This window comes from Triticum aestivum, chromosome 4A, assembly GCF_018294505.1.
Source record: "Triticum aestivum cultivar Chinese Spring chromosome 4A, IWGSC CS RefSeq v2.1, whole genome shotgun sequence".
Classification (NCBI taxonomy): Eukaryota; Viridiplantae; Streptophyta; class Magnoliopsida; order Poales; family Poaceae; genus Triticum; species Triticum aestivum.
This window is the reverse complement of record NC_057803.1, coordinates 523,356,711-523,428,617: the sequence shown is the minus strand read 5'-3', so window position 1 is coordinate 523,428,617 and position 71,907 is coordinate 523,356,711. Positions and strand designations below refer to the sequence as shown.

General features: G+C 44.9%; 2 protein-coding genes and 3 long non-coding RNA genes across 15 annotated transcripts; 2 read left to right on the top strand and 3 right to left on the bottom strand.

Moving 5' to 3' along the window:
* Positions 1-28,447: 28,447 nt before the first annotated feature.
* Positions 28,448-33,142, bottom strand: LOC123086701 (uncharacterized). The gene is made up of 6 exons (XR_006441092.1): positions 32,747-33,142; positions 32,502-32,672; positions 31,654-32,367; positions 30,504-30,615; positions 28,841-28,969; positions 28,448-28,743 (listed from the first exon to the last, which is right to left on the bottom strand). It is a non-coding gene; the product is annotated as an uncharacterized lncRNA (long non-coding RNA).
* A 12,622-nt stretch (positions 33,143-45,764) lies between these two features.
* Positions 45,765-48,852, bottom strand: LOC123086700 (uncharacterized). Of its 3 annotated transcripts, none has more exons than XR_006441091.1 (4): positions 48,340-48,852; positions 47,469-47,567; positions 46,146-47,309; positions 45,765-45,990 (listed from the first exon to the last, which is right to left on the bottom strand). It is a non-coding gene; the product is annotated as an uncharacterized lncRNA (long non-coding RNA). The 3 variants fall into 3 exon arrangements; XR_006441090.1 differs by having other exon boundaries at positions 47,469-47,545; XR_006441089.1 differs by having other exon boundaries at positions 47,469-48,850.
* A 212-nt stretch (positions 48,853-49,064) lies between these two features.
* On the top strand, positions 49,065-60,102 carry LOC123086697 (uncharacterized). Its single transcript, XM_044508475.1, has 2 exons — positions 49,065-49,392; positions 59,816-60,102. Exons 1-2 carry the CDS (start codon positions 49,180-49,182, stop codon positions 59,936-59,938), a joined length of 336 nt encoding a protein of 111 aa, XP_044364410.1. The 5' UTR covers positions 49,065-49,179; the 3' UTR covers positions 59,939-60,102.
* On the bottom strand, positions 49,854-54,986 carry LOC123086698 (uncharacterized). 9 transcript variants are annotated; one of them, XR_006441086.1, is made up of 10 exons: positions 54,568-54,986; positions 54,280-54,449; positions 54,100-54,142; positions 53,874-53,971; positions 53,632-53,760; positions 53,425-53,557; positions 53,175-53,335; positions 51,792-52,008; positions 50,454-50,603; positions 49,854-50,186 (listed from the first exon to the last, which is right to left on the bottom strand). It is a non-coding gene; the product is annotated as an uncharacterized lncRNA (long non-coding RNA). The 9 variants fall into 9 exon arrangements; XR_006441088.1 differs by having other exon boundaries at positions 51,792-51,999; XR_006441084.1 differs by having other exon boundaries at positions 53,175-53,326.
* A 3,078-nt stretch (positions 60,103-63,180) lies between the features above and the next one.
* On the top strand, positions 63,181-65,662 carry LOC123083875 (uncharacterized). Its single transcript, XM_044505758.1, has 4 exons — positions 63,181-63,681; positions 63,859-64,000; positions 64,604-64,752; positions 65,489-65,662. The coding sequence occupies exons 1-4, from the start codon at positions 63,631-63,633 to the stop codon at positions 65,660-65,662; spliced, it is 516 nt and encodes a 171-aa protein (XP_044361693.1). The 5' UTR covers positions 63,181-63,630.
* Positions 65,663-71,907: the final 6,245 nt, after the last annotated feature.

The window sequence follows — 71,907 nt, the reverse complement described above, 5'->3', positions numbered from 1 at the left end:
ACTCTTTTATTTACTTGGAGGGTCTCTTTCTCCAGCCACTCAATTCCTTTGATTCAATATTGCAAGAAATTTCTTGTTCTTCCTCTGGTGATTCATCTCAGACCCAGTTGTCGACTTTCAAGACTACCCCTGGGTAAGAACAATTACCTTTCTACTGTACTCTAATATCCTCATCATTATGCTGACTTGTCTGAATTCTTTTAGTGGTCAAGCAAAGCCCAACAAGAAGGCGAAGGTGACAAAATCGGCCGCAGACCCTAAAGTTGCTGAACCGGACCAGCAAGCTTCTACACCAAACGCCTCTGAACAACAACTAGAAGATCCTGCTTCCAACACTCAATCTGAAGTGCCTGAGTTGTTTGTTGATCAAACCAACATTGACCCTTCCACTACTGAACCGTCCAGCTCACTTAACCCGCCAGAAACTTATGCTGATGACATTCTGATCACTGGCACTGGCTTTACTGAACCGGGGAACCCAACTATGTTAGCCAGTCATTCTGCCAAGCAAGATGTCATGGAGAGACGGAAAGTGAGATTTGATGTCTCCCACTATGCTCAATTGAGCAGTAGTGAAGTATTGTCTGGTTATCTCAATCAAGTACACTCCAGCCGTGACTTGGAAATTGAGATGGTGAAATAGATGCACCAGAAGTAAGAGGTATGTCATCCGGCTTACATAGGTTATGTATATCCTGCTAGCCACCAAGTCTTCTGATTATGATAAGAATGAATAATTTGTAGACTTAGAAGAATCATAAGCTTTTGTCCTAGACTCCCTCCAAGTCCGGTTTAAAACTAAACCGGATGCTGAAAATAGCATAATTTTGCATTCATAGTCCCCAAGGGCCGGTTTAATCAGTATGAATGAGCCGGTCCTATTGATCACTGTGTAAAAGAGTAGAAATTAACTGCATAGCCCCCATGAGTTGGCTGAGACTGTTTACAGCACACCCGGCTCATCATTATGAAGATACAAGCAATATGCATTAGCCCCCAAGTGCCAAGTAATCTTGCTTTGCAAAGTGATTGGGACTTTTAGTTATAAAAGTTGTTTTCGTTGAAAAATTGCTTTGATAGACATTAGCTCCCAAGTGCCAAGTGTTGTTGCTTGCAAAGAGATAGGGACTTATATTGTTGTAATCTGCCATGAAGTATGTTTGATAAATCTATGATGCATGCAGGCTGCTACTGCTGAATTGGAATCTCAACTGAACAATGCCAAGACCCGGCTGGCGGCTCGGGAAACTGAGACCCAGAAAACCGAATCAAAATTCCAGTTTAGTGTGTCTGAGTCGGAAAAATTGAAGACCAGTTTTACTGCGGATAAAAAGGCTTGGGCTAAAGAAAAGACTGCCTTGATGCAACTTGCTGAGAAAGCAGAGGCGGTTCTTCAGGAGGCTACCACTGAACTCACCGTTTAAAACACCGTGTGTCTTAGATGGTTTCTTCTATCTTCGGTGAGTCGCCTTGTTATTCATCCAAAGTAAGTACTTATCGTCATAATGTAAGCCATCATTTTAACCAATCTATGACTTACTCAGGTCCCAGGAGCAGCAACCTTAGTCAAGACACTCTTGTGAAGCTCAAGGCGGTTTATACTCTCGTCAAGCAATTGTATACTGGAGCTCAATGTACATTGGCTACCATATCTCCGGCTAATCAAGGACCTAGTCTGTTAAGCGATGTGCTGAAGAAATTATCAATCTTGCCCACCAGGATTCAAGAGATAAAACGATCGTGTCCGAGAGCCGGTGCTGTGACGTCCTTGAGTCATGCTAAAGCTTGAGTACCGGAGTTAGACCCGGCGGATGTAGCCAGTGGATATCCAAGTCTGAAGGAGGACGGTACTTCTTTTGATTAACGGGATTTCGCGGCTTGTGTTAAAGCAATCCGTCCTCATGCCACAGTCATTGCCAAAGAAACCAACCTCTCTAAGTATCAGCTGGCTTACGACGCAGAGAATCAAAAGATGCATACTCCTGCATACAAAGTGATGGACTTAATTCCGCCGATTCGTAAGCACACTTTCGCTCCTGAAATTCCCATCCAATCTGATTGACGACAAAGCTGAATTCTTCGCCTTGCGTGTCTTTGACTGGTCCAAACCAAACTTCCAGACGGCGGAGGAGGAAGAAGAACCGGCAAGGGATGAACTGGAGGCCTCCCGTCAGCAAGGTCAAGAAGATTGAACCGTCGGATGATGTATAAACTTTTAATCTTTGGAAAAACACTTGATCTCCTTTTGGCTCATGGAGCCATGTAATAGGGTAGTTTAAAACTTGTCTGTGTTGTGCCATCGTGTACATTTCTGTTGTGCGTAATACTGTTGATCCACCAGCTTAAAAAATCATTTTGTGTATGATAGCCTTTGATTTATGTAGATTTGAATTATTATTATCCTGCACATGAAGAAAACACAAGGGCCCTGGTGGCTTACCGCCGGGCGGGTCATGATACCCAATTAAAGCCGCTGGGGACGAATAGTCCATAACCAGAGCCGGTTTGACAATTGCTAAGTAAAACAACATACCTGTAGTATATACTTAAACTGCCAGTTTATCAGCTTCATGCAATTGAGAGGTGTTAGAGTTATACCTTCAACCATAGGATTCATCACACATTGGCAATTTAGAGTCTGCCCTCCTGATGGGTTGTATAAACCCAAAGTGTGCTTCCAATATGAGCCTAAACAGGGCAGCTGGGCCCGACTTATAAAAAAGAAACCGGAAGACAGCGAAAAACTCAAATATGAATAAGAAATCAAAAGAAATTCGAGGATTTTGCAGACTGTCAAACTAAAGTGTCTTCTTCAATGAAACTAGCCGGAGCCACTGGATTGTTTGTGCTGCCATGATCCTGACTCACAATGTGCCCAATCGACATTTGAACCCTGGAATAAGTATGGTCTTGTCAAAGACTTATCAGGAGTACGCGGGGCCAAAGTAACAGTATCATGGGCCGATTTATCCAAGTTCCAAGGAAGGCGGCTTATGAATCATGGATCCATCTGAGATTCTGTAAACCGTGCTCTTAAATGACAGGCTGCCATTTGAACCTTAATCAAGCTCAGATCTTGGTCGAATACGCCGTAAAGACTGATCGTTAAGAGTTCGGCGGGTCAATCAGGATGACCTGATGGAGTTGAAGCAGCTGGTGTATAGGTAGGACGACCCGGTCAGAGTTTGTTCTCTTCGGTCGAATACGCCTATGTTTGAACAAACCTTGTCAAGAGGGTAGTAACGTATGTTCTCTTTGGTCGAATACGCCTATGTTTGAATAGGAAGCCCCCAAGTGACATACTTACAAGTGTGGCGTTGAGCCGGTCAAAAGGGTACCGACAACTATGTTCTCTTTGGTGAATGCACCTATGTTTGAACAGGAAGCCCCCAAGCAACCATATAAACTTTTGACCTTGCACCAATCAAGAGGGTACCGACAGCTATGCTCGATGAGCAGGAAGCCCCCAAGTGATCACATGAACTTTGGCATTGCGCCGATCAAGAGGGTACCGACAGCTATGCTCGATGAGCAGGAAGCCCCCAAGTGATCACATGAACTTTGGCATTGCGCCGATCAAGAGGGTACCGACAGCTATGCTCGATGAGCAGGAAGCCCCCAAATGATCATCAAGGACCTATGTTTGAGCTGTGCATCCAACTCTCTTTGGTCTTTAAAGTTGTGGGCGTCGAGCCTCTTAAATGATGATAAAGACTCAGCTTTGAAAAAGTGAAATGACAGTGGCCTTGAATTGTCAGGGATGTCGACTTTATTATACTGCTTATAATATATACATCAAATACCTATGTACATCATGAGAGCCGGAGGCTCAAGTATAGTAGGGCCGAAGATGAGCAATGTTCCACGGCCGACGGGTCTCCTCCTTCGATGTGCGTGAGTCCTTGTTGTCTCGAACGTCGATAAGGTAGTATGACCCATTATGTAAGTTCTTGCTGACCACAAAAGGTCCTTCCCAAGGTGGTGATAATTTGTGCATATCTGTTTGATCTTGGATGAGCCGGGGCACTAAGTCGCCCTCTTGAAAGTTTCTGGTTTTGACCCGGCGGTTGTGATAATGTCGTAAGTCCTGCTGGTAAATCACCGAACGGGCCGTCGCAAGATCACGCTCTTCATCCAATAAGTCAAGTGCGTCTTGACATGCCTTTTCATTATCAGCTTCAACATAAGCCGCCACCCTAGGTGAGTCATGACGGATATCACTAGGAAGAACCGCCTCTGCCCCAAAAACCATGAAAAAGGGTGTGTAACCCGTAGATCTGTTGGGGGTCGTGTTGATGCTCCATAACACGAAGGGTAATTCCTCCACCCAACAACCTGGCGTTCTTTGTAAAGGAACCATAAGCCGGGGCTTGATACCTCGCAGAATCTCCTGATTTGCCCATTCCGCTTGACCATTGGACTGAGGGTGAGCTACAGAGGAAATGTCAAGTTGGATATGCTCTCATTGACAAAATTCTTCCATAGCCCCTTTAGAAAGATTAGTGCCATTATCTGTTATATGATGCTGTGCAGAACGCCGAAAAGGAAGATCACCTTCTTCATGAATTGAACCGCCGTTGCCGCATCACATTTACTAACCGGCTCTGCTTCAACCCACTTAGTAGACTTATCAACCACCACCAAGAGGTGGGTTTTCTTATCTTTGGACCTTTTAAAAGGCCCAACCATATCAAGCCCCCAAGTTGCAAATGGACAGGTAATTGGAATCATCCTCAATTCTTGAGCCGACACATGAGCTCGTCGTGCAAACTTCTGACAACCGTCACATCTGCTTACCAAATCCTCAGTATCAGCGTGAGCCGTCAACCAATAAAAACCATGACGGAAAGCCTTGGCTACCAGAGATTTAGAGCCGGCATGATGACCACAATCTCCTTCGTGGATCTCTCATAACATCTCACAGCCTTCTTCAGGAGAGACATAACATTGAAACGCCCCTGTAACACTGCGATGGTGTAACTCCCCATTGACAATCGTCATTGACTTAGACTGCTAGGTTATCTGTCTAGACAAGACCTCATCCTCTGGAAACTCACCCCGGGTCATGTAAGCCAAATACGGAACCGTCCAATCAGGAATAGCATGGAGAGCTGCCACCAATTGTGCTTCCGGGTCAGGAACAGCAAGGTCATCCTCTGTAGGCAATTTGACAGAAAGATTAAGCAAAATGTCCAGGAATGTGTTAGGTGGCACCAGCTTACGCTGAGACCCTATCCGGCTTAATGTATCAGCCGCCTCATTCTTCTCGCGATCAATATGATCAACTTGATAGCCCTTGAAATGACCCGCAATGGCATCAACCTCTCGGCGGTAAGCTGCCATGAGCGGATCTTTAGAATCCCAAGTACCAGAAACTTGCTGAGCCACCAGATCTGAATCGACAAAGCACGTTACCTGGCTTAAGTTCATCTCCTTAGCCATCCGAAGACCATGGAGTAAAGCCTCATACTCAGCTGCATTGTTAGTATAGCGGAACATTAGCCGAAGAACATAAGAAAATTTGTCACCTCGTGGGGAAGTCAAGATGACTCCAGCCCCCGAGCCCTCCAACTGTCTAGATCCATCAAAGTGAAGAGTCCAATATGTGCTATCCGGCTTTTCCTCAGGTGCCTGTAACTCTGTCCAGTCATTGATGAAATCCACAAGTGCTTGGGATTTGATGTTGGTCGAGGTACATATTTTAAATCATGAGGCCCCAGCTCAATGTCCCACTTAGCAAGTCGGCCTATGGCTTCCCTGTTTCGGATGATATCTCCTAAGGGAGCAGAACTAAACACGGTGATGGGATGACCTTGAAAATATTGCTTAAGCCTCCGGCTGGCCATGAACACCCCATAAACAAGCTTCTGACAGTGTGGGTACCTCTGCTTGGACTCGATAAGCACCTCACTGATGTAATAAACAGGCCATTGGACCGGGTACTCTTTGCCTGCCTCCTTTCTTTCCACCAAGCCGGCTACACTGACAGCCCGGCTATTAGCAGCCACATATAACAACAGAGGCTCTTTATCAACAGGGGCAACGAGTACAGGCCGCTCAGCCAGCTGTTTCTTCAAATCCTCAAATGCATGATTAGCAGCATCACTCCAAACAAAGTGATATGTCTTCTTCATCATCTGATAAAGAGGAATGGTCTTCTCACCCAGCCGGCTTATGAACTGGCTCAGAGCCGCAATATGACCCGCCAGACGTTGAACATTAACACACGCTGGCTTAGCCAATGAAGTAATGGCTTTGATCTTCTCCGGGTTAGCTTCAATGCCTCTCTTAGAAACCAGGAAACCCAAGAGCTTGCCTGCTGGCACACCAAAGACGCACTTAGCCGGGTTGAGCATGATCTTGTAGACCCGGAGATTGTCAAACATCTCTTTCAAATCATCAATCAGGGTCTCCTTCTCTCTTGATTTCACCACAATGTCATCTACATAAGCATGAACATTGCGCCCAATCTGATTGTGAAGGCAATTTTGCACACACCGTTGATAAGTCACCTGGGCACTTTTGAGCCCAAAAGGCATAGACACATAGCAGAAGGCTCCAAACGGAGTAATGAAGGCCGTCTTATCCTGGTCCTTAACTGCCATCTTGATCTGATGATAACCAGAATAAGCATCCAAAAAACTCAAACGCTCACAACCCGCTGTAGCATCAGTGATTTGATCAATATGAGGGAGAGCAAACGGATCAGCCGGACAAGCCTTGTTTAAGTCCGTGTAATCCACACACATTCTCCAAGTACCGTTCTTTTTTAGTACTAGAACCGGATTAGCCAACCACTCAGGATGAAAAACTTCAATGATAAACCCGGCCGCCAAAAGCCGGGCCACTTCCTCACCAATGGCCTTCCGCCTCTCCTTGTTAAACCGACGAAGAAATTGCTTGATCGGTTTAAACTTCAGATCAATATTAAGAGTGTGCTCAGTGAGTTCTCTCGGTACACCTGGCATGTCTGAAGGCTTCCATGCAAAGATGTCCCGGTTCTCACAGATGAACTCGATGAGCGTGCTTTCCTATTTCGGATCCAGATTGGCACTGATGCTGAACTGTTTAGATGAATCACCAAGGACGAAATCAACCATCTTAGTATCGTCCGTCGATTTAAACTTTAACGAAGGATCATGCTCTGTGGTTGGTTTCTTCAAGGACGTCATGTCTGCCGGGTTAACATTGTCCTTGTAAAATTTTAGCTCCTCCGTTGCACAAACTGATTCAGCATAAGCCGCATCCCCTTCTTCACACTCTAGGGCCACCTTGTGACTCCCATGTACTGTGATGGTGCCCTTGTAAGTTGTAACTCGGCATCTTAAGATGTAAGTAGACATAACAGGGCCTCGCCATGAACTTAGCATAAGCCGGCCGCCAAAACAGAGCATGAAAGGGCTTTTGATTTTGACTACCTCAAAGGTTAAAGTCTCAGATCGGGAATCATACTCGTCTCCAAAGGCAACTTCCAAGGCTATCTTACCTACTGGGTAAGCTGACTTACCCGGCACCACACCATGGAAGATAGTGTTTGACGGCTTAAAATTCTTATCTGTTAGTCTCATGTGACGGAAGGCCTCATAATAAAGGATGTTAATGCTGCTACCTCCATCCATGAGCACCTTAGTAAACTTATAGCCCCCAACCTGAGGCACCACCACCAGAGCCAGTTGACCCGGATTATCAACCCGGGGCGGATGATCCTCACGACTCCACACAATAGGCTGCTCTGACCATCGTAGGTAACGTGGCACTGCTGGCTCAACAGCATTCACGGTCTCTTGTGAAGCTTCTGATCCCGTTTACACAAACTAGTGGTAAAAACATGGTATTGTCCACTATTCAACTGCTTTGGATTGCTCTGATAACCGGATTGCTGCTGTTGTTGACTCCCCTGATTACTCTGTTGATTGTAACCACTCTGGTTACCGTGACCTTGAAACCCGGAGCTTGAACTGCCGCCTCCATGACCCGGACCGTGAAAGCCAGACCCTGATACGCCATTTGGGCCATGGTGGCGCTGGATGGATTCCTGAAAGCTTCTCATTATGAGTAGCCGGCTTACGATCCATTCTATGTTTTGGGCACGACTGATTTAACATTGCCTCAAGGTCGAATCCTGTCCTCGGAGTCGTCGGCCCCATCTGTCCCCTACGGCGCTGGTTATCGTTGCATGCACCTGTGTTGGCCACAAAGTCATCAGCTTTGTGCTTACCGTTGCTGCCTTGATTGGTAGAGTTGTATTGTTGTCCCTTCATGCCGTTGCTCTTCTTTCCCTTTCCTGATCTTTCATCCTCTAAGTCGGGATCCTTGGTACCATCAGAGTCGGCATATTTAACAAGAGCCCCCATCAGCTCCCCCATGTCGTTGTAATGACGCTTGAGCCGCCCAAGCTTCTGCTTGAGTGGAATGAACCGGCAATTTTTCTCCAACATCAGAACCGCCGAGCCGACGTTGATGTTATCTGAATAATGTATGATGGTTGAGACCTGGCACACCCAGCTAGTCGTTGACTCGCCCTCAGCCTGAACGCAAGAAACCAGATCCACAATCGACATAGCCTGCTTGCATGTGTCTTTGAAATTCCGTATAAACCAGGCCTTCAGCTCCGCCCATGACCCGATGGAATTAGCCGCAATCCCTTCAACCAGGTACGAGCCATCCCTTCTAACATCATGGTGAAGTACTTGGCGTAAGCAACTTCACTAACATCCAGCATCTCCATGGCCATCTCATAACTTTCCACCCACGCCTCAGGGGGTTGATCGGCTGTATAATTAGGCACCTTCCGAGGGCCTTTGAAGTCCTTGGGCAGACACTCGTTTTGTATAGTAGCCATTAGACACGGCACACCGAAAGCCTTGGAAGTCACACCTACCTCAATTGAAGTTGTCGGGTAAACCGGCGCATGCTGATGAGCCGCCAGTTGAGCCGCCAGCTCAGCCTCCCGACGTGTTTTGGCCTGGTCCACCAAATCATGTGCATTGACTCCATTGTGTGCCGGGTCATGTCCGTGAGGTTGGTTACGGCGTTGTTCAGTACTGGAGACTGCTGGCGAGTCAATGTGCCTGCTATAACTCTGGCTTGGGCGAGGGGTCACATGAATCCAATCATGACTATAAGAGTAAGCCTGCTGCTGCACCAAGGCTGTTTGAAGAAACTTTTTGGCCCTTCGGGTTTCAACCGCCGCTGGAGTTTCACCCTCGATGGGTAGAGCCGCCAATCGGGTGGCTGCGGCAATCATATTGTCCAGGGGGTAGAGTAATGACCCGGTGGTGTCACCACATGCTGAGGCAGAGTGCTGTCTATCCAATTCACCACCGGCGGGTTACTGGCCCCAGCTCCAGGGGTGTTCAAGAGATCCCTCGACTCGTAAACCAAGGGTAAACGACTCCGGTGCTTCCTCCTCAAGACTTCGTGTGAAGCGTTCTGATCTACCCTAAGCTGATATGAATCTGCCTGAATCTGCTATGCCTGGGCGTCCAAAACGGCTTGTTGTGCAGCCATCCTAGTGTTCTCTGCCGCTAAGTCTGCTTTAGCTTATGCTATTCCATCACGTAATTTAGCCACTTCTACCTTCTGTTGCTCCTGGTTTTCTGGGGTTACCTCAACCTCCATCAGAGTCGCCAGAGCATCCAATAGATCTGTTAAGACTTGAGCCGGCGGACGAGCTGAACCGCCAGCCCCGGCTGCCGTAACCGCAGTTGCACTAGAAGTCATAGCCGCGGCGGCTGTTGAGCCAAGAACCGGTTGTGTGCCCGCCATGAAGATCGCCACCCTGTTCGACGGCTCACGGGGGTCCGGAATACTATCGTCATCGGAACAGCCCCCAAGCCTTCCATCTTGCAGCTGATACATTGAATTGGTCTCACCCGTGGACTCGTCATCAGAGCAGATTTCCGTCTCACCGCTGGAGACAGAGGCTTCCAACTCAGCCCCATGGGTGAATCCAACGAAGACATGCTTTACGGCGGGCTGAGCCCGGGCGGGTCGTGTGACGAAGCTATGTACCTAGGGTAGGGTCATGGATCTGTCCAAGATACCCTCCCCAAGGACATCTCTAAAAGAACCAGAAGCAGTCGAAGAGAAATCATCATCCACTCGACCCAAAAGCTATGTTCCACTCGACAGTCTTGAAGACACTCGACCATACGAACAACCACTTGACCACCAGAAGATGTGAAGCCACTCACTCCTCAACGGTTGGGATTTAAGTCATAGCTTTAATAATCATTTATAGCACTTTACTTCGGACATTACCAGTAACACTCCTCCTTTATGAACATTGAACCATGTGTAACGGAGGGGAGCTGGGGTCCTGGCGCACTCTATAAAAGCCACCCCCCTCCTATGGGACAAGGGTTCGCACCCCCTGTAACTCACACGCATATATCCAGTCAACCGCCTCTGGGCTCCGAGATGTAGGCCTGTTACTTCCTTCGAGAAGGGCCTGAACTCGTAAAACTTGCATGTACAACTCCTCCATAGCTAGGATCTTGCCTCTACATTCCTACCCCCCCCCCCATTCTACTATCAAACTTAGAACCACAACAGTTGGCGCCCACCATGGGACAGGTGTCTTAGCGACTTTTTGGAGAAGTTGCAATTTTTCTGATCCCCTTCATCATGGTTTCAGGAGGAGGTTTGACTGAGGGCCGTGAGATCCATCTCGGCACGCTCATGTTTGTCGCCGACGACTCCGCTTGGCTTTAGGAGGCTCCACTCGACATCGACGCACTCCCCGTCTGCGGGGCAACGCACTTTCGCGCGTGCGTCCGCGGCGTCCTCCTGCGGCAGCCATTGACCCAGTATTGATTGGCTCCTATGGCTTCCCCCTCCCTGCGGCCCGCCGAAGCAAATGTTCCGGTCGGTCGAGGCTTCAGCGGTGGGTGAAGCATGCGGTGGCTCGTTAGTCGGCCACCCCTCAAGTCGCGGCAATCAAGCCCGACGAAACCCTCTACGGCTTGTTTGATCTGTCGACTGGCTCCGTAGAGACCGCATCCGAGTGCGATAGCAGCGACCCCGTGGCAGAAGTTTTGATGGTCAATGGACCACACAGTCCTCCCGGCTTCACCCGTGAAGATGGAGGCGATGGGAACGGTGATCCGTCGCGCGTTCATGAAGAGTACCGCCCCGAACCCCTCTCCTTGCAGCGGAGAGAAGAACTTCGCCGCCGGAACATGGATGCACTTCACACTCCTATCATTGGGGAAACCCCTGAGGCCCAGGCCTTGGAGGAGGCGCGCCTGGCCAACTTGGCTGAGCGCACTCGACTGGAGAATCTCCAGCGCGCACTCAACGAGCGTGCTCGACAGCGTGCTCCTGAATCCAATCGACGTCAACACTTTCCGCCTCCGACTCAGGTATAACGAACTCCAATCCAGAATCTCGCAGCTGCAGCCCGGATAGCGGAGTCGATCCAACCTTCCCAATCAGAAGCTGGTCAAGGTCTGGTGCAGATCCGAGCTTTGCTCCGTGCAGCAGGAGAGCAGAATACAGCTGTATCTCAGTCGCGGAATAGGATCCATAGCAGGTCTGTGGTTGCAGACACAGTTCAGTCGGCTCACAGCCTAAGATCGCCCCCGAGGCATGAGGGACGTGGAGACCGACGAGATCAGTATAGAAACCATGAGCAATATGATCACCGAGTCGATCGCGATGATCGTCGTCGAGTGCCCACACCTCCCCCAAGGAGTGGGTCATACGTGCCTTGGTAACATGATGATAGACGCCCTCACAGTATGGGGTAAGGGGTTCCAGTCGACCCAAGAGAGCGGGCTTTGATGCGAGATCTATTCTCGTTCAGGGCTTGGTCGACACAAACAGAGCTCACCGAGAGGGTCGTGACAGAGATGTACCAACCAGCAGCAGGGTGCATGTCTCAGGTCCGGAGTGCTTCAGCAGGGCCATCAGGGCTGCAGTGATTCCTCCCAACTTCGGGTTGGCGACTGGAGTCAGTAAGTTCACTGGTGAGTCCAAGCCTGATACTTGGCTTGAAGACTACCGAGTGGTTGTCCAGATTGGTGGCGGCAATGATGAAGTGGCCATGAAACACCTTCCTCTGATGCTGGAGGGCTGGGCTAGAGCATGGTTGAATCAGTTAGCACCAAGAAGTATTTATACTTGGGAAGATCTTGCCCGAGTATTTGTTAGAGCGTTCTAAGGGACTTGCAAACGGCTGGCAGGGCTGACCGAATTACAGCGTTGCATGCAGAAACTGAATGAGTCTTTGAGGGATTATATCTAGAGATGGATCACAATGCATCACACGATGGAGAATGTGTCTGATCACCAGGCAATTTGTGCCTTTAAAGAAGGTGTCAAGTATTGGGAATTGAATATGAAGTTCGGCCGGACATGAGATATGACTCTAACTCGGATGATGGAAATTGCCACCAAGTATGCTAACGGTGAAGAAGAAGACCGACTCCGGAGTGGCAAGCACAAAACAGTCGCCCATGAAACCGGAGGAGGTAACTCCAGTCGGAAACAGAAGCGCAAGGCCGAGCCAGCCGCCCCTGGTGAAGCCTTAGCTGTGACTCAAGGAAAGTTCAAGGGGAAGCCCAAGGGGCCATGGAACCCCAAGAAAGTAAAAGATCAAGATGGAAATGATGTGCTGGATTTGCCATGTCACATCCACACTAAAAAAGATGAAGAGGGTAATTTCATTTACCCGAAGCATACCACTCGACAGTGTCAACTCCTAATCCAACAGTTCCGAGAGAAACAGCCCAAGGAAAAGGAGAAGGAAGCAGACAAGGTTGAGGATGAGGAAGAGGATGATGATGGTTATCCCAACGTGAATTCCACCTTGATGATTTTCGCTGACGTTGAGAGTAAAACTCGATTGAAAGTCATCAACAGAGAAGTGAACATGGTCGCTCCGATGACACCCAGTTATTTGAAGTGGTCCCAGACCGCCATTACATTCGACCAGTCCGATCACCCAGCGCACATAGCCACCCCTGGGAGGCAAGCGTTGGTGGTCGACCCAGTAGTCGAAGGCACCCGACTGACAAAGGTTCTGATGGATGGTGGCGGTGGCCTGAATATACTGTATGCAGAGACATTGAAAGGAATGGGCATTCTGATGTCCAGACTCAGTGAGAGTAATATGAGTTTCCATGGGGTCATTCCAGGCAAGAAGGCTCCATCACTCGGCTAGATTGCTCTCGACGTGGTTTTTGGTGATTCCAAGAATTACCGCAAAGAAAAGTTGACATTTGAAGTTGTGGATTTTCAGAGCGCCTATCATGCTATTTTGGGCAGGCCAGCTTATGCACGTTTTATGGCTCGACCATGTTACGTGTACCTCAAATTGAAGATGCCTGGTCCCAAAGGGGTGATCACTATCACTGGTAATCGGAAGAAGGCAGAAGAGTGCTTCCAAAAGGGTTCAAAGATCACCGATGCACAGATGGCCGTGGTAGAATTGCAAGAATATCAGAAAAAATGTAGATCCGAGTGATTTGTTGTGAGCCAAGAAGCCCGCCACAGATTCAGCATTCCAGTCATCTGGCGAAACAAAGTTGATTCACATTCACCCGACAGACCCCAATGCTGCTCCGACTCACATTTCAACCACACTCGACTCCAAATAGGAAGAAGCGCTCATCCAGTTCCTCCGTGAGAACTGGGACATCTTTGCATGGAAACCTTTGGACATGCCAGGTGTTCCCAGGGGACTGGCTGAGCATCGTTTGCGAGTCGACCCAAAAGTGAAACCAGTCAAAGAACATCTTCGATGGTCCGCCGTACAGAAGAGGAAGGCAATCGGTGAAGAGGTGGCTCGGCTTTTGGCAGCTGAGTTTATCCGTGAGATTTACCACTCCGAGTGGTTAGCTAATGTCGTCATGGTCCCAAAGAAGGACGACTCACTCCGCATGTGCATTGACTTCAAGCATATCAATCGGGCCTACCCGAAAGATCACTTTCCTCTCCCTCGCATCGACCAGATAGTCGACTCAACTGCAGGGTGCGAGCGTTTGTCCTTTTTGGACGCCTACTCTGGGTATCACCAGATCCGTCTGTACAGACCCGACGAGATAAAAACAGCTTTCATCACCCCATTTGGGTGCTTCTGTTATGTCACTATGCCATTCGGTTTGAAAAACGCTGGAGCCACATTCATGCGGATGATTCATAAGTGCCTGCTCACTCAGATCAGTCGGAATGTGGAAGCATACATGGATGACATTGTGGTCAAGTCACGTAAAGGTTCCGACCTATTGACTGACCTTGCTGAAACCTTTGCCAACCTGAGAAGGTATGATATCAAGCTTAATCCATCAAAGTGCATGTTTGGAGTTCCAGGCGGAAAATTACTTGGTTTTCTCATTTCCGAACGAGGGATCGATGCTAACCCAGAGAAAGTGGGTGCTATACTCCAGATGAAACGCCCTGTGCGTGTGCATGATGTCTAGAAGCTTACTGGTTGCTTGGCCGCCCTAAGTCGATTCATTTCTCGCCTCGGTGAAAAGGCACTGCCTCTTTACCGACTGATGAAGAAATCAGATAAGTTCGAGTGGACTCCTGAAGCTGATGCAGCATTTGCAGAGCTAAAAGCCCTGCTTTCCACCCAGCCGGTGCTTGCTGCCCCAATCAGCAAAGAGCCTTTACTGCTTTATATAGCAGCCACTGGACAAGTCGTCAGTACAGTACTTACGGTCGAGCGGGAAGAAGAGGGAAAAGTCTATAAAGTTCAGCGCCCAGTTTATTATATTTCTGAAGTTTTGACTCCGTCAAAGCAGAGATATCCGCACTATCAGAAGCTCGTTTATGGGATTTACATGACCACGAAGAAGGTTGCACACTATTTCTCTGATCACTCTGTTACAGTCGTCAGCGACGCTCCATTGTCAGAGATTCTGCACAACAGAGATGCAACTGGTCGAGTGGCAAAATGGGCGATTGAACTCCTTCCCTTAGATATCAAGTTTGAGGCAAAGAAGGCTATTAAGTCCCAAGCAATAGCAGATTTCCTCGCCGAGTGGATTGAACAACAACTGCCGACTCAAGTTCACTCGGAGCACTGGACCATGTTCTTTGATGGATCCAAAATGCTGAATGGTTCCGGTGCTGGGGTGGTTCTGGTATCCCCCCGAGGAGACAAGCTCAGATATGTCCTCCAGATTCACTTTGATTCCTCCAATAATGAAGCTGAATATGAAGCACTCCTGTATGGGTTGCGTATGGCCATCTCACTCGGCGTCCGTCGCCTCATGGTCTACGGCGACTCAGATTTGGTAGTCAATCAAGTGATGAAGGAGTGGGACGTCAGAAGCCCAGCCATGACTGGTTACTACAACATGGTGAGGAAGCTGGAAAAGAAGTTTGAGGGGTTAGAGCTCCATCACATACCCCGACTGAAAAATCAAGCAGCCAATGACTTGCCAAAGATAGGTACCAAGAGAGAAGCCATTCCCAGCAATGTGTTTTTGGAGCATATTCACACACCGACAGTTCAGGAAGATCCTTTTACTGAAGAGCCCCCGCAGCCTAGGAGCGCCACAGATCCGACTGAAGTCGAGGTCCCAGCCGTGGTCGACCTGATCATGGAGGTTCTGGCCATTACTCCCGACTGGACAGTGTCGTACATTGCGTACATCCTTAGTAAAGAACTCCCAGAGGACGAGGAAGAGGCTCGACAGATCGTCCGTCGATCCAAGGCCTTTACTGTGATAAGAGGACAACTTTTCAAGGAAAGCGTGACTGGAGTCGGTCAGAAATGCATAACGCCAGAAGAAGGTCGAATGATCCTCAACGACATCCACTCGGGGACCTGTGGTCACCAGGCGTCCTCTCGGGCCATCGTGGCTAAAGCATACCGAGCCGGATTCTATTGGCCACGAGCAAATGAAATGGCGAAAGATATAGTCGACAGATGTGAAGGCTGCCAGTTTTACTCTGACATGTCTCACAAGCCAGCGTCAGCCCTGAAGACCATTCCCCTCGTCTGGCCCTTTGCTGTTTGGGGATTGGATATGGTTGGACCACTGAGAACTGGTAGGAGCGGATTCACTCATGTGCTCATAGCAGTCGACAAGTTTACCAAATGGATCGAAGCTAAACCTATCAAGAACATTGAAGCCAACACCGCTGTCAGTTTTATCAGAGAATTGACATTCAGATATGGAGTTCCACACAGCATCATCACGGACAATGGGTCGAACTTCGATTCTGATGAGTTTAGAGCTTTTTGCGTTTCTCAGGGCACACGGGTCGACTATGCTTCAGTCGCTCACCCGCAGTCGAACGGACAAGTAGAAAGAGCCAATGGCCTAATTCTCAAAGGATTGAAACCCCGACTGATGCGTGATCTCAAACACGCAGCAGGCGCTTGGGTCGATGAACTTCTGTCAGTTTTGTGGGGATTGAGGACAACTCCCAATCGGTCGACTGGACGAACTCCTTTCTTCTTGGTCTATGGAGACGAAGCTGTTCTGCCAAGTGACCTGCTCCACAATGCACCTCGAGTCGAGCTCTTCTCCGAAGAAGAAGCAGAGCAGGCCCGGTAGGATTCAGTAGATCTCTTAGAGGAGGAAAGAGAGATGGCCTTGATCCGGTCGACCATTTATCAGCAAGACTTGTGTCGATTCCATGCCAGGAACGTGAGGAGCCGAACCTTTCAAGAGGGAGACCTGGTTCTTTGAGTGGATCAACAGAAACCACACAAGCTCGCCCCGGCTTGGGAAGGCCCCTTCATCATCACCAAAGTTCTCCACAATGGAGCATACCATCTTTACAGTGTTGAGCATTAGAAAGACGAGCCACGAGCTTGGAATGCGGAGCTGCTCCGCCCCTTTTATACTTAAGCACTCATTCGAATAAAATGTAATAAGAAGTACCTTTGTAATTTGTTCGCCAAAGACAGGAGCTTTTCAGTCTTCTCGCATGATTGTTGTTGCTTTTATTTACCTCTGAAATCCCCCAGTGGGTGGGCTTAGCCGCGAATTCGTTCCGCCTAAGTTTGTAAAATCCTACCGAGTGGAGAGCAATCCTCCCACTCGGGGGCTTAGCTGCAGTCTAGTACTCGCCTAAGTTCTCCCACTCAGAGGCTTAGCTGCAGTCCAGTACTCGCCTAAGTTTGTAAAACCCTACCGAGTGGAGAGCAATCCTCCCACTCGGGGGCTTAGCTGCAGTCTAGTACTCGCCTAAGTTTTCCCACTCGGAGGCTTAGCTGCAGTCCAGTACTCGCCTAAGTTTGTAAAATCCTACCGAGTGGAGAGCAATCCTCCCACTCGGGGGCTTAGCTGCAGTCTAGTTCTCGCCTAAGTCCTCCCCCTCGGAGGCTTAGCTGCAGTCCAGTACTCGCCTAAGTTTGTAAAATCCTACTGAGTGGAGAGCAATCCTCCCACTCGGGGGCTTAGTTGCAGTCTAGTACTCGCCTAAGTTCTCCCACTCGGAGGCTTAGCTGCAGTCCAGTACTCGCCTAAGTTTGTAAAATCCTACCGAGTGGAGAGCAATCCTCCCACTTGGGGGCTTAGCTACAGCGTAATACTCGCCTAAGTTCTCCCACTCGGAGGCTTAGCTGCAGTCCAGTACTCGCCTAAGTTTGTAAAATCCTATCGAGTGGAGAGCAATCCTCCCACTCGGGGGCTTAGCTGTAGTCTAGTACTCGCCTAAGTTCTCCCACTCGGAGGCTTAGCTGCAGTCCAGTACTCGCCTAAGTATGTAAAATCCTACCGAGTGGACAGCAATCCTCCCACTCGGGGGCTTAGCTGCAGTCTAGTACTCACCTAAGTTCTCCCACTCAGAGGCTTAGCTGCAGTCCAGTACTCGCCTAAGTTTGTAAAATCCTACCGAGTGGAGAGCAACCCTCCCACTCGGGGGCTTAGCTGCAGTCCAGTACTCGCCTAAGTTTAAAAAATCCTACCGAGTGGAGAGCAACCCTCCCACTCGGAAGCTTAGTTGCAGTCTATTACTCGCCTAAGTTCGGAGCTACGCCACGAGTACAATGTGCGCTCCATCCCTATCTGCAAGGACGACAAGGTGCAGGTCAACTGCAACCTTCTCCTTCGGAGCTACGCCACAAGTACAATGTGCGCTCCATCCCTATCCGCAAGGATGACGAGGTGCAGGTCGACTACAACCTTCTCCTTCAGAGCTACGCCATGAGTACAATGTGCGTTCCATCCCTATCCGCAAGGACGACGAGGTGCAGGTCGACTGCAACCTTCTCCTTCGGGACTACGCCACAAGTACGATGTGCGCTCCATCCTTATCCGCAAGGATGACGAAGCGCAGGTCGATTGGAGTCGCCACCTCAGAGCTGCATCTCCAGTGCAAAGACTATTCTGAGCAGAGAACAAAGTCCACTTGAAGGCAAAACGCAAGCATATTCGGAAATAAACCAAATTCGGATAAATCCTAAAGTTCCAAGTAGCAAACCAAAAGTATTCGAGCATCAAGCCCAAAGGAGTTTAATGGTTACAGCAATCACTCGGCATTCCAAGGCAAATTTAAGGTAGATTCAAGTTTCATAAGTTTGTTCACTTGGCAGGAGGAGGGCTGGCAGGCTCGACGAATTCGTCCAAGTCGATCCCATCCGCGATTCGAGTGGAAGCAGCGATGAAAGTCTCCATGAAGGACTGGAAGTCATGCTTTTTGGTGTTGGCGACCTTGATCGCCGCCAGCTTATCTTCACGAGCTTCCTTGCAGTGGACTTGCACCAAGGACAGCGCCATGTCAGCACCACACCGGGCGGAAGACTTCTTCCATTCTTGCACTCGGTCAGGGATCTCGTTGAGTCGAGCCACCAAGGATTCCAGGTCATTTTGAAGCGTCGCCCTTGGCCAGAGCAATGAGTCGACTCGTGAGACCGCTTCCTTCAGACACGTGGCGTAGCTTGTGACGCCGGCGACACGAGACTCCAGTCGGAGCATGTTCATTGCAGTTTCGTCACAAACTGGAGAAGCGATAGGGTCCAGACCCGTCTCGAGCTTTCCAGTTTCCTCGTCAAAGTCTTGGCAGAATTCTGCAGTCAAAAAATTAGTGAGTTGACTCGACAGGGTTCATTTGCAAGCATCAACACAATCGGGTTGAAAGGAGTACCTTCGAGCATCAGATAGAGCTTCTTGGCAAGAGTTCTCAGATAAGCTTCCGTGTCATTCCTCTTGTGGACCGCAGACTCCAGGTTTTCATTCAGGACAATTTTATCCTTCTTTAGACGACTCACTTCTCGTTTGGACTCATTGAGGCAGTACTTCAGTTTGTTCACCTCCCCTTCCAGCGCTTCGACTGAAGCCAGCTTCTGGTCTGCAAGGGCAGTTTTATCTTGGGCTTCTTTCTGCGCGGCAGCGAGGTCCGAGTCCTTCTTCTCCAGAGCCAACTTCATTTTCTCTGCAAAAGAAGCAATCGAATCAAACAAGAGATCAAAGAAATATATTGAAAGATAGTCGATATGCAGTTACCTTCCATACCAGCAGCTTCATCTTGAGCTTTCTTCAGATTCTGCTGGGTCAATTCCAAGTCGAGGTTGAGTTGCCTCTGCTTCTCCTCAAGTTCAGCAAACTTGGAAATGAGAGTACAAGACTTCTGCAGAAGGCAAAAGACGTGTCAATCGACAAGATCAAAGGTTGTTTACTTTCGAGTGGATAAAACCTAAAGAGGTCACTTAAGACCCCAGCCGACTGCACGCAGTCGACTATAGTCTCGGGGACTACACCCAGCGGGTGCACTTGGCGTGCCCCCGCTGATCCAGACCCCACTCGACCGGTCCGCTCGGGTCGAGTAAAAAACTATTCAGACCCCGGCCGACTGCCAGCAGTCGACCGCGGTCTCGGGGACTACACCTAGTGGGTGCACTTGACGTGCCCCCACTGGTTCAGATCCCATTTGACCGGTCCGCCTGGGTCGAGTGGAAGAAAAGAAAGGAAAAAGAACTCAGACCCCAGTCGACTGCCAACAGTCGACTGCAGTCTTGGGGACTACACCCAGTGGGTGCACTTAGCGTGCCCCACCGGTTCAGATCCTACTCGCCCAGACTGAGTGGAAGAGCGCAAAAACCAAAGACAACAAAACACCCAGGGGTGTAAAGATTCGACACAAACAACAGGAGATTGTATAGAAGAAAAATTTTCGGGTAGCATATCCTGATAGAACAAGATCAGTTGAAAGTTTACTTACCTGGACATTGGCCCGGAGAGCAGCGCTGGCGCCGTAAGCGGCCTGGCTATTCTCGTGCACCGTCTTCATCCGCTCCATCATCACGTTAGCCTGATGGATGGCTTCCGCAGCCGCATCCGACTAGTTTTCTGGGACAGGGTAGCTGGTGAAGAAGAGGGCAGACGACCCAGGTGCAGCAGCTTGGACCTCCGAGGCATGAGATGGGACGACTGAAGGAATCACCGGTACAGTCGACGGTGCGGGGTGCTCACTCGACAAGGGTACAGCGAAGGTTACAGAGGCCCCGCCTGCGTCTTCAGATTGATGGACGTTTGGTGTTGTCGTTGGCCCCTGCTGAGACGCCTTACCAGCCGCCACCTTTTTATTCTTCCTGGGCCTAGGAGCCACATCTTCATCGTCATCTAGGAGATCGATGACGTTGGGTGGAGCTGCGGAGAAGATCAGTCGACCCCAAAGTGAACCGCTAGAATTCAATCGACCGAGTAGTCAAGAGCAAGATCATAAGAGTTTTTACCTGGGTTGGAGGTGACCGCATCTTCCATCTCCTCATCTCGGTACTGGTAAGAAGAGGTTCCTGATGTAGCAACACTGCAAAGGCCCGCACCCAGTCGGTTATGTTCTGTTGCTCGAGTCGACGAAAAGAACAAGTCAGATGATTACCCGGAGATGGTAGGGATGGTCACTTTGATCCTGGGCAAATCCTTTGGCAGTTTGGAGGAGGTGGCTTTCGGTGCTTTTGGCGCTGGAGGCGGCACAACCTTGGGCTGCTTCGGAGCCTTCTCAATCGGCGCTCGGGAAGACATCCGGGGGCGCTTCGAAGACTGCCTAGTCGGCGGGGTCGCCAGGTCCGGGGTGCTCGCCGGGTCGTGAGCGTGCTTGGATCTTCTCTCTCTGCGAGGAGGCGAGTCGACCTCTTCGTCATCAGTTGAGTCATCGCTCTCCTCGTCCTCCTCGGCATCCGAGTGCCACTCGCCACTCCCTGCACTCCATTGGGCATCGAGTACATGTCAACGAGGGCCTGAAAGGACAACTATCAAAAGAAATTCAGTCAACCATCAACAAGGTATCACACAAAGAATCAAGAAGATACTCGACAAAGCAGAGTCATACCTATTCCGGCTGGCACGAGTGGTCGAATGGAATCACCCTCCTAGACCCCCGGGGATTGTCTTTGTTGCTGGTGATTCCCTTCAGCCACTTCTCCAAGGTGTCTTCGCTGACGTCCTCCAGGTGAATTGGAGTCCTCAAGCCCCGAGTACATCCACATCGGATGGTCACGGGCCTGAAGCGGTTGGATGCGTCGACTGAGAAAGACCTCCAGCAGGTCCATCCCAGTTACCCCGTCGCGGACAAGTTGGACGACCTGCTCGACCAACACCTTGACCTGCGCCTTCTCTTCTGGGACCACCTTCAAGGAGGAGGGCTTCTCCACTCGAGCTAGGGAAAAGGGAGGAAGTCCAGTCGACTAGCCCGGAGTCGGTTGGTCCTTACAGTAAAACCAAGTCGACTGCTAGCCCCGGACCGAGTCGGGAAGGATCATCACTGGGAAGGTGCTCTTGTTCCTCATCTGGATCCCCAGACCCCCGCACATCTGAATCACTTGCGTCCTCTCATCACTCGGATTGGCCTTTTTGACCGACTGGGAGCGGCAGGTGAAGATGTGTTTGAAGAGACCCCAGTGCGGTCGACAGCCCAAGAAATTTTCACACATTGACACAAAGGCAGCCAGATAAACTATGGTGTTTGGAGTGAAGTGGTGAAGTTGAGCCCCGAAGAAGTTCAGAAAGCCACGAAAGAAAGGATGGGGAGGCGGAGAAAACCCGCGATTGACGTGGGTGGCGAGGAGAACGCACTCACCCTCCCGCGGCTGCGGCTCGGTCTCGTTCCCCGGGAGCCGCGCCGATTTGTGGGGGATCAGTCCCCCCTCCACCAGGTCGTCGAGGTCGTCCTGGCTAATCATCGAGCGGATCCTATCGCCCTGGATCCAGCCCAGCGGCAGGCCGGATCTTGACGAGGATCCGCCCCGACTGGTCCTCTTGCCCTTCGCCTTCGCGGTTGCCTTCTTCGCGTGCTCCAGCGCCACCGTCTTCTCTTTTCCCATGGCAGCGGATCGAGTTCGGGCGAGGTTTCGACGTAGAGAGCGGAAGCGTGCATGGCAGAGAGGTCTGGGGAAGAAGAAAGAGAATGGGAGCGCGCGGTGCGAAGACCCGGTCCGGTACCTTTTATAAGGTCATTCCCCGAGTGACTGACTGGTAGGCCCAGACGATCTAAACAAATCCCGCAACAATCGTGCATGCAATATGTGGCGAAAAAGGTGGCGCGGAGATCGAGGCGACATGCCTAATCCATCCCAATTACCATGGCCTCACCCGTCCGGCGCGCTTCCCAAAATTCGAGTCCCGCGAAATTCGCAGAGAGCAGAGCAGCTTGTCAGACTGAAAACGTCCTCCGCATTATCATTCGAAATTCTACCGTGAAAATTCACTCGACAAAAACCAAGAATGGACCAAGGCGACTGAAAAAGAAGTTGACGGTGTCTCCTCAGTTCATGGCTCCAGAACAAGTTATACTCACAACACGAAGAATGAGTCAGAAGTGTTCTCAACTCCTTCCCCACTCAAACCCTGATCCATTCGGGAGCTAATGACGAAGTTATGTACCTAGGGTAGGGTCATGGATCTGTCCAAGATACCCTCCCCAAGGACATCTCTAAAAGAACCAGAAGCAGCCGAAGAGAAATCATCATCCACTCGACCCAAAAGCTATGTTCCACTCGACAGTCTTGAAGACACTCGACCATACGAACAACCACTCGACCACCAGAAGATGTGAAGCCACTCACTCCGCAACGGTCGGGATTTAAGTCATAGCTTTAATAATCATTTATAGCACTTTACTTCGGACATTACCAGTAACGGTCCTCCTTTATGAACACTAGATGACCCGTTGCGCCAATGGCGCAAAGACCGACAGCAAGCCAAGTATTGTAAGAGTGGTAATAGGAAAACTCAGACACAGATCGAAATAATGAGTACTTACTGCTGGTTACTGTTTCTGTTCATGATTATTGTTTCTCCTGGAATAGTTTGTGCTAAATGATAGTGCTATATTCCTTGAGTATGGGCGCTGCCAGGTAGGGCATGCCTCTTCCGTGACGCAGAATGCGCCAGCAAGCCGAGCATTCATACCATGCAAACAAGAGTTATTTAGAACCAATTTAATAGATACTTTTAGGTACACATATCGTTATATATTCTATTACATGGTAGCATTATAGCTCAAAATGAAGTTATGAGATCACTTGATGATATCTTACATTGGCTTTATAAAGCAAGTTATATTAGCAGATATGCATCATAGATTTAACTCATCTTTTAACCTTTGGCTGATTCTTGTATCTTCTGCCAGCAAGAAAGACCAAGACATGAAGTCAAGATAGACTCATAGCTGCATGTCCCATCAGTATCAACCATGATTTCATCGTTTAAGAAACTCTTCATGGTGACTGTGTTTGGAGCAGAAATGTCTTCCATATCACCGAATTTCATGGTATACTACATGTTGCACCCATGGCACGATAAGCCTGTTAGGACCGAGTATCATGTGGTAATTGAAGGGTAATAAAATGTAATGATAAGCACTATTGTAAATCTCATTTGCTATAGCATAATAGGATGATAGGTAAATAGATTTTTAGATAGTCCTGCAAAATTAAGATAATGTACTTTGGACCATCCAAGCATTCATGGACCAAAAGAAGGTAGAGTAATCACATCATCACATAGATCAAAGTAAATAGAAACATACATAAGCACGAAAGCATTGACTACCTCTTTCAACTAATATAGAACTTTCTCACTCATCCATCTTTCTGAAGAAAGTACAACCGACAAACTTTGACCCGAAGATATTATCTTTTCATGGTTCGTGTTGCACGCATTATTTTTGAAGAATGATGCAAAGAACCATGGCTACTACTGCACCTGCACAACAAAAGCGATATTAAACATTAAACCATTTGGCGCATCTAATAGGCCACAAAGTTGCTCGTAATAATATATGCATAGGAAGTAGAAAATAGCATTGATTTGCAGAATACCATGAAACATCAAAACATCACAAAATAGGCAAGTTAAATTATCATATACATTTGAAATGCAGCAATGAGAAGGAAATGCATGTCAATAAAAATATTGTTAAGAACGGAATCTCTAAGCAAGTAAATGCAAAATATTTTTCTTGAAAGAAGTTGATAAAATGAATTGTTGAATATCAAAGACAAAATTTACAACTTCAAAGTTGTATGATGTGCAAACATTAAAACACAGAAAGGCACTCCCTCTATAAAGAAATACAGAACGATCTTATATTTCTTTACAGAGGGAGTACTTACAAACAATCCTAGGGAATGAAGCACGAGGGCCTGATAAATACATCATATGGCTGAACCATTTTTAGCTTATCTTCTTCCTTCCTCCATACGTCAATCCTAAGGAATAGATTTTTTGCACACAATCCAGGTAGAATGAGGATGGCGGAAAAATGTTGGTACAAGAGGGTCATATTCATTACTGGAGTAGTTGTGTATGGTAAAAAAATAGGACCTCCACAGCCTAGTGGTGGAAATCCCAAGGAGCATTGTGATACAACTGCGAATTCAAAGAAGATGCTATGGGATGGTACCTGTCACGGCATGAAATTTGACCAAGAAAATAGATAGGAACATGCACAAGTAAAGTTCTATAAATGCAAACAAATCAAGAACTTATCTATGTTAATAACTTGAAAAGTTGAAATACTATAGTCCTTCAGTCAATACCTATCACAAACTAAACTATATGGAGCAGTTTCGAGTGGCTACCCATAGCAAACATCGACAACCATTTCACTGACTGAATTTTCAAGAGTAATAACAAGCAGATGTGTGTACATATGAGCTAGCCAAGAACCTTTTTGCCAACACTAACCAGAATGTAGAAATAAGAGTGGATAAACCGAGCATATAACTTTATGTTCACTAATTTCATTGTCCCAAAAAATATGCCTTTTTCGATATAAGCTCATTCACAACCATCTGGATGCTATAAAAAATTATCAGGAAACTGAGGTTTCATAAGAGAACACAAACTGTTCATGCATCTTCCTTCCTGTTGGACATTAGTAAAGATATGCATACCAAATGAACCCAAAATGCAAAGAAATATTGGGGGATGCGGATAAAACATGTCAGCATCACACCATGTTTTAGGCTTGTAGCTATAGGTACTTTCAACACACCAGATAGTTCAGCCATGTCTACTAACTCTAAAGGGTGCTATTTTCATGCACACCAAGACCTGGTACTGAAGTAAGATTTTGATATAAATACTAATGTATGTTTCCTACAGAATTTCACTAACCGATATAGATAAACATGATCTCATACGCAAAGATAAAACTGAAGACATTTGAGTATTCTCAGATGCTCTCGAGCAAAACTAAACTACACATACCACTTGCAAATATATTTTACTAATATCCTCGCCGACGCACTCCAAAGAAACTAAGTTGCAAATATCTCCTAGAAATGTGTTCTACTAATATCATTGAGATGCACACCCAATTGATTAACTCACATGCATGTTGCTTCGCTTTTCATCAAACATCTTGTCAACATGATAAATCATAAGTATGTAGAAAATAATAAGAGTAGGATGGGTTTAATCTTAATGAATGTGCAAATGAAAAGCCTTTCTGACAGAATCAAGAGCAAACTATTAAATGAATTATAGTGGTAGCCGGTAGATTGCAGGTAGTTCACGATTTCTTGTTTACATTGGCTCTATAAAGCAAAATACATATCTAGCTACATCATGTAGGGCATTCTTGTGCTTGGTTGTGGCTGAACTTTCTTGGCCACGTTGATGAATGGATCTGATTAAGATTGTTTGGTGTCAGGCAAGGATCTGCATACTGTATTGAGAAGGTAATAGGAAAATGGCGCATGAGAGATAAGTTGGCCCTAAAGCATAAGCAACCTTGGTTTGTTATTGTTTCATATAGTTCTGAACATGTTTTTATACACTATTGTAATTAGACTAGGGTAATCTATAAAGTTGATCTGCGATGGAAAACAAATATGATGATACATGAAGTAGACACTTCATATAGACACAACATTAATTGTTTTATGATTAATCATAGATACAGAGGTGATAAATATTGCTAAGGGCCATACTTCATCGTAGGCCCATTACTGAACAAATATATCTTGGCTGTCCAATTTATAGAAAATAAGAAATGAGAGCATACACAAACCTTTACACAATGCTAATGTAACTTGTCAAAGATCCAAAAATAGGCTACTATTTTAGCGTTGAACTAAACGAAATACAAAATCCTCACCATGAATAAGGCATTAGTACAACAAACTTGTGGTGGGAAAACCTGCACGCGGCTACCACATCTCTCCTATAAACCTCGTTAGGCTACCCGCCTAACCAACGCACTTTGGTGACGTACTACTTGAGGGTCCTTCGATCTTTTTACTGTAGTGCATTTTTTGGCGCTGGCACTCGGTCAACCGGTCATTCGTTTTGCGCGCTTATGCTGACTTCACAAGTAGATGACCAGTGGACCTCCCTAGGTTAGGGTTTATCGTCATGTGGTGAGATTTGGTGCCAGGTATTTCAGATCTATGTAAGGGTTCTATGTAAGGATTTTGACAGGATCGTCATACTTGTTTCTACGGAATAAAACTACCTGAGAATATAGATCCTCGAAAAAAGAAAAACTCCTTGGGAATAGATTTGTTTTTGGTTGGGAGCGCTCCGACATGCGTTTGCCTGGTGGCGCCCACTGGTCCAAACCTGCGTGTCAGGTGTGTGTGGGTTTTGGTGTGTGTGTGTGTCCTCTCAATGGGTTAGCGACTCGGCGTAGCTCTGGATAGAGGACATTGCTGATTTGGGGGGGGGCTAGGCACGCCTTGGTTCCTTGCTGTGGTTGGAGGATCCCCGCCGTCGTGTTGTTTCAGCTGTCGGTGTTGGTTCCATGGCTGTTGCTTGGGGCGCTGCTTCACCGTCCATGCGATCTACGCTACGTCATGCTGCTCTGCCCTACATTGGGCACTTATGATTTGCTCCTCTTTACATTTGGTTAGATGATTTGCCCTGCTTTTCCTTTTTCTATAGATAATATATGCCCCTTTTAATCACTATAGTCATTTTTTATTTTTTATGCCTATTTTGACCATGCGAAATGACTCTACTGCCCCTGTGGCAAATTTTTAATTCTATCATGCAGGTCCAGTCGCGGAGAAACACATGTCTTGGACCCCACCACCGAATAACACATTTTTAAGCCAAGCGTTTTCCTTTACTTTACTATAAAGAATTGCTTTCCCTTGCCTTATCCGGCGGACACTTCTAGCTGCCATTATTTCACTCAGCTGAGCTCCATGAGAGAGGATTCCACAAGGTGAGGTCCCCCGTAAGGGGTCGTGGTCGTGGCCAGCAACATGAGGGAGCAGCTGCGGCCAGTGCTGCCAGACTACAACGCGCCTAAGCCCCGGCCAAGGCTGTAGCAGCTGCTCTCGCGTGTCGTCATTCCCCTGCTCTCACGTGCCGTCGTTCCCCTCATGGACCGAGCAGATCCCCGGGAGAAGATGGGGAACTGCAAGGTGTGCAGCCGACGGTGAAGTGCCGCTTCGCCGTGATCCCAGGAGAAGATGGGGAACTGCAAGGTGTGTGGCCGGTGATGAAGTGCCGCTTCGCCGTGATGTCGCAGGACGTCGTGCAGGCGCACATCAAGATGGAGTACACCCAATGGCGGAGCTTCATTAGATTAGTTGGGCGGGACATTCTAAAGAAAAAAGCATAGAAAAGAGATGGGCAAGTCATTTAGCAGGCTAGCTGGGCAGTGTTCCGCCTGAGATGGGCGGGCCAAAGCACGGGTTGGCCCCAACGTAGCTCCACCACTGAGTACATCACCACTGCAGCCGCCGTTTCTGCTCAGGTAAAACTAACTTCCTTCGGTGGTTATTGAATCTGTAGAAATTTTGTTAGCTCGTTGCTATTATGCTAATAGCCAAGTCTTGAGGGCAGTGTTGATACTTAGCTGAGTGATTCAACATTGGGGTACTCCATCGAGTTGGTTAGATTGTAGTATAAAATACTTAGTTTAGTGATTGCCTTTAGATGTTTCAGATGCTTTAGAGTATTTTCCAATTAAATCACAGATGATTTAGAGTTCATATATATATGCTATGCATCCTCACATATGCACTTCCTTAGAATTGTTGATATGTTTGTATTATTGCTAGCACCCGTTGTTAGCTTACTTAGAGAACAAACAAGCATTTTAACATAAAAGCATCACCTTAGTTACAAAATCCAAATACAAAAACTATGCTAGGTCTGCAGTTTGTTTCATGCATCACCTGAGTGTACTGCACTTTCTGTGCAGCACCAACCTGAAGCCAAAAGAACACAAAACTGTACAAACTAAAATAAAAACATGTCCACAGGCCTAATAACTTTGAAAGTCCGAGCCCTACTACAAGAGTTCAAACAGACAATAGTAATAGAGGAAGTACAAAAATGTATTAGTTGGCATTTCCTCCGGATGGTGAATTGCCTGAAAAAAGAGAGCATTAGGTATAATGATGGTGTTACTTTCTTGTGCAAGAAGCAAAACTTCACCAAGAAAGTAAAATATATTGGGAGCATTGTACCTTTATTTTCCCTATAATCCTTGCCCTTGCTTGGTGACTATATGATGGTGGTGCAAGCTAGTCAGCATCTTCAGATTAGTCCATCCAAAAAGCACACCAAAGGTAGTAGTTGTATTGGTTGTATTATCCCTGAAACGCCATTATCAGAAATTCAGTTGGCGGTTAATAGTAAATAGAAGTGCAGGGCTTGCTTATCACACTTACTTAGGACTCATAGGCCTTATTATTCAAAATAAGCAAGATGTAGGCAAAAATGATATATACCAAAGATTATATGTGAATCTAACTAAAGTACTGTTCACGGGATACCGAGTATGATAACATGTCATTGCTCGCTCTAATAATAAATAATTAAGTTGTTGGAAAGGGGGGGTCTTTTTTTATACAGTTTTCTTTAGTGATTTAGTACAAATAAGGACATGTCCAAACCTGACAGGCAAGGCAACCTCAAATCCATGGGGTCAATTTGGTTAGATCAGGATGAGCAGAAATGAGACGCACCATATACGTTTTCCATGTATCAACATATATCCATGAAAGAAAATAGAGAACTGTTTTTACGCATCCACATAAACTCACTAAAGAAATAGAGAATAGAAATTGCTCCTCAACTATTTTTATGCATCCACATACACTCATTAGAAAAATAGAGTAATGTGTACAAATCGTACTCCTCTAGAGCGGGGGGGGTCCATATTTACAGAAAAAGAGATACAAAAGCTACAACAACCGTTGTGTTACTCAAAAGTATGCAATGCAAAAGGAAATTAGTCACCAGGCATTTGCACTAAGTGGAGATCTCTAAAAGACTTGCAACATTTGTACAGGGAAGGAGGCAGGTAAGGTGTAGTAAACTACAGAAGATTGCACTACATAGTTCCATTGTTACGTAAATGAATTTTAGAACTCCATAATCATAGAAACACAGTGGATCAGCCTTTGACCCGAATCTTTAGATAGGCCTTTTCCCCTTTCCAAACAAAGATCACAACAAAAAATCTCAGGTGTACAAAAATTGTAGTAATAATTGTCCCTTGAAGTTCACAGTTGTTGTTAATTATTATGGTGAGGTTAAACTGCAATATTTGTTACATGTGGACATATTTTACAGAAGGGTTTTATTTAGTGAGATTCACTCTACACTGTAGGAGATCAGTTTTTCTAAGATCAATCAAATATGACAGAAATTTCCCAATTCTTACCTCATCCATATTCCACCGGGATGCTCTAGTTCTGAGTGACGCACATACTATTTATACTTGGCAGCTAGGCATGCTAATACGGCCATCGCGGACATAAGGCTAACATGTACGCACTGTTTGTCCATTAATACATATCTTCACAGAGGAAAAATGCAAAAGAACAACTGATACAGCAGTAGTTTAGTTTCAACAAGCATAACAATGAAGAAGCTTATTATTGTACAAGTTTACTTAATTGGTCACACTATGTTAAGCATTTATGTGCACAAAATAGGGAGGCAGACTTTCTTCAGGCCTAATTTTCACTGATTACGGAATGACATCTACTAACCTACATAAAACCAAACTTGTACGTGCTCTGACTATCGCAACTGACAGTAAACTAACTAACTATATTTACCAAAATGTACAATTCTCAAGGTCAGGTAGGGAAACAAACACCAGGAATAGAGGATGCACACCTGAAACCTGCTGGAGTTTGCTTCGGTCTCCCTCGCAAGGGCCAATCCAAAAACAGAAGCAGCAATCCTATGCGCCTCCATGCCAAGTTTTTCACCTATAATTGACAAGCACCTACAGAGGTGGAATTGACATCAGCCATAAATCACAAGTTCTAGGCAAAGAAAGTGAATTCCTAGAAAGCAAGTATCAAAATATTGCCCCCTTCCAAGATACTGCAAACAAAGAGATATAGTTTTGAATATTACAACAGAACATCACTTTCGTTCAACATAACGATGGGGAAAAACACCATTTGCCATAAATTTAAAGATAAAAGGAGGCATCATCTACACATGTGCTAGTATGCTAGATAGTACATTTTAAGTCTAGTAACGTTGAAGTGAACTGGAAGCAGATCTTAGCAAAAAATTCAAAGAAAGTGATTAGAGAATCTTCAAGCAGAACCTCTGAATATAGGCAACAAGAAAATAAATCTCACTGAGTAAGGCATTACAACAAACAAGTATTGGGCAACCAGCACACAGCAGCCACCTCGACCCAGGCTTAATCTATCTCAGCAAAAGAAATTACATCCTAGGGAAAAGAACTTGCAGGCATATTCTTACTCTGTGAGCACAGAAAACAGAAAAAATTGGTTTATCGTCCCACAATGCTACTAAATTCCTTGATAGGTGTTTTTCAAAACCATCACCAAACCTAGAGTAAACTGCACTTATGTCGGCAGCAGCCACACACTGCTGCCAGCTACGCAACAGCAACAGAGAGGAGGTTGCACACTCGAACGTTCAAAGCTGTTCAAAGCTCTTCAGGTTGTCTGTCTCTCTCAAATTCTCTCTCTTTTACCAGAAATTAGACACAGTCAAGAAGTTAAAGAAACAAAGCACTGTTATCTTTCTTTCGGCAAAAAATACACTGCTGGTAACAGGGCTAGGCACAAATATGCAAACCAGACATTTTGCGTGTTTAAATCATGAATCAGCACACAACACCATAACAAAAACTTAAAGTAGTGAGAGATCATTCATACTAACACAAGTGTTTGAACTTTTAGTAAGAGTAGACAGCAAATAGAACCATGAACATGTCTTGCTAACAAAAATTTAAAGTAGCAAAGTTGATTAGACAAAAAGGTTTGGAAAAAACTAATACCTTCAGTAAAAAATCATATGAACACGTCACAATTTACGAAATACAGCAGTTGTGTGCTTGAACAACAATTTTTGTGTCACATGCGAAGATGCTGGCCAGCTTCGCTCCGAACTCTTCTGACAGCCAGAAATAAATTTGGTTAGCATAGAAGTGCGAGTTAAAAGAAGGCTTCAAGCCTTTTGTGTCACATGAGGAAAATAATTTAAACCAGAAAATAAATAATACACTTAGCTAAACTTTGAGGATAGGACTTCAATTTCGAATGAGATGGCCGTGAGGTTGCCAGATCTTCTACTGCTTGAACAACAACTATAATTGTTAAGATCAAAATCAGCATCTTTTGCAAGTAATGCAGAGTGTGAAATTTTCTGCACACAAAAAAGACTTTGCAGATTCCATATAGTTGACACAAGCAAAATGCCTAAACTGCTTTTCTCAAGATCCCATGACTGAAAGCTGTGGATAGCAAATTGTAATATATGAGCATCAGTACTTCTTAGGTAGCACAGAAATTCGTTGGAACTTCAACAAGAGCCGAACAGAGGCGAGGACACGGGCACAGAAATTAGACAAATAAATGAAAGATAAAAATAGATTTTATGAATAATGTAGAGGCCCAGCCACTTGTTGCTGATCCAACAAGATGTGTGGGAATCCCACAAGAATCAAATGCCTCAGGGACCTCCTCCCGCAGGATCCAGTGCCACCAAATTTCTGAGATGATGAACACAAGAGGGAAACAAAAGCGAGCACCGCATGAGAAAATCAGGAATAAAGCAACAGGAGGGGGGTGGAAGTAAGCGGCGACCGTATGGCCGCAGATGTACGGTCGCAGATGGATCGAGGACCTGGTGGTTGGATGACGAGGACGCCGACAACGGACAATTTCAAGGCCAGCCAACGGCTCTGGCGTCAGCCATGGCTGCCCGAACATCAAGGACAAGGGCGTCCTCCTCCCCCACCACCACTTTTCCTTAGCAGCCCTGCTCCTCCGCAAGCACCATGAATACATGCTTGCCCTGATCTCCCACGAATCAAGGGATGAGCTCAGGTTACTATGCGAAGATAAGTAAACGATGAAGAAAGAGCTCACATGTGCCCGTTCGTCTCCTCCACGAACTGGGAACCATCCTCGCCCTCTCCTTTGCGGGCAAACGCCGGAGCGGGCTCGTTCAGGATGGGTTCCTCTGCTGCCCTCACTGCTGCTCCTAGTCTCCTGACGAAGATATGCGCCAGATCCAGAATCATGGGACACGGTGCATGATGCCGGCGACCTGCACCCTACCCGGCTCCGGCTGGATGGAGAACGTGCCCTTGTTGTTGCACCTTGAGCGCCGGGAGAGAAGGCGGCGGTGCGAGAGCAGGGAAGACGAGACGGCGCGGAAAGAGAAGAAGAGGGCTCGAAGGACGGAGAGGATTGGCCGAGTGCGCTAGGTTTCGGGGAGAGGATTGGTCCTGACTCTCCATCCCAGGCTGGACCGCCTGCAGCCCACGATCGCTCTATCCCCCTCTTTTCCAGCCTAACACACACGCACACGCATGCGGTGACTGAAACGGCGGGCCCGCGCTACATATTGACCCACCTGTCATCAACTGTAACACGAACCAGCAGCCCACAGTTGACGATGTGCAAGAGACAAGCGCTCGAGCCCACCACGATCACTGCCCATCCACCTTTTACTACAGCAGAAACCGAACATGCACCTGAACGAGCCATGTAATGCACACTGGATAGTCGGTCCCGCGAAAAAGGATGGCCCAACCGTCATCCGCCAAAACTGAAACCAGGTCATGTGAGGCAAAACTGATGGTCAGATGTTTGCCAAGCAGATGAAAAGTACGAAAAACTTTACACGCAGGTAGATCGAGCGACCCAAAGTTGCTTGCGCTCGCAGGTGCCTCCGCTATGCGGGTTGCATAGTGGTGTTTATATGTTCGATTGAACCCTGTGTAACGAAGGGGAGCTGAGGTCCTGGCGCATTCTATATAAGCCACCCCCCTCCTTTGGGATAAGGGTTCGCACCCCCTGTAACTCACAAGCATATATCCAGTCGACCGCCTCTGGGCTCCGAGACGTAGGGATGTTACTTCCTTCAAGAAGGGCATGAACTCGTAAAACTCGCGTGTACAACTCCTTCATAGCTAGGATCTTGCCTCTACATTCCTACCCCCCATTCTACTGTCAGACTTAGAACCACGACATCGTGCATGCTGACCTGTCTCGATGATGTCGGTGTAGATGTCCGGCTCAGGGCCTGTCTCGCCAATCTTGCCGATGAAGACATGGATTCCGCCGAAGGGGACCCGGTGCTCGTACTCAATTGAGCCGGCCTCGGGGCCCCAGCCTGCATCGTTGATGTAGAGCTTGCCGCGACGACTCTTGGTCATCCGGCCCACAGCGTATCCCTTGAGCCCTTCGAAGCTGCCCTTTAAGAACTCACTTAGTTGTGGAGCCATCGCGACGAGGTTAGCTTAAAGGGGTTAAACGGGACAAAGGACACGGCGAGTTTATACTGGTTAGGCCCCTTGCGGTGAAGGTAAAGGCCCACTCCAGTTTGAGGTGGTATTTCTAGGGTTTCGATTACCAGGGAGCAAACATGCTTTGCCTGGCTCTCGATCTGATGTTTCTTGCCCTTAAGCCGCTGTCGGGTCGTCCCCTTATGTACACGGGTTGACGCCCTGCGGCCTACAGAGTCCCGGCCGGCTCATACAACGTGTCCGGCTCGGTGACATATCTTACATGCCTTATATTACAAGTCTACTCGTACATGGCGGTTTACACTTACGGGCCTTAAGCCGTCTCTGGGCTTGGGCCTCTTACCGGCCTATCTACGAACCGCCATCCGGTATACTCTTGGGCTTCATGGATGAACCGCCATTGTGGTTGACCCGTCCCCTCCTGGACGGGTCATACCTGATAGTTATATCCCCAACAGCACCCCAAGGTAATATTCAAGGAAAACCAAGAGCCTAAGCTTGGGGATGCCCTAGAAGGCATCCCCTCTTTCATCTTCGTTCATCGGTAACTTTACTTGGAGCTATATTTTTATTCACCACATGATATGTGTTTTGCTTGGAGCATCATTTTATTTTATTTTGTTTTGCTTGCTGTTTGAATAATATACCAAGATCTGAAATTCTTAAATGTTAGAGAGTCTTCACATAGTTGCATAATTATTCGAATACTCTATGTGCTTCACTTATATCTTTTGAGCTAGATAATTTTGCTCTAGTGCTACACTTATATCTTTTTAGAGCACGGTGGTGGTTTTATTTTATAGAAATTATTGATCTCTCATGCTTCACTTATACTATTTTGAGATTCTTTTAGAACATCATGGTAATTTGCTTTGGTTATAAAATTAGTCCTAATATGATGGGCATCCAACATGGGTATAATAAAAACTTTCATATAGAGTGCATTGAATACTATGAGAAGTTTGATACTTGATAATTGTTTTGAGATATGAAGATGGTGATATTAGAGTCGTGCTAGTTGAGTAATTGTGAAACTGAGAAATACTTGTGTTGAGGTTTGCAAGTCCCGTAGCATGCACGTATGGTAACCGTTGTGTGACAAATTTGAAGCATAAGGTGTTTCTTTGATTGCCTTCCGTATGAGTGGCAGTTGGGGACGAGCGATGGTCTTTTCCTACCAATCTATCCCCCTAGGAGCATGCGCGTAGTGCTTGGTTTTGATGACTTTTAGATTTTTCCAATAAGTATGTGAGTTCTTTATGACTAATGTTGAGTCCATGGATTATATGCACTCTCACCCTTTCACCTTTGCTAGCCTCTCTTGTGCCGCGCAATTTTTGCCGGTACCTTAAACCCATCATTTACCTTCCTCAAAACAGCCACCATACCTACCTATTATGGAATTTCCATAGCCATTCCGAGATATATTGCCATGCAATTTTCCACCATTCCGTTTATTATGACACGCTTCATCATAGTCATATTGCTTTGCATGATCATGTAGTTGACATCGTATTTGTGGCATGGCCACCATTCATAATTTTTCATACATGTCACTCTTGATTCATTGCACATCCCGGTACACCGTCGGAGGCATTCATATAGAGTCATATTTTGTTCTAAGTATCGAGTTGTAATTCTTGAGTTGTAAGTAAATAAAAGTGTGATGATTTTTATTATTAGAGCATTGTCCCATGTGAGGAAAGGATGATGGAGACTATGATTCCCCCACAAGTCGGGATGAGACTCCGGACGCAAAAAAAGAGGACATAAAAAAAGAGAAGGCCCAAATAAAAAATGAGAGAAAAAGAGAGAAGGGGCAATGCTACTATCCTTTTTCCACACTTGTGCTTCAAAGTAGCACCATGATCTTCATGATAGAGAGTCTGTTATTTTGTCACTTTCATATACTAGTGGGGATTTTTCATTATAGAACTTGGCTTGTATATTCCAATGATGGGCTTCCTCAAATTGCCCTAGGTCTTCGTGGGCAAGCAAGTTGGATGCACACCCACTTAGTTTCTTTTGTTGAGCTTTCATACACTTATAGCTCTAGTGCATCCGTTGCATGGCAATCCCTACTCACTCACATTGATATCTATTGATGGGCATCTTCATAGCCCATTGATACGCCTAGTTGATGTGAGACTATCTTCCTCTTTTTTGTCTTCTCCACAACCACCATTCTATTCCACCTATAGTGCTATATCCACGGCTCGTGCTCATATATTGCGTCAAAGATGAAAAAGTTTGAGAATACTAAAGTATGAAACAATTGCTTGGCTTGTCATCGGGGTTGTGCATGATTGGAGCATTTTGTGTGACGAAAATGAAGCATAGCCAAACTATATGATTTTATAGGAATGAGCTTTATTTGGCTATGTTATTTTGAGAAGACATAGTTGCTTGGTCAGTATGCTTGAAGTATTATTATTTTTATGTCAATATTAACTTTTGTGTTGAATCTTTCAGATCTGAACATTCATGCCACAATAAAGAAAATTACATTGATAATTATGTTAGGTAGCATTCCACATCAAAAATTTTGTTTTTATCATTTACCTACTCGAGGACGAGCAGGAATTAAGCTTGGGGATGCTTGATACATCTCCAACTTATCCATAATTTTTTATTGTTCCATGCTATTATATTATCCATCTAGGATGTTTTATATGCATTTATATGCTATTTTATATGATTTTTGGGACTAACCTATTAAACTAGAGCCCAATGCCAAAGGGAGTCCAATTGACGTGCCAATTTTTGATGATTTTTATGGACCAAAAGAAGCCCCCGAAGTAAAAGAGTTGGAGTCCCGAGCCGTCCACAAGGGTGGGGCGCGCCCTACCCCCATGGGTGCGTCCCCCTATCTCGTGGACGACTCGGAGACCCCCCTGACGTGAGACCGATGCCAAAAATTCCTATAAATACCCAAACCTCCAGAAAATAACCTAAATCAGGAGTTCTGTCGCCGCAAGCCTCCATAGCCACCAAAAACCAATCTAGACCCGTTTCGGCACCCTGCCGAAGGGGGGAATCCCTCTCCGGTGGCCATCTTCATCATCCTGGCATTCTCCATGAGGAGGAGGGAGTAGTTCACCCTCGGGGCTGAGGTATGTACCGGTAGCTATGTGTTTAATCTCTCTCTCTCTCTCTCTCTCGTGTTCTTGATTCGGCACGATCTTGATGTATCACGAGCGTTGCTATTATAGTTGGATCTTATGATGTTTCTCCCCCTCTACTCTCTTGTAATGGATTGAATTTTCCCTTTAAAGTTATCTTATCGGATTGAGTCTTTAAGGATTTGAGAACACTTGATGTATGTCTTGCAAGTGCTTATCCGTGGTGATAATGGGATATTCACGTGATCTACTTGATGTATGTTTCGGTGATCAACTTGCGGGTTCCATGATCTTGTGAACTTATGCATAGGGGTTGTCACACGTTTTCGTCTTGACTCTCCGGTAGAAACTTTGGGGCACTCTTTGAAGTTCTTTGTGTTGGTTGAATAGATGAATCTGAGATTGTGTGATGCATATCGTATAATCAGACCCACGGATACTTGAGGTGACATTGGAGTATCTAGGTGACATTAGGGTTTTTGGTTGATTTGTGTCTTAAGGTGTTATTCTAGTACGAACTCTAGGATAGATCAAACAGAAAGAATAGCTTCAAGTTATTTTACTACGGACTCTTGAATAGATCGATCAGAAAGGATAACTTTGAGGTGGTTTCGTACCCTACAATAATCTCTTCGTTTGTTCTCCGCTATTAGTAACTTTGGAGTGACTCTTTGTTGCATGTTGAGGGATTGTTATATGATCTAATTATGTTATTATTGTTGAGAGAACTTGCACTAGTGAAAGTATGAACCCTAGGCCTTGTTTCCTAGCATTGCAATACCGTTTGTGCTCACTTTTATCATTAGTTACCTTGCTGTTTTTATATTTTCAGATTACAAAAACCTATATCTACCATCCATATTGCACTTGTATCACCATCTCTTCGCCGAACTAGTGCAACTATACAATTTACCATTGTATTGGGTGTGTTGGGGACACAAGAGACTCTTTGCTATTTGGTTGCAGCGTTGTTTGAGAGAGACCATCTTCATCCTACGCCTCCCACTGATTGATAAACCTTAGGTCATCCACTTGAGGGAAATTTGCTGTTGTCCTACAACCTCTGCACTTCGAGGCCCGACAACGTCTACAAGAAGAAGGTTGTGTAGTAGAAATCAATGGACAATGCTTACCATACCATGGGATCACTTGATCCCTCTCGGTACATCTTGTACGCTTTATGTGTTGATCAACCTGATTCACTCTTGAATTAGTCTTGATCAACCATGTATCATGACCAGTCTTTATATAATTCCTTGAATGGCACCTTGGTCAACACATAATCTCCTACATCGACATCTGCAATTGACAGAATAGCACAAATTATAACTATGATCATTCCTGACATAATCTCACGTAGGCATTACATATGTGATAAGTAGGCCATTAATCCACCTGCATCAACTACTATTACTCCACCCCAAGACCGCTATTCAGCTTGCAGCTCAAAGCATTAAGTTTGCAAGAAATAGAGTAACAATGATATGTCTGCAACATATCTACTTTTCCAAACACTTTTGCCCTTATTTTTTACTCTAATTTGCATGATTTGAATGGTACTAAACCAGACTGGCGTTGTTTTTAGCAGAACTACCTTGGTGTTATTTTTGCATAGAAATAAAAGTTATTGAAATTGGACAAAACTTCCCGGTGATTTTTTGTGGAATAAATAGAAAATACTAGAGCAAAGAACTACCGGAGAAGGGCCACCAACGGGCTGCAAGTTAGGGGGCACGCCCCTAGAGCGTCGTGATGACTTGTGGGTCCCACCAATCTCCATATGACCTAATTCCAAGCCTGTGTATTCCATGTTCCGAAGGAAATTTTCATCGTGTTTTACGATATGGAGACGCTGCCACCTCATGTTCTTCATCGGGAGCCCTAATCTGGAGTCCGTTTGGGGCTCCAGAGATAGGGATTCGTCGCCATCGTCATCACCAACCCTTCTCCATGCTTACCACCGGGAATGAGTAATTTCATTGTAAGCATACTAAAGGGTAGATGGAGATGGACATGATTTCTTATGTAGTTGAGTCAATTTGTGAGGGCTTGATGCCTAGTATCCACTATGTTTTGAGATTGATGTTGCTATGACTTTGCTATGCTTAATACTTGTCACTAGGGACCGAGTGCTATGATTTCAGATATGAACACTTATGCTTTCCATGAATATATTTGAGATGTTGATCTTACCTGCAAGTTATATGCACATGTTATTGTTCTGAACCATAGACCCCAAGGTGACAATAATTGGGATACTCTCCGAGGATAACTGTAATTAGAGGAGTTCATGTATTCACTAATTAATGTTTTGTTTTGGTTCTCTATTAAAAGAAGCGGCTTCATTACCCTTAGTTTTCATTAGGACCCTGCTTCCACGGGAAGGTAGAACAAAAGATGGCATGCAAATTCTTACCACAAGCATGTATAACCATATACGGAATACATGCCTACATATGATTGATGAATGAGAGCTATTGTGTGTCGCTCTAGGTTGAGACTGTTACATATACTGCATTTATCCAAGTATCCATCGCTACTCCATGTCTACACTTTAATATTATTGCCTTTGCTCAAGTTAATATTGCAGCTCTCTTGCTACTGTTGTTATTGTTGCTATCAAATTGTTACTATTTCTATCACACAAGGGAAATCCCCTGCCTGGGCCGGCACATGCAGTAGGGGCCACCTATATTGCAATCTGTGCACTGGGAGAAGACGTAGCGTGCCCGTTTGGGCCGGCCCATGTCTGGACGACCTCTTTTCAAAATTTCATTTTTCATTATTTTTCGCTCCTTGTTTCTACTTGAAATAATTTGGGACTTCAAAAAAGTTCTAAAAATAAAAAATGAAATTATGAATTATAATGTCTAATAAATCATAAAATGTTTGTGGGTTCAAAAAATGTTCGATATTTTACAAAATATGTTTTCTTATTCAAAAAATATTTGAAATATTGAAAACAAATGTTCATGAAATTATAAATGTTCTTGATTTTTTAAAAAGTTCGTGTATTTCAAAAGTTCATGTACTTAAACACTTACTAAAATTGAACAAATTTTGCTTATTCAAGAAATGTTTACGAATAGAACTAAAAATTCAAAAACTCTTTGTGACTTACAAAATTGTTTACCCATTCATAAAATGTTCGCTGATTCAAAAAATGATTATGCATTCCAAAAATATTCGTTAAATCAGAAAAAAGCTTGTTAAATTACAGAAATGTTTGTGAATTTCAAAAATTGTTCCACCTGTTTCCAAAATAATGTTTGTCCATTCTAGAAATGTTTGCCGACTCAAGAGAATTGTTAAAGAAAATGTTCATATTTTAAAAAATATATGAAAATAGTATAAAAATGTATGTTCATAATTTCAAAATATGTCCTAAGTTTAGAAGATGTTTAAATATTTATTTTTTTCTTGAATTTTAAAAATGTTCACAATTTCAAATATGTTCACGAGTTTTAATTTTTTTTCATAATTTCATGAATTGAGAGTGATAGTGTATCTCGGTGATATAGAAAAATGTCATCATGACCATGGAAGATTATAAATAAAAAATCATTGCAACGCACGGCCCTTGTACTACTAAATAAAATATGGAAATACATGAGCACATCTCTGGCGTCGGTATGCTGAGATGGAAAATTATATTCGCCGCTCGCCGCGGCGAACTGTCGAGCGGTCGCACAGAGCAGCGTAACAAGCGATAGACATGGGCCGGCCCACTTATATATAGTGCGTCCAACCAATTTTGGGAACCTTATAGAAGGTTCCCTGAACCGGGTTTTTTCCTTTATCGTTTCCTTCTGGTTCTTTTCGGCTTTCTATTGTTTTTTATATCATTTTTTCTTTTCTATTTTTTTTCTTTATTAACAAGATGCTCATGCGTTGCACGCAATATTAAGGTGCATTTGTATAAGTAGATTATCTTGTGAGAAAAAAGGATGAATGAGGGAAGGTCTTATTTACAAATGTGGAGAGGGGTATGGGTATCTTTTTACAAAATTGTCATAGTTTCCTTCCTATCCGACAGATATAAATCGGACGGCCTATATTGCAGGATAGCAGGCACACCATCATCATCAACTCTGTTTTTCATAAGAGTTGAGATACATGAGCGCATCTCCGGCGTCCGTAGGCTGAGCTGAAAAATCCTATTTGCCGCTCGCTGCGGCTAACTATCGAGCGATCACACAGTTAGCTCGAGCGATCGCACAGCGAGCGACAGACATGGGTCGGCCCACTTATCCATAGTGCGTCCAACCGGTTTTGGGAACCTTCTAAAAGGTTCCTTGAACCGGGGTTTTTCATGTATGGTTTTTTCTGGTTCTTTTCGGCTTTCTATTGTTTTTTATCTCTTTTTTTCCTTTCCTATTTCTTTTGTATTTTTAGTTTATGTTTCTTTTTTTATGTTCTTTTTTCAAAATTTCACAACTTTGCGAAATTTGTTCGCAAATTTAAGAAAAATGTTCATATTTTCAAAAAAAACCATGAGTTTCAATAAATGTTCCTATTTAAATATTGTCCATGTTTTTAAATTTTGTTTGCATTCGAAAAATGTTTAGGAATTTCAAAAAGTGTTCCAGCTTTCCAAATTTGTTCACAAATTTATAAAATGTTCAAGTTTTCAAATTTTGTTCACAAATTAAAAAAATGTTCGTAAATGTTTGGGAGTTCGAAAAATGTTCCGGTTCCAAAATTTGTACGCAAATTTCAAAAATGTTCATATTTACATGTTTTATTCGGAGTTTGAAAAATGTTCCGTTTCCAAATTGTTTGCAAATTTAAAAAATGTTCGTTTTTCCAATTTTGTTCTGGAGTTTCAAAAAATGTTCACATGCAAAAGTTGTCCGTGTTGCCCAATTTTGTTTTAAAATTTGTAAAATTGTTCATGTTCAGTTTTTAGGGTAGTTTAAAAATTGTTTCCGTTCTAAAAATATGTTTGTGTCTCCAAAATTCGTTTGTGTGTTTTTAAAATGTTTGAGTTTTTTCAAAATTTGTAAAAAAAAGCTAATAATGTTCGCATTTGATACAACATTCATGTTTTGTTTTTGAAAAAAAGGTTTCGTGTTCGAATTTTTGAGAAACGTTCGGAACGGCGTTTGAGATTTCTTAAGGTTTTGCAATGTTCTATGATCAAGAAAGCTAGCTAGCTCAATTGGTTCGAATCGTATGCTTGGAAGCAGCGGGTCTAGCGTTCGATTCCTGGCATCACATCTTTTTCTATTCCAGCGTGATCTACTGTTCGGGAGAGAGATGGGCCGGCCCAGTCCATTGATCTCCTATGCGATCGCTCGACTGCTTGACGCAGAGAGCGTCAAATAGGAGCTCCCGGGTGGGGGAGGGGCGGGGGCGCAGGGACTCGTGGCGCGTACGCCAAGGGGTAAAACAAAAAACGGGAAAGAGTAGTGAGATCCCAAATAACCTGTTGCCCAACCGCCGGTGGCTTTTGGGGGTTTCGCGGGCAGGGCCAAGCGCGCGTGCGCATTTTGAAACTTCGAAACAGGCGGCGCCGCTTGCCGCCAGTTCTTCGCGACGAGATCGTGCAGGCCGGCCCATGGATATCACGGCGTTTGAGCAGGCTTTGAGCCAGCTGCAAGAATACACTTATACTCTAGGAAAATCCTACTTGATGCTAACCGTGTCAAAATGTCGAGCATTCGCACATGCGACCCCCCACGAGCTCGAGAATTGGGCCGGCCCACTCCCCCACAGTGAGGCCGCCGGTTTTGGGAACCTTCCAGAAGGTTCCCTGACTCAGTTTTTTTATTTTTATACCAGTTTTATGGTTTTCTTTTGTTTTTAGTTTCTCTGTTTGATTTGTTTTTTTACGTTTTTTGTTTCTTTTTCTTCTTTCTTTTCCTTTTTTCTGTTTTCATTTTCTATTTTCGTTTCTTTTGAAAATTGTTCTGAAATTTCAAAATATTTTTGTGTTTCTCAAAAAGTTCAAAAATTTATAAATTTTTGTGTTCATAAAAATTGTTCATAAATTTAAAAATATTCGGACTTTTCAAAACAAATTGGGCATTTGAAAAGATGTTCTTGTTTTAAAAAAGTGTTTGGAATGCTTTTGTTCAAAATTTTCAAAAATTTTAAAAAATGTTCATTTTATGTTTATTTTTTGTTTTTCTAGTTTTGAAATTTACTTTTATTATTAATTTTGTTCAGATTTTCAAAAAATGTTCCTCTTATCAAAATTTGTTCGGACATTCAAAAAATGTGCAGGAATTCCAAAATAATGTTCATGTTTTTTCTAAATTCAAAAAATGTTCCTATTTTCAAAATTTGTTCACAAATTGTAAATATGTTCACGGTTCCAATTTTTGGTTCGGGATATGATGAAAAGTTCCACTTTTCAATTTTTGTTCATAGCTTCCAAAAATGTTCGTAGTTAAAGTTTTTTTGTTCGGAATTTCATGACGATTTTCATTTTTTCGAAAATTCGAAAAATGTTTGCTGTTTAAAAATTTGTTCAGAATTTCATAATTTTTCATGTATTCAAAAAAATACTCCTATTGTTGAAAATGTGTTCAGAAATTCAGGAAATGCTTGCGTACTTTCAAAACGTACGCTAATTTGATTAGAAATAAAAAAATGTTTCCATTTTTTTAATTTGAGCACCAATTTTAGAAATGTTTGAGTTTCAAAAAAATGTTTGTATATTCAAAAAGATATCCAAATTTTAGGAAATGTTCCTGTTTGTTTGAAATATCATAGATTCAAAGATTGTTCGCACTTTCCCAAAATGATCATGTTTTTCAAAAATTGTGCAGAAATTTAAAAATGTTCGCATTTAAAAAATTTGTTCAGGGTTGAAGTTTTTAAAAATTATCCAGAAATCTAGAAATGTTCCAGTTTTCAAATTTTGTTCACAATTTATAAAATGTTTGCACTTTTCAAAATATCCTACATTTTGTTTGCGTTATTTAAAAAATGTTTGGGTTTTCAAAACAAATTGCCTTCGAAAAAAGCACTATCAAGGGATCTTCGGTTCGACCCCTCATTGGGACTTTAGCTTTTGTGAATCTTTTACACTTTTGCCGCTGTCGACAGTTTCTTTTCGAGTTGCGCTGCGAATTTAACAGAAAACCTGGTCAAGCGCAGTCGCTATCACATCACGCTCATTACAAGCAAGGTGGAGGTTCGAATCCTAGCACTAGCGCATTTCCTTTTGTTTTTTTTTTCCTTTTTTCAGTAATTCGACATCAAAAAGTTCTACAATTTCAGAAAAAGTTGCTAATTTTAATAAAACAATAACGATTTCGAAACGTATTCATGATTAGAGAAAAATGCTCAGGAATTCAAAAACTGTTCACGAATTTGTAAAAGATGTCCACAAACTCAAGAAAATGTTCATGATTTTGAAAAAAATCATGATTCAAAAAAATGTTCGCTAATTCAAAAAAGGTTTGTGAATTTGAAAAAATGTTCATGGTTCAAAAAAAATGCTCGCTAATTTGAAAAATGTTCACAAATTTTGGAAAAACGTTCACTAATTCAAAAAATGTTCGTGCATTTGAAAAAATGTTCATGATTCAAAAAAATGTTTGCTAATTAGAAAATATTCACGAATTTGAGAAAAATGTTCACGATTCAAAAAAATGTTCGTCAATTTGAAAAAAATGTTTGCGATTCAAGAAAATGTTCGCTAATTCAAAAAATGTCCACGAATTTGAAAAAAAAATCATGATTCAAAAAATATTTGCTAATTCGAAAAAATTTCATGATTCGATAAAAATCACTAATTCAAAAAATGTTCACGAATTTGGAAAAAATGTACAAGATTTTGAAAATTTAGTCTATAGTTTTAAAATGTTCATTATTTAGAAAAATTGTCCGTGAATGTAAAAACATATTCATGACTTAAGAGAATGTTCACAAATTTCTAAAAAATGTTCAAATTTTTTTGAAAATGTTCACAATTTCAAAAAAAATCGTGAGTTAAAAAGTTGTTCAAGGTTACAAAAAAATGTTCATGATTTTGGAGAATGCACACCAATTAGTAAAAATAAAACCACGGTTTTGAAAAAATGTTCATCATTCCAAAAAAAAGTTAAAGACTTAAAAAATAAATCACAAATTAATAGATTTTCGGAAATTGGGAAAAATGAGTAAAAATGAAAACATATAAGTAGAGAAAAAACAAAAGAAAGCAGAAAAAGAAAAGGAAAAACGAAAAACCCGGTTCAGGGAAGGTTCTAGAACCTTCCCAAACCGGTTCGGGGTGAAACCCCGAAATGGGCTGGCCCATGTTAACAGCAGCGAGCGAGGGGTACGCGTTACATCGCTCCCGGGCGCGATACGCGCCGTATAGAAATCCAGGGCTGAGCTCTCGATTTGGCACGATGTTCCGTACCTCCATGGGCCTCTTTTTTGACTAGTAATCGTGTACGTGCAAATGCATGTATTGATTAATGCAAAAATAATGTTGCACATATTAATTTTCATTCGGTTTTCCAGCTATATAATGAGTACATATAAATTTCCAGTGATAAAAAAAATGTACAATACTATCAAGCTTGTTGTTCCCTGTTTCTTGCCTCGAAGGTTTTGTCTCGTTACAACATTCCATCAAATACAAAAGATACTAATAGACAAGTCTTTGCCTGTCGAAGGAAATTGCGTAGCTAAAAATAATATATATGCAGTACAAACAATATATTGATAGAAACCAGAACTGAATTATTTCAAGTGTTCATGGAACACAACACCCATTTCTGCACTTCTCTTGGGGCTGCGAAAATGAAAACAAAACAAAGAGGCTTATTCCAGTCTGGTCAGGAGATCATATTTGGACTACAAAATTGAAACCCTAAGTTCGAACTGTCGGGAAGTCCATGTCTCCCTAATAACAAGAAGACAATGCAATCTCACATCTTCTCAACGTACCAGATAAAGAAACTTCATAGTGTAGCAAAAATTTGTTCGCTCCATCGGCAATCGCATAGATGCAGAAAACAAGTTGGCCAATCCATCAGCATGAAGAAAATTCACATTGTTAAGAATTTGAATGGTAGAAAGGCAATTTGATGAAAGTGATCAAAATGAATGCACATGGTAAACCCTATAGACAAATCTAACAACTTGCGATGAACACATAGGCCAAGATAGCAAAAACAATGAGTCCATCAGAACATTTTCTATAACATCAAATGAGAAACATAGATTGTAACTCATACAAATAAACAACCTGGTAAAGTTTCTGTCGGCTGGTCATCTAGATTTACCTATCAGCATTTTTTCTACAAATTAATCGTGTTCTAGATAATTGTCTTCTTTTCACAGGAAATGCTAGCTTGCGATAATGTTCTGCATAACCTTGAATCCACTGCATATTTTTTACAGCTTGAATCCTTTGTATCCGAATAATGCATAGAAAAACAAATTATACACTTAACCTGGATCGGTGATGGTAAAGCTACGCAATGGTAGAAAGAAATATCACTTCACTCTTCAGTTTCATTCATACAGTAAGCTTAGTCAGATTATTTCCCTTATTATAGATTCATTTTGGCTTATATACAACAATCTAAGCACAAATCTAAAAGCTGAGAGAGGACTTACCGATAAATCATAACAAGCTCAATCGAAACATGGAAATTGCAAAATATCATAGGAAAATGTTTTTAGCAGAAAAAAATCCATGCCAATTTAGAAGATAACTCAACATTGTTCAGTTATGGTCATATGTCAATATATATAATCAGTAAGTACGGAAACTCTACCTATTATTAAATCTTCCTTCAGTAAGATCCCTCCAGTGTTGTGAACACAACAATATAGAAGCTAGAATAAGAGAAAAGGGTAATTAGGGAAACTGCAAAAAATAATCACACCGCTACATGATCTTGGAGAGAACAAATGTGAACACCACATAGCGAGGAAACTCTCTTGATGAATATAATACTTATTGTTTAATATTAAGATGTCCTCGACAGCGGCGACGGCGGCACCTCCGGCTAGAAGAGGGTGGCACAACTCGGGGTGGGTGAGCTATGGCATCGAGCGAGTACATGACTCTCCCGACTATACTTACATGTTCAACAGCACTCACTGTCAAACAAATATATATTAAGATTTCAGGTCATCAATGCATACATGAAATTCGAGAAAACAAACTCATGAAATAAACTGATAAAATGATGGATAATATAAAACTTAGACAATTGCAGTTGTGAGGTAATCAGGAAAAGATGCAAGCAGGTCACATACCAGGGCAGTGGCTGTAGACAACCTCCTAGGCTTCTTGTCCTATCTTTTTTCCTCACAAGCTCCACATAATCACTTCACTGAACCAAGAAATGAGATCACCTATTGATAGTTAAGCATGATTTTCTGATCATCAACTCACTTGTTAGGTTAAAAATATTTATAAAGATGATTATTAGATCAGCATGCCTTGTTTCTTGCCATATTGGTGGCAGTTGGAGGCTGATACTTGTGATGTGCAGTTAAATGATTTAAGGGGGACTTGATTTGATGCCTATGTCTGACTATATCCGGCAATGGATACTGAATAATCGCATCATATTTTGAGATAGCAGTAAGGTGGCATTATCATAATACTTTAGCTTATTTACCAGATTACATTAGTTGCAAAATATTTACCTATCTACAACAGGAAATCCTATCTGTATCAGTATTGATGGAGCTAACACTAAACAGTATAATCAACATGCGTAGTTGAGAGCCCTCTTCCTCTCATTCCATGTTATACATGCTTTTATCCTGAAGTTAAGTTCTAATCAACAGTAAAGTTGGTGGTGTAGAAAAAACAGGATCAGGTGTATACGTCCAATTTCAAACCACAACAGGGCCTACAAGGAGGGAATTAGCTAGGAAACGGAAGAAGCCTGAAAGGTAATCTTGATTAATTCTAAAATGGCAGACCATTATGGATGCGGGCGAGCTGCCTGAAAGAACGTGAACATTGTTCATTGCAAAAATTCAGAAATTTGTCATTCAGTAATGGAGCACACATATGCCAGCGATCCAGACACAGAACACGCACAAGCAGAACACCCACGCAGAGCACGGACGCACACAGTGGTAGACACACACGGAGAGGGGAAGGAATCCATACCAGAAAAAACCCAAGGGAGGCTCGCTCAGCTGGTTGGGGAGGCAGAGGTCCGCCGACGCGTTGAGCCGGAGGTCCGTCATTCCGCCGTCACGTCGGGAAACAGGTAGAGGCGGCACAAGTCGAGGCGGGGGTCTGCCGGCGCGTAGAGAAGGCGGTCGCCAGTCAGCCGGCACGTCGGGAAAGAGGTGGTCAGGCGGAGGTCGTCCGGCGCGTGGAGGCGGAGGTCCACCGGTCCGCCGGCCCGCCAAGTCGCCCAGGCAGCATGCGAGGATGGTCGGGGTGGGCAGGGGCCGTGCGGGATTTGCAGACGGCGACGAGGACGAAGGAACGCCAGGGCCCGCTGCTGCTGCGGGCGCCGACGAGGATGGGCTATTCCGGACGGCGGCGACGACAGAGGGGCGGCAAAGGAGCGCTGGCGGCGGCGCGTGGGTGGATGGTGGCCGTGTTCCTTTTTTGGTGAACTGTTCGCTCGAGGTGCGCGTGCGTGGATGGTGGCCGCGTTCCTCTTTTTTTAACTGTTCGCTCGAGGTGGGAAGCATGCGCACGCGATGGGAGAGCGGCGGTGGTAATGGCATGGTGGGTAATTAAAGTATAAAACGCGTTTAGTATGCCGAAGAGATGTGGACCATCAGATTGTAGGTTTCGATGGATAGGATGATCTGATTTTCCGCCTTTTTTTTTCTTTTATAGTGGTAGTAGATAAAGAAATAGTAGTACAAATCTAGCCCACAACTAATCTAGAAAATATAAAAATAAAATCTAGCCCACGATTAGAAAAAGGAGCAAGCGTTCCCACGATTCCAAACCGGGCAACTCGCTCGCTCGTCGCCGCCATCCTCGATGCCCTGCGACGCGTGCGGCTGCGCTTGCGGCCAGGCGCGTGAGGAATCAGAGTTCGCGGCGTCACTGCTGGACGCGGAAACGGCACCCGGCGGAGACAGCGCAGCGGCGCCATCGACGGGCTTCTCCATCTCCTGGGAGACGGTGAGGAGTCCGTTCGTTACCTCGAGCCTCGAGGAAGAGAAGGCCAAACTCACCCGGTGCCTTTTCCGGGTAAGTTCACCCTGAATGCGACCGCTGTATTTGTATTCTTAATACTAGTGTTTGGGGCGCCACCCGGTGGCACCGCCTAAAGAAAAGTTTGTGCGGTGCTAGGTAAGGTGACGCCCCTATCCATGGAATTTTAGCTCTGATTGATAACATGCATGCATGCACAACTGATGCATTACATACAATGCTCCTTTTCATCAAAAAGTGAACCAAATTCAGCAAATAAACAAGCAATTCTTCAAACATTCTGTTGGCAACCATTCAACATAATTCCATAAACGACAAATATAATTTTCTACACAGATCTTATGTCAACTGTTTACTAACAATCCTAGGCATGATGGTGCACTGCCTGGCATGTTGCTGCCCATTTAGCTGACTTGTTTGGTCTCTAAGAGGCTTAGTGCACATGTATATGTATTGCAACAGAGAAATTATAAGTTCAGAACAACTTAAACTGGTTGTAGAGATAATGCGGACCACCCATTATAGTTTTTTCTTGCATATGTTTGTATTTATAGCACAAGAAAGAAGACATACAGAGATACAGCCGGATGGCATGGAAAATGCATTACAGATAACTCTTATTACTGTCACCGCGCTACACTGTTCCGATGCTCGCCTTCCTCATCGCCTACTAGAGCAGCTGCTCGTCGGCGCCATCATTGACTCGCTATTGGAGTAGTATTCAATGTAGACCATGTCCCTCTCGTGGGTGTCACAGAAGTAGTGGTCGTCCACGTAGACGCGGACCTTGGCAATGACTGACGCTGCACTCCATAGAAAATTTGGCAGGTCTACATACCTCAAACGGGATAAAGAAATCAGCTTCTTCTATCAAAGGTCAGACCATGCGACAAATATGAAATAACAGGGCATGCCATCCATGCTACTCCAGATTATGTATGCTTACAAGCAAGAGGTTCATGTTCTCAGAATCGATCCAATTCAGCTATTTTCATGAGTTAATATATCTCATAGTCATGGATGAAATAATGTTGATAGCAAATTACTCTTATTGACTACTGATGATGTTGTGCTATGGGTATTTAATGATCAGTTACCAATGCAAATTGGCTGTAGCTTCCATGTCTTCTCCAGTCTCCTCTGAAGGTAACTTCTTTAGAAGAGGAGCAAAGCCACCAAAAAGGCTGAAAATTCGCCAGCTTTGGCATCACCTTGCAGTAGCACATAAGCTATTTTTGTACTGAGACCTACCAGTCAAGTTCAGCATAGAAAAATTAACAAGGAAATGTTGTTATAAACTGGACCAAATTTCTCAAAGGTCTTTAGCTAGTAATTCATTGGAGTTGATATCTTCAACTGTATATTGTTTGGCATCTTCTTGGCATTATTACAAACTCTGGATGATACTACAAATGGGAGGTATGCTTTAAATTCACTAAGATTAGAACTTTCTCCATCAAGGAGAAGAAAGCAACCCCTAAAAAGTGAAGGAATGTCAGAGCATAACAAAGGTTGTCACTGATTACATCAAATATACCAAAATATTGAAATTTAAATTTTGATGCTAGAAAACGGGCAACATTAGACAACTGAAATCCATATTAATCATAAAAACCAGTAGCATTTATTCTTACATAGTTGGATTATGAAAACCCAACATTACAGAAATGAGATAACACATTAAGATGTACTCTCATTTCAATAATCAACTTAGCACAGTCACATAGTAATATAGTAAGGAGTTCACAGGGACATAGTTCATGCAATCAAGTGATCATGCCTAGATGGATATGCAGGCATAAATTATTGCACTAACAACGGTCCTGGTTTCCCCAGTGCACATGCATCCTGAATCTTAAAAGGGCAATTCCCAAAAAATTGAATCTACATTGTGAAACAGAAATATCTCGTGAAACAATATCTTAATATACTTTGTTTAGATCCAATAGATCAATATCTGATTCTGTCAGATTTCGAATTAATTTCCTCGTGAAACAGAAACATTCTTGTACCTTTTGCCAATCTTACTTTGCTAGGAAAGAATAATCGAATCCATTTGGGCTATTGCTAGAACAATATATTTGTTTGTTTGCTTAGACTCAGAACATAAAATTAAAATTTGATTTGCATTCTTTTTTTCATAAGGTGAATGTTTATTCACAGAAGGTTCAAGTGGATTTAATTCTGAAATTGATCTAGATTTTTCTCTCTGTTGGAACCAGGGAACTCCTGCTCCATTTTACTAATCAGGACAATAAGAATAAAAGACAGAGCACCATGCGATGATCGATCATTGAGCAACCATCAGTGCAGAGCAGAGTTGGATAAGTATTGAGACCCTTAGATAATCAAAGATTCAGTACATGAATTTAGTCATACAGGAGAAAAATTAATCAACGTGAGGGGCTTGTGAGAGCAAGTGAGCAAGAACATACCACTGTGAGCTCTTCTCCATCACTGCTTTTCTAGCATTTCCGGCTTCCACCGCAATAGAGGAGGTGAACATCGCGGACCATAAGATACGTCAGTTTCATATGGTCCTAAACCATTAATCCTCTGCTGCATAATGTGTTTCTTCTTGTGACCCTTTTGCGACAATAAATAAGTAGAAGCTGCGCCTTCATCCTCCTCATAGCCATTGTCCTGAGCTCTCTTCGAAACAAAATATAGAAGGCTAAAACATTAGTAAGAGCATGAGATACATGCAAATACGATAGGAAGAAATTGAGGTAGTATTGATAAATAATACATACAACAGATATCTCATAATCTTAACTGAGTGCAGTGTTACCAATTTTCTGCAGTTATTAACTCTGTTAAATATATTTCCACAAATAAAGTGTTGAATAAAAAAATTAAACTCTGGCGCTGAGTGATGTCTAAAAAACAAATATGTCTACAAAACTCCTCTTAGCATCCAGGCAGTATAGAACTTCAAAACGTGAACTGAATATAACCAGACAATGAGACAGAAATTCGCAGAGTTTTCTCATATAGTTATGGAAGCTATTGAAGACCTCCACGACCAGTAATTTCGACCATGCAAGCAAAGCCTTAAATGCCTTTTTTTGCTAATTGCTTAATTATATGTGTCTGTCCATTGTGTGGATCAATACAGTACTCCAGTAAAAGGTAAAACAAGACGGAATATACAAATTATGTTCTTTATGTTGCTTACACTAATATTATTTTTAGAGATCAATGCCAACTTCAGTTCCATGGGATGACTCTCAATGCCAAGTTCAGTACTCTCATGGAATTGAAGTCAGAGTATACAATATTGTCCAAGGGATGTCCAAAATGCTAGTTTCAGTTCCATGACATATAACACAAATGATACAAGTCCAACAGGGCTTGAGAGAAAATACAGTAATCAAACACAGAAATGCACAGCCTAGAAATATGTAGAAGCATTCATCAAATAAGTAGTATGAAAGTTTGCACTATATCATGATATCACCGAAATCCTATGAAGCAGTACCAGAGTTAATCCTATGAAGTACCAAAGTTTTTCTTATGGACTTCTAGTGAAGCACTTTATTCTAAAATCCCAATACAACAACTCTTTATAATAAAATTCTTTTGTCAGATAAGCAAGCTCCCCTTTATGCTAACTACAGGGTATCAGTAAATCAGTACAATCACACTGGTGGAAATAAAGAATAGAGGACTTGACTCATATCCAATGCAAAATAAGAATGTTTGGATCACAGCCAGGCGTATTTGGCCATCCAAATCAGCCCATCCCACATCTGATAGAAGGGAATCAAGCGATAGTGAGCACATGAAAAAAAAGTTATTAAGATCTCGAACATAACCTCCTGTGAGCGCCATGACGGACGAGAAGAGGGTGAGCCGCTGGTCACCGAAATAGCAGCGGCGCAACCACTGCGGGCGGCGGCGATTGGTAATAGACCACGAGGAACGGCGCCGCCGCTCGTGGCGTCTGCAGCTTTCGCCGCGTCTAGCTCTGCACATACTGACACAATGCATCAGAAGAGACAAATGAAACCATAAGATCTAAAATACTATCAATAGAGCGCCAATATGCAGAAACATCCAAATCACCTTGTAAACATCCTCTTTACTAAGTATAATATTTGGGTTTTGAATTGCTTCATCGTCGCTGCTGGCATCACTATCATCCTCTTGCTCAACATTTTCATACCCAATGAGCAATGAAATAGCACCTGTCATAAGCCTGCATGTAGAATACACTTGTTTAGATGGGAAGCAACCAACAGTAGACACCTACATTTCCTTACAAAAATCCACCTCGAAGAAGGATGGAAACAAACATCGCATATAGCATTTGATGTGCAGTAATCAAACTAGACCCTTCGACGGTGAAGATCACATAGGATAGTAAAAGCCCTCTTATTTTGCTCTCGACTCTTCCTCGCCCTGAGAAACAGGACATAATCAGATAAGGTGGGAAACGGTCTCAAGTGTGTGCTTACTAGCTACAATGTTAAGCGCAATAATTCTTATCAAACCAAGTGTAAGATGTTGCAAACCTGCACTAATTTAAAAAGGATGCCTTGCAGTTTGCGATTCTTGGCTTCATTCGTGTGCTTCTGAATCATCCTTCTGATGCTGTAGATTGCTAGTCCCCCTTTTGGATATAAAAAAAGACTTGTAATGTGGTAATCATACAGAGATATTAACATGGGGGTGGGGAATCAGAACCATAAAGAAACACTCTAAAATTGTGCTCCTCTTGGATAGACACATTTGATGTACCTAAGGATCCAAATCGAACATAGTCATGATGGTATGACCTGGTCTACAAAAGAATCAAAGACTTGATATTAGTTATCATCAGCAGGCACCATTAATTAGCTTACACAAATAAATGAGCATATGTAAAAATCATTTACTTCATCAATCCTAGATGCAAAATAGATATAAAGATTTGTTTACCTTCTGAATCTATCAGGACCTGACCATCCTATGGACTACAGATCCTGATCCAAACTGTAATTTTCTTCCTGGAGGAGGCTGCCCACCAATTGTTTTGATGTTACTTTGCAGCTAAATTTAGTGCAGCTTCAATCAGCTCCTGAAGTTGGCCTTGTTCCTAGATTGCAGAACTGTTATGATAAAACAAAGTGTCAATCATCTCTTATCAGATGTAGAGAGACGTACAGAAACCAGCGACAAGGGGAAGTAAGAAGTTGCCACAGAAGTAGAGTAAGAAAGTGCTCCTACCGGATTTCACTGATGCCTAAGAGTATGACAAGGCCGCATCGCGCCGCCGCCTCCCGTGCGGCAGATCCAACCACCGACGCCTTCTCCGCCAGCTCTGTGCCACTGCCGGCGCTCGCGTGGCTTGGAGATGGAGACGAGAAAGACCCGCTGCGAGCTGCTCCTGTCGGATGTGATGGTGGCCGCGGCAGCCGCGCCGGCGATGGGTTCCAGATGGAGACGAAGTCGTTGCTGAGCCCGCCAGCGAGGAGGGGGTCATGCTCGTGACGGCGGTACCCGCCTTCTAGCCTGGGGCGGCCGTGGGGATAGGCTGGAGGAGAAGGTATGGTGGAGGTGGGTTTGGCGGCGCCGGCGGAACCCTAGCCGCCGGTCGGGTGGAGATAAGGGCATCTCCAGCCGCGCCCCACGAAGTCCTTCCTAGGCGTTTTTTTTCGCGCCGGCGCCGAAAAATCGGCCCAGTCACGCTCCTAGGAGCCCGATTTTCGCTGTCTTGGGCCGAAAACAGCGTTGACAGACCCAGGCCGAACTCGGTGCGCTGGGGGGCGCCCGGGAGCGCCGGGGCGAACTGTTTTGGCGCGAAACAGCCGCGGGCCTGCCGCGTCAGCGACTCTACCCTCTTCTCGCCCCTTCGTCGTCCTCATCGCCTCGTTTCCCACGACGAATCAATGCCAAAGCTGCCGCGCTGCCGCGCCGGTCAGCCTGCGCCATTGATGCCTACGGGCGGCGCAGTGAAGACCGAATGACGCGCGTCCCTCGCCCTCCCTCGCCCGTCACGCGTACTCACGGCGGCTCGCGCACGGGCGGCGCCTCGGCCTATATAAGACGCGCCCCAGCGCACTCGGCGACTCGTACTCTCTCACTGTCGTCGTTCCTCCCTCTCCTCTCTCTCGCCGTCGTCGTTCCTCCCTCTCCTCTCTCTCGCTGTCTCCAGCACCCATGGCCGAGCGCTTCCCAGGCGACGGCGCGGCAGCGAACGGCTTCGGCCGCCGCCATCTTCACGAGAGCGAGGCTCGCCTCCTTTTCGAGGCCGAGTACCCGGTCTCGCCGGACATGCGGGTACCCGAGGCGTGGAGGATCAGCGCTGGCGGCGTGCCGGTGCCCCCGATACCCACCGGCGCGGCGCGGCGTGCGGAGATCGCACGCGTCCGCTCGTCCTGCCGCGTGCGGCGAGGGAGGGGCCATGGTACGTCCCCAACAGCCCGCTCTGGGAGCCCTACTTCCGCCGCCGTCACGCCGAGCAGCTCGAGGCCACCAACGGTGTCGAGCCCTCCGGCAGGCTCAACGCCGTCGACCGGCGTCGGTGGTGGGGTATGCCCGGGCACACGTTGGAGGCCGTCCTCGAGTACATCGAGGGCGGCAACACGCCGCGCCTCGAGTACCCCGCTCCCCCGTCCTTCACACGCCGCCGGGGAAGCTCCTGGACCCCGAGGCGCATGGAGACCGAGGGGTCCTCCTCCTCGTCCGGCGGCTCCCCCTGCCTCCACCTCTGCCCCGTCAAGCCGGAGCCCCAAGGCACGCCTATCAGCGCGCGCACCCGCAGCTCCGGCGTCCGCATCGGCGACAACGCCTCCCCCACCGGCCGCTTCGTCCTCGTCGAGCCCAAGCCGGAGCCCAAGCCGGAGCACGGCCTCCCCTTGGAGTACGAGGAGATAGCCCGGCGTGACTTCTCCGACGAGGACGCCCTGCGGTGGGCGCGGGACGACTACCTCCGCGACGAGATGGTCCGGCAGCGCCGGGCCCTGGAGGAGATCGCCGCCCGCAAGCGTGGGCGCGAGGACGAGCACAGCGTCGTGGTCCTCGACAGCGACGACGACGACGACGCGCCCGGACCGTCCAACCCGCCGCGCAAACCGGGGGGGGGATGCAGCAGGGACGGCGGAGGCGTCGGCGGGGGCGACGACGACGACGACGACGACGGTGACTACACGCGGTTCTACCGCCTCCTCGGTATGTAGAATCGCGTGAGCGGGCGGCGAGGCGGGCGGCGAGGGAGACGGCGGGGGTAGCCCGCGGTAGTTTTTCCCTTTTTTTGTAAAGTATGTTTAAATTTGAACGAACTCGTCGATGTTTGCGTTAAATTTGAGTCGTGTTTGCGCCGTATTTGACTTTTTTAAAAACCTGTGGGGGGCCGCGACTGGGGGGCATCACGCCCCCAGTGCGCGGTTTAGCGCCGGTGCGCCCCCAGGGGGCGATTTTTTGCCCCTCCTGGAGGGCCAATGGCTGGAGATGCCCTAAGGAGATGCGAGATAGAGGAAGCTGCGTGGGATTGGACTGCTTTTGTCTCTCTTGTCCCCATCCGATGCGTTTTCTCTCCCTCTCTTGCACATCCAATTGGCTAGCACAAAGCTCTCTCGCCATTGGCTGTCATGCACAGTACGAGGGTGATGACGTGGACATGCCGAGGGATCGCTCGATCTCTCTTTGTCTCCTAGCGATCCAACGTGGCATTGTTTTTGATAATCATATGATCTTATTTTTCGGAAAGATTTTCCATCGATTCATCAAACACCATACACAATGGCAATAAAAAGAACGCTAGAACTATAAATCCAATGTTTATAGATCATCTAGCAACGACTATAATCACCATAGCGAGCCAAAGTCATGCCACCGTCATCATCCCTCTCTTATCGGAACCTAATAGACCTTGTTGTAGCACTCAGTCGAAAAGTCATCATGCTAAGGACCTACACAACTAGTGCACGAAAAAAAACGCTTTGCCCGACAAGCTCATGCGAAAAGGTGGCGAACCCTGGCACACACGCCCCCTCCAACCTCTTTCTTGCCGCCCCACCACTTTCGCCACCATCGGGCAAAACCCAGTCGGTGTAGGAAGCGTCAGAGCTCTCTTCCTCCTTAGTGGGTCCCCTGCATCATGGGATGCGGCAACCACCTAGAATCGCGGTGCTCGTGCAAGGCGAGGCGGCGATGTCGTGGACGGTTGTGCCAGTGGTGAGGGCGGCCGCTCATGCTGTAGTGGCTGTGTGGGCTCGACTGGTCGCGGGGTGGCGGGGGCTGCGAGTGGCTGGTGCGGTGTGATTCCTGGCCGCGGCTATCATGGTGCGGCATGGCGCATGGGGTAGAGGGTGTCGGCGGCGGGGTAGTGCATGTGGTGCACGCCTGGGTTGGCCCGTGGCTCTGGTGTTGGGGGCTGCTCACGGTCATGGCTGCCATGGTGGCCGGTCTGGGTTGGCCAAATCTGGCGGCCTACGCTGCGGGTGCCCCGAGATGCTTGCAGGCGGTTGTTGCTCCCCTTTCCTGGGGGCTTGGCTTTGCTCTGTGTATGACAACGTCATGGTGGGAGCACCATGGTTGCACTTGTAGAACATGCCACTACAGTGGCTCGGGAGGCTGCGGGGTGCGGGTGGTGGTGATTCCTCCCTTCGCCTAGGTTCGGGCCGGTGGCATGGGATGGTCGCGCGGCGGAGATGGTCGGGACTTGGGACTCATTCTCAGGTCGATCAGATTGGTGCACGAGGCGGGTCGAAGCTCCTATTCCGCAGTAGGCGATAGGGGGCTCGGTCCCAGTGGTGCCCGCGGGCGGTGAGGTCTCTCTCCCTGTGGGTGCTATGGTCGATGGTGGTGGTAAAGACATGGCTACTCCGTCCGGCTAATTGGCGTCGAAGGCCACGGGCTTCATCATGCGATCTTGCTCAGCGACGACCGTCGGTAGTCATGGGGTTGTGTCTTTCGTGGTCCCCCGGGAATGGCTAGAGACGCAGGCATGGGCGGCACTGTGGAGGCGTTGACCCATATTTTGTACGTAATGCCAGTCTATGTGTGAAAAAAGGCGCCTTCTACTCTTCCTACTGTAGTTGGTGCATCATGATGTGGGCGGTTGGTGATGTCTCGGACAAGAATGTCGGGGCGGCGGCCCGGGATGGTAGTCTACATGGTTGGCTCTCTGGCGAGTGCCATGCTTGTAGTGGTGGCTTTCCCTCTTGGTCGTGTGAGCGGCAAAGAGGTGTAGCGGCAGATAGCTTGGGCGCACTCTCTATCATTGGTAGTGGCGTCACCCCGATACAGATTTGGGGCGATATGTTTTCGTCGCACTTGTCCTGGAGACTTTGTGGTGGCACCAGGGAGCTGTCGAGTGAAAGCTCTGTGCTTTGTCCCCGATGACGGCGACGCTTGCGGACACCACTCTCTTCTTGAAGACTTATTCGTGGTGTTCCTATCTGTGGCACGGTTTCGGATGAAGACCCTTGTTCGGTGTGGACTCGGCAGCGGCGACACTTAGCATTGTATTCTCTCCTGAGGGGGTTGCCGTCAAGCTTAGGTGTTACTGGGCGTGGCATGACATTGCACTCAGATCTTCCTTTGTCCCTTTAGGTAGTGTAGTCGTTTGCTTCCTGTGTAATCCGATTATTTTGGGATCAGCATTGTATGAGGATGACCTCACGACCTTATATTGTTTGGACGTATTCTTTGTTCGGTTTTTGCTTTATCTATAATAAAGCAGGACAGAAGCCTGTTTCGAGAGAAGGACCAGTGCACTAGAGCAGCAATTGTAGATAATGAAGAGAAGCGTATATCAAAGGATCCATCCTATAGACACATGAACGAAGACCGAATCCGCGCAGATCCACGGAAAACAAACACTGACGGAATCCCACAAGATTTACCGAAGACACACCTTCACACGCTCTTCGATGACGGAAGACGCACTGTTGGGACAAGGGCTAGGTGGGGAGAAGTTTATTCCATCTTCAGGGAGCCACCGCCACATTGCCTTTCTCAGCAAGACACAAACCCTAAACAGACTAAAAAACACCCAAAATCGAAGTAGAAGCCCTCCCACCAATAAGGGCCGGAATTTATCGTGCCTCCATAACCCTAAAACTACATAAGTCGAGGCAGACGATGCAGGATACAAATCAGGAAAATCATCTCGGTTTTATTTTAAACAATTCCCACCCCCTTCTATTCGAAAAAAAACTACCCCCTTCAATTCCATTGTAATAGTAGTGCATGTCTACCGTTGTTTACGTGACAACAGAATCCACTCTAAAATCAACAAGCTCTTTGATCTAATATTGGTTTCTACTATATCAAAATCAAACTACACATAGTCAATTACCTCCTATTATAATCCGCGAATTCTAAGTTCTTTTCTTGCAAAAAGTTCTAGACTATTATTGTGTTGTACTCTAATCCTCCTCGATCATTAACTGGAGTGTGACATCTAATTACTGCGTGCATATATGCATTCTTGCAATGTGCTGTACTGACACTTTCCCCGGCTTTGCAGGCACTGTCGGTCCTACTGTGGTTGCTTGTTGTCGATTTATTTAAAGGACATGGTCGTTTGATATATTCTGTGGCCATATTGATGGCCTTTTTCATTGGCGCGATGTGGAGCACATTGGCGTGATGTGTCAAAGCCTTCCAAAACCACCAACATTGGGCCAATTGAATACATGGTCTATACTTTGGCTTAACTTGCTTTATTTTCTGCTCATTATCGGACATCCGATATGTCCCGCCTCCGTCAGACAAATCAATTTTCAGTCTTTTGTTTCTTCATCGATCTTGTGTCTGAACATATGTCGTGTTAATAATATATGTAAGACATTAAGCGCATGTCAGTGCGTTTATCGAAAGATTTATTCTGTTTAACCTAGGGGCTTATGTTGATGTATTCCAAAAATGCTGAGTAAAGCAATTGGATATGATTTGGTCAGGGGGTTGCTCTGCTCCAAGGAGTGTCAACAGCATGCCGTGTGCTGATCACACCATTTTTGTTGTTAGAATTATACTGTAGAATACAGTGTCCTTTGTCAAGTAATGCCCAGCCACCGGACACTGCAGGTCTGCAGCAGCGTAGCCACACGCACGAAGCAATGTCGCAGACCCCATCCACGCCGACAAGTGACAAATTGTGCCAAACTCAATCTGATAACGCAACGCCGCCACCACGGCCTCGCCGCCTCACCGTTTCACTGCGCAGCCACACCACAATCGTGCAATCGACTTTGGCATACAGTACATTAGGCCAACTCTACCGCGCGATCTTAAACGGACGCCCGATTTGATCGGATTTTGTCCCTTTGGATAGGGCGATGGGGAAGTGTCCAGGCCTGTCCTCGGATGCGGTAGTCATGCGTCCAGCACGCGACCACATCCGTTTGCCCCATTCTATCCGCCAGGCTAAAAGTGCCCATGTTTTCATATCAAAACTAGTTTTCACGTCTGAATATTAATTGTCTGAAAATAAAAATAGTTTTACAACCCAATCGAAATTGTCTCTAATAAAATAATTTTACAACCAAATCGAAATTGTCTTGAATGAACATAAAATGAATCAATACATCTATTGGTTGCCAATATGATCCCACACGTGCTCAACCAAGTCATTTTAAAGATCCAAATGAGTGTGCCAATCACGCAACTCACAATGGAATTGAACAAATTGTTCAAATGTGGCCGGTTCTTGATGCAGGAGCTCAACATTTTCACATTGATAATCAAATCCTTGGTCGAAGATACTCTTATCACGCTCGTCCTCGACGATCATGTTGTGCATGATCACACAAGCACTTATCACCTTCCAAAGCTTCGTTTCATCCCATGACAGTGCAGGGTTCCGAACGATACCCCACCGAGATTGAAGCACACCAAAAGCACGTTCCACATCCTTTCTAGCACTCTCTTGCATTTGGGCAAATCTCTTTCCCTTCTCACCTTGGGGTTTCGAGATTGTCTTCACAAAAGTTGACCACTGAGGATATATACCATCAGCTAGATAGTATCCCTTGTTGTACCGGTGGCCGTTGATCTCAAAGTTGACAAGTGGGGAGTGGCCTTCTGCAAGCCTTGCGAAGACTGGAGAACGCTGCAGCATGTTGATATCATTGTGAGAACCTGCCATGCCGAAGAAAGAATGCCATATCCAAAGATCCTGCGAAGCCACCGCTTCTAATATGATAGTGCACGCTTTGACATGCCCCTTGTACTGGCCCTGCCAAGCAAATGGACAGTTCTTTCACTCCTGGTGCATACAATCTATGCTGCCAAGCATGCCTGTAAAGCCTCTAGCTGCGTTGGTCGCCAACAATCTCTCTGTATCAGCGGCAGTTGGCTGCCTCAAGTACTCCGGGCCAAACACCTCGATCACAGCCTAGCAGAACTTGTACATTGACATCAGACATGTTGTCTCACTCATACGCACATATTCATCCACCAGATCGCCTGGAATTCCATATGTAAGCATGCGGATGGCCGCGGTGCATTTCTGGTAAGAGGAGAATCCAAGCTTGCCAAGGGCATCCGTCTTGCACTCGAAGTATGGGGCATGAGCAACCACTCCCTCTCGGATACGATTGAACACATGCCTTGCCATTCGAAAACGGCGACGGAATTTATCCGGCTTGAAGAGCGGGGTGTTCGCAAAGTAATCGGCATAGAGCGGGGTGTGGCCTCTCTTCCTGTTGCGGTTCAGGTTGGGAGCATGGCTAGGGAGTGACCCCCTGTACCGAGAAAGCTGTCGTTGAATGTGGTCGTGAACGACCAGTGCAACCACCACAAGATCTTCATAATCCGACGACGAATCGTCCGATGAACAAATAAAGTGGTGGAAGAAAAACTCATCTTCACTGTCCATACCTTTGTGGGCAAAGTATCGAATACCTTGCGGTCGTGGTGGCAACGAGGCCGCGATGATCACCTTGATGCAGCAGGGGTGGTTGGCGGCCGGGTACTAGCCGCTCTGGAGCACTCGTCGGAAGCTACCGCGGCCGCCGTGGTACGTCGCCAACGGTTGTATCCCCTCTGCCGTCGGCTGCCACGGCGACGGCCAAACCTCATCCGATCGACGTCCAAAACTACGATGAAAGCGCGGGCGTGGTGGCGGTCATGTCGAGACGTCGTTTGGTATGGACGATCGGGGGCTGCGCGGTGAGGAGGCGACCGGAGAATAGCGGCGGGTCGGGGCGGGGAGAGGGGTGAAAGGGTTGGAAGCGAAGGGACTACTAGTGTCCCCGACAGGCGGGCCATGGGGGGGGGGGACAAGGGCGTGCGGCGAGCCCGTCCGCGCGATGTCCGCTTTATCCCAAATTCGATGCAAGTTTGGGCTGAGATGAGTCGAAAACGAACGGAATCAGAACATTTGTCCGTTTGAGGCCACGTGTTGGGCCGCGCTATTCGTCCGTTCTACCCCAAACGGACGCATCCGGATAAGATGGGGTCGCGCGATGGAGTTGGCCTTATTCCTGAGATTGAATGATCAGCTCGTGGAAGACTTGCATGGGCGTGTTCACTCTACAAAATTTTGCAATTTAGAATTTATGCTACCTCTTGTTGACGCACAAAATCTATTCCTAATAATAATAATAATAATAATAAAGCACGGATTGACTTCGTGGGTTCACCGTCATAATACGCTTTTTTTGTGAATTTAAGCTTTCAGTTTTTTTTACCTATATTATTTTCTACATCCGAGGTGGTATTATTCATGTATTCATGTGATCATATGACCCGCCACGCACGACTGTTCCATTGTTCCATTATTCCACGCACGACTTTTCCGTTGTTCCTGTTATTAATCAGGAAGAAGCGTTTTGGTACGTAAAAAAAATTTCCACGAACAGGAAAAAGGCGTTGATCAAGGACACGAGACGGAACCGAGTCGACGTCCATCGAGATCAATCTACCACGCCTACATATAAAAACAGGAGGGGAGGCGGCGGCCAGAGGTAAGGGACGAGGAAGTGCCCAGGGCGGCGGCGGCGGCTGGAGCTTGGAGGGGCCGGATCCGTGCGCGTCAGGGGCTGGGGAGGCGGATTCGAAGGTGGGCGGCGCGGCGGTGTCGCCGGTGACGGCGAGGAAGGCCGGAGCGCGGCTTCTCGGGCAGAAACGAGACAAGGAGGTGAGGAGAGAAGAAGCGACAAGCGACAAAGGAAGGAAGGTGCGACGACCTAGGCAGGAGCTCGCCGGAGCAGGGCGACGACCGACGGGCGCGGCTGACGAAGGGATACGACACGGCGTTGCGAAATCCTTTGCAGGTGCGAGCGGACGACAGCGCCATGAACGGCTGGGTGCGCGACGACGCGGAGCCCTCCTGTCGCTATGGCGCCCCAGTGGAGTGCCCTGAGGCCGCGGATGCTGCTCCTACACAAGGTCAGTCTCCTCTACGTGGTTCTATAGCGCAGCTCCTGTCTCGCACCATGCTGCTGAACTTCTGCCCCTCAACCCCACTGCTCCTCCTAAATTAGCTCAATGGCGTTGACTCTTCGATAGAGGATGGTGTGGTGTCAGGCCAGGCAGCATAACACTCTACGAGTACACGTTCTGCAGGTGGATTCGTACTCTTCCACTCTAATTTCTTGGTTAGAGTCGATGCCCTCATGGTGTTTGACAAATTGCTATTTCTCCACCGCCCCTGCATCAAGCTGCACACCAGGAAGATGGTTGATATTGGGTACAACATATCGCCAAAGTATATGGTTCTCTTTCTCGTTCCTTGTTTCTTGTACAAGTTCATTACTTATTTGTTTACTAATTTTATGTTTCACGATAGACTGATTGTGTTTTGGAATTTCACAATCCCTTCTATCTCTCTGTTATGATTTTGGTTTCTTGCCCTATTGTGCTGATATAGCGGGCTGACCTTAGGTAGTAAAATAAATCATGTCCCTTCCACAAAATAAGAATTTTTTACTGTTACATACTCATCAATGTTACATGATGTGCAGTTTAGAAATTTGATTTCTAGGGGACTTTTACTACATGTCCAGTTATGGTTTCATGATAAAAGGAGCGCACACAAAACATTTGTTGAATCAATACTTGAACAAAATGTATGGAGTTCTTGTTGCGTGCTCCAAGTCATCAACCATGCAAAATAAATCCTATAAGCTGTTCTCACCATACAATCTTTTGAACCAATTTTGTGAAGTTAGTACGATATGATTATTGTTTTTGTAAGCTTCCCTATAGATATATTGGAGCTATGAACTCTGCAAAAGCCACTAAAATATATATGTAGACTTGCATAGAAATAATTAATTTTTAATTGTTATTTGGTGATTATGACTCGCAGCCCTTGAGGCTGAGCAGCCGCCATTGGCTCATGGGTATGGAAGCAGAGTCCGGGATGGCGATGGTGTCAAGGAGGACTCTTGGACGTCCACCGATTGCATCGCTGCTGCCGTACCCATGGAGTGGCGCGGCTCTAACTACTCTGAGATGGTATTCCTCCCTCTTTCTTTCCTAACAGAACTATTCTTGTGTCACCCCCTTCTCTAAATGAAGTACAACCTGCTAGCTACCTGATGGGCACTGCCACTAAACTTGTCAACCGATGCATTGTAGACTCCAACAGTGGTGGGAAGGAATCAGATTCCAATGAAACTAGCACTAATGTGTTTTTACACAGTTGCCTTTTTTGCTAAATTACCTAGCTTCTTCGTGGTAGAGTAGGTACAAAGATACTCTCTGATGAATTTGATTGGTATTGTGTAAAGTAGAAAGCCTGAAATTACTTCGTTGGTAACTGAGTTAACTAATCCCAGAACTAGAAACAAGCAGGTGATCGAAAGATTTGTGGATTGTGAACCTTTTACGCAGTCTTATCCCTAGGGTGCACAACATTTGCTTTTAGCAAAGGGCATCTATTGCTGAGATTCTTACAAATTGCTGGGAGTCAGCGCAAAGTACATGGACGGTGCGATATTTTAAAATTGTGAAACAGCCTCCAAGCTACTTGTGAAGGTGTCAGTTTCTGCATTGATAAAGATTTAATTATACTTCTGGTGGGATTTTTTCTGTTAGCTATCTGTACAAGAGAATGAACTTGAGAAATATTAATTTCTAGATAAATTTCTTTGGAAAGTGAAGCTTCCCCTGAAAATTAAAGTTTTTCATGTCTGGTTTTGAAAAAATCAACATACTAACTAAAGTCAATTTATTCAAACGATGTTTTCAGGGAGATAAAACATGTCAATTGTGTGGTAGAGATGAGATTATTGGTGCAGAGGAATCAGTATTACAACAGAACTTGAAGCTGCCGAAGATGGATGATGTTTGGTTTTGGTGGAAAGATCATCTTCCATTTTTGCTTTTCATTATTCAACGGGACAATTTCCTAATTCTTTGTTAGTACTCGCTGGAAAGATTATTAGTATGGATATAGGTTTGTCAAAATTTATTAGCACATGAGATTCTTTGTTCGGACCCCCTTTGGCTCTACATAATTCTTTGGAGTGGGATTCTAGATAGATGCTTATGAACCTCATAAAAAAGTAGTACGCCTTTGATCCTAACTGACTGTTTGTATGTCGGATGATTTCAACTTGCTATGTCCCAACATACTTTTTTTATAACAAAAACTGTAGGAGAAGTCCTAACATTCTACACTTCTGCATTGTATCTTGAAATGTAGCATTTCTCTAGCATTCTGACAAATGGTAGTTTGCAGATTGATTAGTTGGTTCCAGTTCCTTTAGAAGGTACATCACATCTCAGTGATAATTCTATCCCACTACCGAAGAAAAAAATATATAATGGTGATGTTCATTGGTGCTAGGCCTCCAGAAGTGGGTTTGTCGGATTTTCATTTTCTTTGTATATTAAATGTAATGCATATACACTGATATAAAAGCATCATGACACCATACCAAGATTTAAATTTTTGTGGCAGCATGGCTGTGCTTAGTTCAGTTTTTCTTGGTCTACTTCCAGTTAATTCCTTCTTGTGTTGTGGTGTTGGGAAACATACTAATCAGTGACTCCTGGAGCCTGTGGATTTTGGGGAGATGGAGTATGTACTGTGGGTTCATTTTGTTTTCTCCTAATCAAACTCAGGGTGTGTGCACAACTGCAGAATTAAAGAGACTTAGACCGAAAGACAATCTAATACTCCCTGTGTTCAATTTCGTAAGACGTTTTAGACATGAGGGAGTATTAGGTCTTAGTATGAACAAATGCTCAATATCAAACATCGTGAGATAGTTTTTTCTCCCGTTGCAACGCACGGGCCTTTTTTGCTAGTTTTGCTAAAAGTAAACTCAATGTTGGCTAACATTGTCCACATACGGAGGATCTACTTTGACCTTATTGGCAAACCGAAACTTACAAGTAGAGCTTTCACACTATAGTTTCCACGAAATTATTTGATACTAGAACATGAAAGCGCGCTATGCCGCGCCCGCCCATATTGACAACAAATAATATAACTACATGGAAATAAACCCAGTGGGGTACAATCATATGAGAAAAATTGGACAACTTGGACTTGTCAAAATATATGGAGACATGTTTCTGAGATAACAAACGGCTTCGACTTCACCAGTGTCCTACACTACTTGTTGAAAACGAGTTACCTTCAAAAGCTTAAAAACGATAGATCAAGCAATCTCCACTTTAGTCAAGCTATCTTAGCAAAATTATATCCCAAAAGGAGAATATTGGTAAGACATGGGAACTCAACATGTACTCCACGTAATATAATAGTTTCAGGAATACATGGCTCGGTAACATGAACACCTACTTTCAGGAATTAATTGTGCACTTATATACTCTCAAGAAAGGGACACAGCACTTGCAAGAATAAATTGTGTGTATAAAAAATACATAGAAACTTTGGAAAAAATTGTGAAGGAAACAAACATTGGTTCACATCTATGAGATTCCAATAATAAAGGATATAAAACATCAGCAACACTTGATCAGCGCAAAATTCAAATCCAAGCTGGTCCAAATTAGGCCTGACCGAATCCATGGTCACTTGGAGAATTTCATGCAAACAGGAGATAGAAAATATCAAAAATCACATACTATTTCTATGAATTCAGCATGAATTCCAATATCACATAACTATGCATATTCATAATTTAAGTACATGTTCTTGTTCCCGTAAAAAAAGTACATGTTCTTGGCCTTCTCTCACACAAGATTTAAAAATGAACTCACTTTTTCATCACTAAAAACGGAGCAAAAACCTATCAACATGTAGAGCAAGAAAGAACACCCCCGCCATCACCACCCGGAGCCCGCTGAGCCAGTTTTGCCTGAAGCAATTTACAAACAGTGTATATCAATAGCCGAATTACAACTACAGCAGGAATGAAGCTCCCTATCCAGGCTGAGGAAACAAAGAAAAAAGAACAGGATATCTGCAACAAAGGACAACCAACCTAAGGAACAAGGAAACAGAACCCTAGGACATATATCACGCATCTCCACTCAAAGGGCGTACAAGCTGCCTCCACCGCCGCCGTCGTTGCCCCCGCCGCCATAAGGATGAACGCATCCAGCAGCATCTCGTGAGGAAGACGGAAAACATGGGCGACCTCGTTTATCCACTTTTCTGGGCCTATTTACGTTTTCCCCAGTTGGCACGATTAAGGAGCAATCGCCCCAGTTGGTCTGCGGAGCAGCAGCCCAGTTACAGTGGGCCACGCTGGTTGCACGGTGACTGGTGAAAAAACACGTTGCACGCGAGTGGTTAAACGATCAAGAGATCTGGAGCGCTCAGTAGAAGGATCTGATGGTGGACAGGCTCAAAGGCCGTAGGTGGCTCCGTTTTACCGTTTCTCAATTTGGCGTTGTCCGTGTGCCCAAGGGTAAGGGACAACTACGGTCCATAATTTGTGCAAGTGAGCCCCGCATGTTGGTAGAAACAAGATATGACGTTTCATGCTATAAAATTTCCGAAAATTATTTAAAACTAGATACTTTTACATTGTTGCGGAAATATTTTGCAATATATTTGATTGTATGGAACATGAATATTTGGAGTATATGATAACTAAACTCCCTCCGTATCAAAATACAAGACGTTTTTTGACACTATGTATCAAAATATATGTTTTTTGACACTAGAGTGAGTATATGTTTGATTGTCTTTGATTATTATATAGTTGTAAAATATTTATTAAATGTAAATAGCATAATATAATGAAAATTATTATGCGTGTTTGCATGTTGAGATGTGCCTTTTCATATGCGTGATGGAAAATTGTTTAAAACTAGACGATACCTTGCACGTTGTTGTGGAAATATTTTGTAATATATTTGATTGTATGGAACATGATTGATACCCCACGTTGTTGCGAAAATATTTTGTAGTATATTTAATTCTATGGAACATGATTATTTGGATTAATAATATAAATAACTAAAACTAAAAAATGCATATGTTCAATTGTGTTTGATTATCGTATTGCAAAGTAATTACTAAATGTAAATAGCATAGTAGAATGAAAATTCGTATGCAGGTTTGCATGTTGAGGTGTGCCTTTTCTTATGCTTGATTGCATATTGAGGCGAGCCATTTTCCATACATGTTACTTGATGAGGTGGCATGCTTGCATGTTGAGATAAATAGGTTAGCGGAGGCTAGCTATTTAGATATGGAATAGTAATAATATGATATCCAAAACTAAAAATACATATGCTTGATTGTGTTTGATTATTGTATAATTGTAAATATTTAGTTAAATTAAATAGCATAATAGAATGAAAATTCTTATGCATGTTTGCATATTGAGGTGTGCCTTGTCTTATGCATGATTGGAAAATATTTAGAACTAAATAATACCATACAAGTTGTTCCAAATATATTTTACGATATATTTGATTGAATGATACATGAATATTTGAAGTAATAATGTGATAACTAAAATTGAAAATACCTATGTTTGATTGTGTTATACTATTGTATAATTATAATATAGTTACAAAATGTAAACAACATAATAGAATGAATATTCTTATGCATGTTTGCATCTTGAGGGCTACCTTTTCTTATGCATGATTTCATATTGGGTGAGCCTTTTTTCCATGCATATTGCTAGGTGAGGTGGCATGTTTGCATGTTGTGACAAATAAGTTAGTGGGGACTGGTTATTTGGATATAGAAGATAGAAAATATAGGCACCATCCACATGTCAAGGAGCAACTTTGAACTTATTCAAAAATCAGTTCGTGCAAGTGGTCTGATATACTTGTAAAAATGTCTTTCATAAAACGTCTACATTCAAATTATGAACTACATGTTCACACTACAAAAATTTGTCGAAATTGTTGCAAATTCTACATTATGGGCTTATTAGCGAATTAATTCATGCAAATGGTCCCATGTGCTTTTGCAAGTGTATTTTGTAAAGCTTTGCTATTCAAAATTTCAACCTCCCTTTCATGCCATAACAGTTTCACTAAACTATTTGGAACTTTTGGAGATGATTTGGTGCATTGAGGAGAAACTTTGCACATTTTAGCTTGTCCATGTGTGCATGTAGGTCTCATGAGTGTGTTGTTCCCACGAATTTCATTTGGTTCATTGTTGTTAGAAAAAAATTGGCTTCGTCTAGTCTAATTCGATGGAATTGGGTTTGGAAATTATAACTGCAATTCTTGTGCCAGCAAACCACCCCTATTTTTATGTTTTAGTTTCAATTCTTAAATTATAGTTCTAACTTACTAGTTTTTGGATGGAAGCTCGTCAAGAGGGCAAGATCGTCCTGCAATTTCATAAAGAAGAGTAGAGTTTTGCCATGTTTATAAGGGAAATTAGGCCGAAAAGCACACAAATGCTTGATTGATTGAAGGACAATCATGCGAAAACCCTTACAATGGGCACACCAAAAGAAAAGGAAAGCCACAAAGCCACAACTGTCTAACTCAAGCTCCATCGCCTACTCGACCACTATCCGGAGAGAAGTGAGCGAGCTCTTTGGAGATGCCTTCCAGAAGGAAACACGTCGCCGGCAGGCGTTGTCTTCATCGACATCGACCCCTGTTAATCAATAAATCTTTCGCCTATAAAACACTCAAGACTCCCTTCCAATCAAACAAATGAGCACCCTGGAACTAGATGATTGTGCGCGTTACATTATTTTTTTGTCTCTTCGTGCCCCCTTCCTACTCATATCTAAATCTCGGCCCTCCTGTGCTTGAAGTAGCGCGTCATTGCTAAGAGACTACCAATGATGAACATACTTGCCGTCGCTAGTGCCGAAAGATCAGCGAATGATGCACTCCATTGCCTCGCCTGTCATTGAAGGACCTTTTGTCTGCTAGCCTATTTTGTAGTACTAGGGTGCATTTGGTTACCTGCATAACCCCAAACAGGGCCACTGGGTGCAAAAAATCACATTTGGTACCATACTAGGGGCCCTGACTCGCACACGCACTGACCAAGCAGCCCACAGCCTGGCTCACAGGAACAATCGAATCAACCGTTGAATTGTGCGCAAAAAGGTGAATGACATGCATGGTGATGTAGGGGGGACCAGACACGGAGATGGCGGGAGGCCGAAATGTGATGGGTAATGTAGCATGCAATTTCAAAAAAAATCCTACGCTCACGCAAGATCTATCTAGGAGATGCATAGCAACGCGAAGGGGAGAGTGTGTCCACATACCCTTGTAGACCGAAAGCGGAAGCATTTGACAATGCGGTTGATGTAGTCAAACTTCTTCTCGTTCCGATCGATCAAGCACCGAACGTACGACACCTCCGAGTTCTGCACACCTTCAGCTCGATGACGCCCCTCGAACTCTTGATCCAGCAAAGTGTTGAGGGAGAGTTCTATCAGCACGATGGCATGGTGACGGTGATGGTGAAGTGATCCACGCACGGCTTCGCCTAAGCACTACTTGAATATGACCGGAGGCGTAAACTGTGGAGGGGAGAGCCGCACATAGCTAACAATGTTTGTTGTGTGTTCTAGTGATGCCCCCTCATATATATAGGTTGGAGGGGAGAAGAGGCTGCCAAGGGGGCACCCCAAGTAGGAGGAATCCTACTTGGGGTCCTCCCAATTCGGCCTCCCCCTTTCCTATTCCTATTTAGAGTAGGAAGGGAAGAGGGGGGATCATATTCCCTTTTTCCTTTCCTCCTTCCCCTTTTCTACTCCAATTTGGCCAGCCCATATGGGGGCACACCGGCCCCTTAGGGGCTAGTCTGTCCCTCTCTTGGCCCATTAGGCCCATATAGTTTGTCGGGGTTGCCCGGAACCCCTTCCGGTGACCCGATACGTACCCGGTACCCCCGGAACACATCCAGTGTCCAAATACTATCGTCCTATATATGAATATTTACCTCTCGACCATTTCGAGACTCCTCGTCATGTCCGTGATCTCATCCGGGACTCCGAACAACATTCGGTCACCAAATCACATAACTCATATAATACAAATCGTTGTCAAACGTTAAGCGTGCGGACCCTACGGGTTCGAGAACTATGTAGACATGACTGATACACCTCTCCGGTCAATAACCAACAGCGGAACCTGGATGCTCATATTGTCTCCCACATATTCTACGAAGATCTTTATCGGTCAAACCGTTATGACAACATACGTTATTCCCTTTTTCATCGGTATGTTACTTGCCCGAGA

Coding starts and splice junctions, on each gene's coding strand:
- LOC123086697 (XM_044508475.1), top strand. CDS start 49,180: ATGCCCTGCGACGCGTGCGGCTGCGCTTGCGGCCAGGCGCGTGAGGAA. Junction 49,393..59,815: donor TCACCCGGTGCCTTTTCCGG/GTAAGTTCACCC, acceptor CCGGCTTTGCAG/GCACTGTCGGTCCTACTGTG.
- LOC123083875 (XM_044505758.1), top strand. CDS start 63,631: ATGGCGCCCCAGTGGAGTGCCCTGAGGCCGCGGATGCTGCTCCTACAC. Junction 64,001..64,603: donor GGGTACAACATATCGCCAAA/GTATATGGTTCT, acceptor TATGACTCGCAG/CCCTTGAGGCTGAGCAGCCG. Junction 64,753..65,488: donor GCTCTAACTACTCTGAGATG/GTATTCCTCCCT, acceptor CGATGTTTTCAG/GGAGATAAAACATGTCAATT.